This window comes from Panicum virgatum, chromosome 3K (assembly GCF_016808335.1).
Source record: "Panicum virgatum strain AP13 chromosome 3K, P.virgatum_v5, whole genome shotgun sequence".
Lineage (NCBI taxonomy): Eukaryota > Viridiplantae > Streptophyta > Magnoliopsida > Poales > Poaceae > Panicum > Panicum virgatum.
The window spans coordinates 46,758,814-46,830,902 of record NC_053138.1 but is presented as its reverse complement, the minus strand read 5'-3'; the positions used below and the strand labels follow the sequence as shown (position 1 = coordinate 46,830,902).

At 46.8% G+C, this 72,089-nt stretch overlaps 2 protein-coding genes and 1 long non-coding RNA gene across 3 annotated transcripts; 2 read left to right on the top strand and 1 right to left on the bottom strand.

Moving 5' to 3' along the window:
* Positions 1–17,429: 17,429 nt before the first annotated feature.
* LOC120699369 lies at positions 17,430–19,010 on the top strand. Its single transcript, XM_039983351.1, has one exon. It carries the CDS (start codon positions 17,445–17,447, stop codon positions 18,993–18,995), a length of 1,551 nt encoding a protein of 516 aa, XP_039839285.1. The 5' UTR covers positions 17,430–17,444; the 3' UTR covers positions 18,996–19,010.
* Positions 19,011–20,289: 1,279 nt separating this feature from the next.
* Positions 20,290–26,103, top strand: LOC120699370. Its single transcript, XR_005685376.1, has 3 exons — positions 20,290–20,646; positions 21,558–21,605; positions 25,758–26,103. It is a non-coding gene; the product is annotated as an uncharacterized LOC120699370 (long non-coding RNA).
* A 19,525-nt stretch (positions 26,104–45,628) lies between these two features.
* Positions 45,629–46,564, bottom strand: LOC120699368. The gene has a single exon (XM_039983349.1). The coding sequence runs from the start codon at positions 46,422–46,424 to the stop codon at positions 45,831–45,833; it is 594 nt and encodes a 197-aa protein (XP_039839283.1). The 5' UTR covers positions 46,425–46,564; the 3' UTR covers positions 45,629–45,830.
* Positions 46,565–72,089: the final 25,525 nt, after the last annotated feature.

The following is a 72,089-nucleotide window of genomic DNA, read 5'->3' as shown; positions in this document are numbered from 1 at the left end:
AGTAGAATACCATACAAACTATCACTACTAGAAAACAGGCCTTCAGCACTGGCTGAGAAGGGCCAAAGGAACCGGTTTCCCAACCGGTGCCCCGCAACCGCGACCAATGGCCTCACCTTGAGACACCGGGTTTTTCAACCGGTGCCTTAGGCTTCCATTGGTACCGGTTGGAAAGACCAGCCAGTACCAAAGAGGCTGCCACGCTGACGCAAGGTGGCAGCCCCTTTGGAACCGGTTGGTCTTTCCAACCGGTACCAATGACCTTTTCCCTTTTTTCCCAAATCCAGTTTTGTTTGTTATATTTATTACTGTTTATTCTTTTATAATTGCTAAACGCACTCAAGCTCTACAGTACTATACGTTCATTGGTCGTTAGTGTTTGTTTTCAGAGAATATTTGAAACTAACTAAAAGCGAAATGCGAGCATATAATTAAGCTAATTAGATGAACTAATATATTTGCAAATTTACAAACATCAAGGCATAATGTTTAAAAATATTTACAAATGTACAAGTCATGTTTGCAGTCCAACTACTGGTCCCCTCAGGAGGTCGATGGAAATCCTCTATGGATGTGACCGTCGTGGTAGAACTCGCTTCTAGGATCCAAGATCTCGTTCAAAATGAATCCGATGAGCTGCTCGCACACGGCGTTGATCCGATCAGTAGAGTAACATTCATCCCCCATTTGAGACATCTATCATTTAGGAAAAAAGGATTAACATCATGTGCGTTAGTACAATTATGAAAATGTACTAGTGAACGGTTTGGACGTACTCTCATGTCTTCATCAGTAGCCTTGCCGCATGGAGTCATGATGTGCAAGTAGTCGCATACGTAGTACCCGCACCAATCAGTTCCTTGTTGTTGTCTCGCACACTTAAGGAGAAACAAATAAATTACTCAATTTAGAACAATTTGGGATTATATACTTAACTAGACAAATCTTTATGAATCAACATATCGGATAATCCATATTAACGTTCAGTTCGGGCCTCCATTGACCACGTCCTTTGTTATTTTTCACAAATTTTTTCCAAACCCTGCGCTCAAAATTAAGTTTGATATTCTGGAATTGTTATTAATAGAAAAAGAATTTGATTGTGCAAACTGAACTTACCTGTTCAAGGGGTCTAGGATATATTGGATTGCAGACTTTGGATTTCTCATTGAGTCAAAGACTATAAGATTGCCGGTCTCTACGGAAAGTATGAGTAAAATCCAATGATAACTGCAGATATAGATAGGATATATACATACAAACATTAGATGACTTAGTATTTATTTAGTAATATAACAGAGGATTGAGTCGACCAAGACTTACTCAAAGTTGTATGGTATGAATATATAGGATTTGTAATTTTGCCTAGTCAATGAATCGTACATGTTTTGGCATGTTTCCTTGTAATTTTCGTTGAGCACTTTCTGGTTGACTAGCAAAGCAGACATGAAGCCGATCTGATGGTGTCATCCATGTTTTCGGCTTCTTTGGGTCTCCTGTCTAAACGATACAATAGAAATTTTATAATGCACACATATAATTATGTTCTTGTTAACAAAAAGTATTAATGTAGAGGTAAGTGATACTTACAAAACCCAAATGGTGATGATAGAGGCGTCGAGGGCTTGTCAATGGTAAATGTGATATAAATTTTCGAAGTACACCATCTATGCAAATTGAACATCTGTGTGCCTAGACTTTTCTCCTCTTCCTCAGTGACAAAAGGTTTTCCATACTGGAATGGAGTAAGAACGGGAGCGACAGGGATTTCTGCCTCCACTTGCCCCGTTGCCTCCTCTAGCGTTAATCCAGTTTCAGAAAGAAATATTGCGGCCTATATGTCCGCCTGGAGTTGTACGTCCGTCGGGTGTAGGAGTGGCAACATTGGCACCAGGAGGGGCTTGAGTTCTTTTTGTTGTGTGCCAAGCTGAGGAATGGTCTTGCCACATTTTTTCTTCAGATTTCTCACCTTGTGTGCCTTTGTCAGAGTACGATCATAGTCCGAGGGTAAGCTTTTCGGTTTTGGTGGTTTGTCTAGGTTTGCGAGAAGCTTTTTCCCTAGTTCTAGAGGTACCTTTTCCCTCGGCGGGGGGACTTTAGGCTTCAATTGTTCTTTTATATATCGAGCAGTCTCCTCTTCCAATTCTTCAGCGGTTTTCTCGTAGGTTAATTGTCTTTTGACCGTTTTCTGCTTCTTCTTTGAGGGTCCAGCCGCTAGGAGGGATGCTGTCTTTTTCTTTCCTTTTTCTGGTGCAGGAGGAGTTGGAGTACTCGTGGCCCTTTGCGCCGGCGGAGACGGTGGTGAAGGAGGTGGTTGTGGGGACGGCGGTGAGGGAGGCCGCGGAGACGGGCGATCGGTCTACACGGTAGCCATTGTGCTTGCAGTAAGTTTGATGTCAGCCTTGCGCCATAGAACGACCCCGTGCAGTGCGTCTCCCAATGTCTTCTCTCCATCCCCTCCAACGAAGTCGAGCTCAAGATCCTCATTGTTTCCAACTATCTGCTCGACTGTGACGGAGGTGTAGCCAGGGGGTATCGGCCTTCCATGAATTGTAGTAGAAGGATTCAGGGGCAGGGCTAACCCGTATGCGACATGAATGGATATATTTCTTGCTCGCACATGAAGCTCGCACGGTGTCGTCATGGTGACATCATCCACTGGATACCTCTGGTCATCTACCGCCGTTGGCTCAATCTGGGGTTGTTGTTCCGCTTATACATCGGGCACCGCCGTGGATGCACAGCTGCTGCGTCGCTGAGAGGACGGGCTTATCACAACATCCGGTGTGACCCAGCAGTGCCCCTTTGGCTCAGAGCTAGCTGCACTGTCTCATTGACCCTGGCGTCCATCTGAGCTGCCAAGGACGCAACCTTCCTGTTCATCTCTTCTTATATGGCACGAAGTTTCTCTTCCTGTTCGGCTTTGCTCTTTTGGTGAGTCTTGTAAGAGGAATCTCTGGCCCAAGCAACTTTCCATGGGACCACGCCGATGCCGCGGGCTCGTCCAGGGTGTTCCGGATTCTTTAATGCCCTTGTCAGCTCATCATTCTCCCTTTGAGGCTGGAATGTTCCTGGTTGGGTCTCATCTATTGCAGCGACTAGATCGCGGGACACTTCTTACATATGCTTGGGCATGACCAAACATCCATCCAACTGGTTTAGTGTCACGCCATTAGCAAATAACCACCACTTGGATATATCCATCCAATCCCAAGTCGTCGGCCTGATGCCTCTATCAATAAGGTCCTGCTCCATCTTCTGCCATTTTTTAACTGACTTCTTGTACCCAGCAGCCCCAAGGTGGTGGTTGTACTTCTTATTTGCTGCATTCACCTTGGCCTGTTCGGATTTTTCTTGGGCTTCCTCTGATAGTTTGTATTGTTTGAACTCCTCCCAGTATGGTTTAATCTGAGGAAGATTGTCCTAGTTCGGCTCCTTATCCTTCTTGATGTAATTGATGTACAACTTCTTCTTGAAAGTTGCAAAGGCAAGGGCCACCTTTTTCAAGGCACATTTCTTCATAAGTTCTTGGTCAACTTCTTCAGGAAGAGTGAACATATCCTTGAGTTCTGCCCATAGCATTTCCTTCTGATGTGCAGGCACGGCGTGCTGTTGTTCTTCGGGGTTGCTCGTTTTCCTTAGTCTTGTGGTGATCGGAATTCTTGCCCGAACAATAACCCCACATTGGTTGACAAATTTTGTGCTAGCAGCCTCTGGAGCATTTGGACATCCCTCTGCATCCACTTCTGTGACGACCTGTCTTCCCTCCATTTTCTTGGTTGGCCGGCGTCTCCCTTTTGACTGGCTCAACGAAGTCGATGCGGAGGTCGACTAAATTACAGAAAAGATATGTTAATCGCAAAACTAATCTACCGAAGTCACCATGCATATAGTTTTAAGATTCGTACTGGAACATGCTGCTGTTGATTGGGCTGTAGCGCAAAGTCATCATCTTCTTCATCGGCATCTCCAGACATATTCAGGAACGAATCAGCTGTCCGAGCATCTTCTTCAGCGATTGGCTAGGTGGTGTTGGCCCTCGTATCTTCGTTTATTGTGTCCAACATGTATTACTTGGCGACCTCGTCATCACCGAAGGGGTCCATCCTTAACTGAAACCGTAAAAATGTGTTAGAGTATGTGTCCATCCTTAAATGAAGTAGGAGAATTCAACTCTTTGAACAAATATGCGTGTTTGAAAGAGAGAGAGAGAGTGTATGTTAGAGGGAGAGAGAGAGAGTGTGTGTTTGTGAGTGTGAGTGTGTGTGTGTGTGTGCGTGTGAGTGTGTGTGTGTGTGTAAGAGAGAGAGAGAGTGAGAGTGTGTGTGTGTGTATGTTAGAGGGAGGGAGAGAGAGAGAGTGTGTGTGTGTGTATGTTAGAGGGACAGAGAAAGAGAGAGAGAGTTAGTGTGTGTGTGAGTCAGTGTGAGTGTGTGTGAGTGAGTGTGTGTGTGTGTGTGTGTGTGTGTGTGAGCGAGAGACCGAGCGTCGGTGAGGAGACATCGTCGGTGGGGAGACAGCGAGAGAGCGTTGGGGACAAGGAGATAACGAGAGTTTGATTTCATAATTAAGAATGAAGAATTCATAATACATAAATACATGAGTTACAGAAATACACGAGTTACATGATAAATACATGAGTTACATGATAAATACATAAATACAAGCATTACTCACTCTCTATTTAAATACATGATTAAATTAAGTCTCTCTAATAACTAAATTCTATAACTAAATTATACACTATATATAATGAAAACATTGTACACTATTTGCAAGATGAAACATGGGTCAAAATGTTAAAGATATGGCTAAATACAAGTCTCTCTAATAACTAAATACATGAGTCAAAATATTAAAGATATGGCTAAAACAAGGTTCTAGGGGCTTATTTGCAAGAAACCAAGGGCTAGATCATAATTAAACCTTAGATTTGAGGACTAGATTGAAAAACAGAGAGGGCTGGACGGTGGGTTCAAAATCTAGAATGCTTAGGGTCCTAAACAGAAGAAAAAGGTCCTCTCTGGAATTTTCGAACTGCAGTGGACCGTGGGTTAATTCGGGAAAAACCCGAGGGCTCTTTAGCAAAAAGACCGGCGAATCATTACGCTGGGTCTAATCTGGCGCATCCGTTACCAATCGGATGGCCCGGACCTACTCCGCACGCGAGAGCGGCGTCGCTCGCCCGCCAGCGGCTCTGTCCGCGGCGGCACGACGCGGAGCTCGCCGGAGATGGCCGAACTCGGCCCTCCGGGGGTCTAGATGAGCGGGGCTTGGCCTGGGAGTGAGTTCGTGCGACGGCGAACTCATCTGGGCAAACGGGGCAGCGGATTAGGGTTTGGCCGAGGCTTGCCACGGCGAGGGGCGGCTCTGCTTGACGGGGCTCGCCGGCGCGCACGGGTTCCGGCGGTTCTGGGCAAGAGCGTGGGTGCAAATGCGTATGTGAGCGCGCACGGTGCTAAGGCAGACCGGAGCGGGGTGCGAGCATGGCCGTGCGGTGCTGCTGGGCGTCTGCCATGGCAAAGCTTCGGTGGCGGAACTCCGGCGAAGGTGTTCCGGCCTAGGTAAGGGTTCCCATGCCAAGACAACTAGCGCAGGGGGTAGAGAGGGTTGCGTGAATGCTCACTGAGACTTGGATTCAAGCGGGGAGGCTGTGCAGGGTCGACGGCGTCGAGGTCCGGCGGCAGCGTGCGCGGCGGAGCTCGCGGAGGTGGCGTTGCAGCGTCGCTCTGGGCTTCTGGATCCACCTGGGAGGCTTGTGGATCCACCTGGGAGCTCGCGGAGGGCAGTGGGCTCGGCGAGCAGAGGCGGCGTCGGACCGCCGGAGTACACCGAAAACGGTGCTCCGGGACTCGGTTCGTGACGGGGTTAGGCCGGGCAGGGAGAGGGGGCGACGGGGAACATGGCTAGGGGTCCAGGAGGTGCGGCGGTGGCCGGAGGTGGGCGCTCGGCGGCGATGGGGCGGAGGTCGAGGCGGCGGAGGATGCGGCGGAGGGCACGGCAGCGAGTGGAGGAAGATGGAGAGGGACGGTGCTTATATGGTGGAAGCCTTTAGCACCGGGTGATAACGTCACCCGGTACCTAAGGCATCCTTAGGGACCGGTTGGGTATCCAACCGGTGCCTAAGGAATGCCTTAGGAACCGGGTGACCTCCCACCCGGTGCCTTAGGTGCCCAACGGGCGGGAACTGAAATTCCCCTTTGGCACCGGGCGGGGAACGAAAACCGGTGCCTAAGGCTTCCACGACATTTCCTTTTCCTACTTTTTTTTAGGACTAGGCAGACTTAGGTACTGGTTCATATTTCGAACCGGTACCTAAGGCTTTTCTATTTCTTTTCTTTTCCCTTTTCTGGTTCTCTAATAAATCTGTTAGTTGCCTAATAAATCTGTTAATTGCCCAATAAATCAAATATTGCTTCATGATATTCGAAAAAAATATTGTACCTAATAAATCAATTATTGTGTGTGTAAATGTGTTAATGGCCCAACAAATTAGTTAATTGAATTATTAATAGCCTAATAAATTAGTTAATTGAATAATAAATCTCATAAATGCTTAGTAAATCAATTAATTGCCTAATAATTGCATTAATAGCCTAATAAATCATTTAATCGTCTAATAAATAAGTTAATTGAATAATAAATCTTTTTAATGCACAATAATTTTAATTAATACATAATAAATCATTTAGGTGCATAACTAATTATTTTAATTGCATAATAAATCAAATAATTGCATAATAAATAATTTAAATGCACAATAATTCTAATTACTACATGATAAATCATTTAGGTGCATAACTAAGCATTTTAATTGCATAATAAATCATAATAAATCAAATAAATGCATAATAAATCATTTAATTGCCCAATAAATCAATTCATTGCATAAGAAATCTGATAATGTTCCCAGAAAATATTACAAGACATAATCATTCAACTAAGGGAATATTAACGATGGTTCGCTTTACAATCGTCCCTTCATTATGATCATGACGTGCGTACAGAGCCTCCTCTTCAGCAAAAAGAATACTTGTGTCAACCTCCACTGTGAATGGAGTCATATCTTCAACCTTATTGTATTCTTCTTCATCTGTGACATCGTCGACTCCCATAATTTTTCTTCTTCCTGCCAGAGCAATATAGCGCTTTGGCTCATCTCCGGCACCTACAAAACTTGATTTATTCCTGAACTTGTCCTTTCTCGGTTTGCTAGACATGTCCTGCATATAAAAAACTTGAGTGACATCTTTAGCTAGGACGAATGGTTCGTCTCGATAGTCAAGCTCTTTGAGGTCTACCGTTGTTATTCCGTACTCGTCGATATCGACACCTTTTCCTGTGAGTTTAACCCATTGACAACAAAATAGAGGTATCTTCAACGACCCATAGTCAAGTTCCCAGATCTCTTCAATGTAACCAAAATATGAGTTCGTTTGGCCACTAGAGTCGGTGGCATCTATACGGACACCACTATTTTGATTGATGCTCTTGTTATCTTGGGCTCTTGTATAAAATATGTAACCATTAATTTCGTATCCTTGGTACATCAAGATTGAATTTGCCAGACCCCTGGCCAGCCAAGCTAGCTGCTCATGAATTTGATCGTTGGCCATGACTTCCTTCTGCAACCAGGTGGCGAATGTATCATTATGATGTTTTATAATCCATGTCTCAGACTTCAAAGGGTATATACTTCGCACAATTTGCATGTGCTCCTCCATGTATGGAGCCACCAAGGCTGATTGTTGCAAAACTGTGAGATGTGCTTTGCTCAACGTGGCATGATCTGTGGCATTTACTGATTTTCTTCCAAGTGTGCCCTTTCCAATCAGCCGTCCCTCATGACGTGATACTGGAATCCCAATTGGGCAGAGTTCTTCCACATAGTCAACACAAAATTCAATGACCTCCTCTGTGACGTAACCCTTCGCAATGCTTCCTTCTGGTCGAGCCCGATTACGAACGTATTTCGTTAGTACTGCAAAGTATCGTTCAAAAGGGAACATATTATGAAGGAAAACAGGACCGAGAATACCAATCTCTTTGACCGGTGAACTAGAAGATGCGTCATAATATTGAAGAATGATGGAGAAAATATCATTTCAAGACTGACTAAACTTTGGACAACATCCTCTTGTAGCCTGCTTAAACTCGATGGATCGATTGCCTTCTGAGAAATTGTACTGAGAAAGGCGCATAGCTTTATGATTGTTGCTCGAATATTAGCTGGTAGAATACCTCTAAGTGCTACTAGAATCAATTGTGTCATCAACACGTGACAGTCATGGGACTTTACGTGTGTGAATTTCTTCTCTTTCAAGATCAGTAGCCTCTTTATATTCGAAGAGTAGCCTGATGGGACCTTGATACTGTTCAAACAGTCAAACATACTTTGCTTCTCTTCCTTACTAAGAGTGTAGCACGCAGGACCTAGATAATGACGTCATTTATCCCTTTTTCTGGATGTAGGGCGGCCCATTGTTTCATACGTTGAAGATCTTGCCGCGCTTCCAATATATCCTTTGGCTTACCGTAGACACCAGGGAAGCCTAGAAGGTTCACACAAAGATTTTTTGTTAGGTGCATCACATCAATTGCATGGCGGACGTCTAAGACTTCCCAATAAGGTAACTCCCAAAAAATACTCTTCTTCTTCCACATAGGTGCACGTCCGTCATCACTCTACACTGATCTGCTGCCGGGTCCTTTTCCGAATACTAATTTTATATCTTTGACCATTTCAAACACCATTTTCCCACAACGGTGTCTAGGATTGGTACGATGATCTGCCTTTCCATCGTAGTGAGCATGCCTCCTCCTTAATGGGTGCTTGATCGGAAGAAATCGACGATGACTCATATACACGATCTTCCTACAGTGCTTGAGGTACGTGCTGTCGGTTTCTTCTAAACAATAGGTGCATGCCCTATAACCCTTATTGGATTGTCCGGAGAGGTTACTTAGTGCTGGCCAATCGTTGGTGGTTACGAAAAGCAATGCACGAAGGTTAAAATGATCCTCTGCATGCGCATCTCACATACGAACACCCTCCTCTTTCCACAACAATAGAAGATCCTCAATCAGTGGTTTCAGATACACATCTATATCGTTACCGGGTTGCTTCGGGCCGGAGATGAGCACCGGCATCATAATGAATTTCCGCTTCATACACAATCAGGGAGGAAGGTTGTATATACAGAGTGTCACAGGACAGGTACTATGGCCACCGCTCTGCTCACCGAAAGGATTCATGCCATCTGTACTTAAGCCGAACCTTATATTCCTCGCATCATTTGCAAATGTTGGGAATATTCTGTCCACTTTTCTCCACTGCGACCCATCAGCGGGGTGTCTCAACATATTGTCTTGCTTACGTTCTTCTTTGTGCCATCGCATCAATTTAGCATTCATTTTGTTCATGAACAAATGTTTCAGACGTGGTATTAGAGGGAAATACCACATCACCTTGGCAGGCACCCTCTTCTTGACACGCATCCGCTCAATGTCGCCTGGATCATCTCGAGGGATCTTATACCGGCATGTGTTGCATACAGGGCATGAATCCAAATTTTCATACTCACCTCGATATAGGATGCAGTCATTAGGACAAGCATGTATCTTCTGTGCCTCTAATCCTAAAGGACAAACAACTTTTTTTGCCTCGTATGTTGTCGCCGGCAAGGTGTTAACATCAGGGAGTAAGTTTTTTATAAGTTTCAGCAACTCCTCGAATCCCTTGTCAGACAAACCATTTGATGCCTTCCATTGCAATAATTCCAATATGGTACCCAACTTCTTTTGGTCTTGTTTGCAATCAGGGTACAACAATGTTATGTAGTCCTCCAACATACGCTTCAGATCTCTCGATTCCTTTTCTGTTTCGCAACCTTCCTCAGCTTCGCATAGCATCTGACCAAGATCATCTTCTACAACGTATCCTTCAGTATCTTCTTCAGGCTCACCCATTGCAGTGTCATTGAAAAAGGCATTATAATTGGCTGCAAAGTCAGAAATCCTGTCCTCTACTTCTACATTATTATCCAGCACAATTCCTCTTTCGCCATGCTTGGTCCAAACATAGTAGTTCGACATGAAACCACTATTGAACAAGTGACTATGGATGGTTCTTGATGATGAGTAATCCTTCTCATTCTTATAGAATTTGCATGGACAACGAACGAAACCGCCATACTTGTGTTTCTCGGCTGCTTCTATGAATTCATGCACGCCATCCATGAACTCTTTTGAACGCCGGTCGGCCATGTACATCCATTGCCGACTCATCTAGGTCCACAATACATTTATATACATCATTGTAGTGTACAAATAGTTCATTCATACTACCAATTTATAACTAACATTGAATACGTTATTAATAAAACAGAACTACAAAATTATAACGATGCATATGGCCTTCTGACTGCATGACTGTGTAAAAATATTGTTTTTCTATATGGAACTTTATATTTTTGTACAAGAAACGACGCATGTGGCCTTCTGGCCTAGCTGAGCTGCGGGTCTCGAATTGGCGCAGCATGCATCTCGAATGTGGAATCTTGTAAAGTTTTGGAATTTTGAAGGGAATTAAATAAAGCACCCTTGTATATGTAATTGATAATATTTCCATACAAAATTTGAATTCAAATATATAATTGATAATGCATATAACTACAATAAATAGATACTATTCACTTATCAAATAAATTAATAAAACATATAAATACAATAATTTGATAGTATTCACATATCAAATAAATTGATAACACATATAACTACAATAAAATGCTACAACTAAAAATAATTATCACATGTATAAACTAAATTAAGTGATAACTGCTTCTAAAAACCAATTGCTAAGTTATGGAGAAAAATAACTAACCTTTTTTGAAAAAAAAAATAAAAATTCGCCTCCCCTCCCCTCACTCAACTGCCATGAACAGTGAATTCACGGCAGCTTGGAGGGGGGAGGGGTTGGGGTATTTATAGGCGTGGCTCAAAGGCACCAGTTGGTGCTCCGGTGCCAAACAATAGGCATAGGCACCGGTTGAAGTTACCAACCGGTGCCTTTGTTGTGGGCACGTGGCGGCACTGGGTCATGGCAAAACCCGGTGCCATTGTCAGCCCTTTAGGCACCGGTTGGTGCCACCAACCGGTACCTATTCCTCCTTGTTCTTTTGGTACCGGTTGGTGGCACGAACCGGTTCCTATACTAGGGTTTTGGTACCGGGTAATGCTTTAACTCGGTACGAAACCCCTTACCTTTGATCGCCGCTGCCCAAAGGTTCCAGCTGCTTTTGCAACCGGTCCTAATGCGTGTATTAGTACCGGTTGCAAAAGCAGCTGGTACTTTTGGCTAGGACCTTTGGCCCGTTTTCTAGTAGTGTATGTTACTCCTGCCTTTTCGTTTTTGCAGTGCCTATGAATGTATTCCTGTAGTATACTCCTCCGGACTCAAGTACATGTCGCTGGTTAGTGCAAAGTTGTACTAACCAACGACAAGTATAAAAATCTGGAGGGACTATAGGTTAATGGGCTGATTATCTAAGTTTAGGATGATCCATGAAGGCATATAACTGGAGATTGTTTTTGTTTTTATTATGAAAAGTTCATTACCTACATGAGCTTTGTACGCTTCAGATAGTAGCCATGTGTTCCTTCGTGCATTTGTGTCAATGTTAGTGAGCAAAATTGAAATATGGATGGTGATAGCTATGCTAAACAAAGGAATATATTTCTTATTATTTTGAGGTCACCGTCTCTTAGTGTTCTTCAAGTGTGTTTAGCTGGTGGAGATGTGATTAATACATGCATGATGTTTGGCTGTTTAATTAACCACCAGGGGAAACTTGCTGGTTCTTGTGGTGCTAGGAAAAATGTTAATTATTGAGGACAAAATTGGTTCATGAAAGAGATATTGTTTTGAAAGTGTGCGTCATTTTTGCTGTACTGGGAGCAGCAGCATCTGGTGCGGAACCAAGAGCGGGTGCTTCAACTCCATCACAAAATAAAGGATCTCATGTCAGTGATTCTCAATCAAGGGGGAATTGAGCTGCATCATATTGATAATGGTAAAAAGAATAAGCTTTATGGTGGGCCAACTCTAGCACCAGTAAGGTTATTCTGTTTTCTTGGCCTTCTACGTCTCTTTGTTTTCTTGGACAGGTCATTCTCTTACATATTTTAAATTTTGATGTGTTAATGTCAATTCTACTTTTGTGCCTCCAATGTGGTCGTCCCTGCATTATCCTACTTGGGGTTTACACTAGTACTTTAGGTTGCAATGACAGCCTGGAACAAATATTATTCCCTTGTTTGTTTATAAAATCAAGAAACTAAAGAGTATGATTCCTTTCCCCAGAAACATGTATGCTATAAAATACATACCGTGCTTCACTAGTGACTTCTCAATTCATATCACGGTGTGTGCAAGCGAAGGCAAATTCTATGTTTGTCTCACCACAATTTCTCTGCACGATGAACTACTCCTCAACGTAACTAACCTGATCAGAGTTGCCCAAACTGTAGTTTCAGACTCTTTAATACTACCCTTGTTTAGTTGGGGCCCGAAGTGCTAGAATTCAGAAAACTTGTCGATGCAACATGAAATTTTCCATATTTGGGACAGTTTTCGAGTTTACTGATCTGTAGCAAAACGTATCTTTTTCAGTACGAACTTCTGGCTATCTAAATATTTCCCAGATCCCTGTGATTGTAAACTATCCGCAACTAATACTACGTAAATGGCAAGTCTGCAGCTTCTCGAAGTTGAGAAGTGCAAAGGAACTTCAGAAGTTCAAGAGAGGATGTCGAGGTTCAGTTAATTCTGAAACGCAGACTTGGATTCGACAGAAGCCTCGATTTCTCGGTTTTCACTCTGTGCGCAACGATTTCAAAAAAATAAAAAAATAAAACTCAGCTGACCAACATCTCCGCGGCCCTCTTCTGTAACCGTTTATGACAAGGCTCACTGCGAGGACTATCTAAGCGAGTGGATCCACAGAAGAAGGCACCACGAGGAAGGACCTTGCAGCCGAATGAGGAAACAGGCCACAAGAAACGAATAGGTTTCTCTTTCTTTCTAAAAGAAGAAAAGGGCCTCCGCCCCTGCCTCCAGAAGTTCGGTTCGATCCTAGCTAGGATCTCTGTGTATAGCCTTACTAGCTCCACTAGCAACTATGTAGCTAGGTCTCTCCATTCAACCGAGCGAAGACACGAGCTGCAAGAAACGAATCAGGATTCTTCTTTCTTCCAACCACAAGAGAAGAAGCAGACCACAAGAAATGAATCAGGCTCACTTGTTCTCTCTTCTCTTTTTGAAACTGGCCCCAGTGTAACCGTGGCCAAGATGCCAAACTTGAAAAAACTATGTACCACTACCTGGAAATTTGAATGCATTATTTTTCCATTCTAAACCTTTTCACAAATTTGTACCAAGGTGACGCTGCTGGTGCCGCCGGTGGTGGCCGCGGTGGTCTGGACCATGGCCGTCGTCACTATCGCCAGAGGGTTCTTGGCCTTCTTCTATCTTAATTAAGTCATCGTGATCTGTACCCATAATTGCTCGTGCCGATCTACCCTCTCGTGTACGAGGATGACTCAATTCATGTTTGTAAATTTATTATTGGAATAAACCTAGAGATCGACCTCTTACAGCCCGAGCAGCCGCAGGGCCCAATTGCCGTGGCGGATCCCTGTTTCTGTACAATCATCCGGAAGAAGTCTTCGTGTCTCCTGTCACTGTGCTGGAGTGGTCACGGATGTATCTCCACACTACGTGCAACTGCCGTCACGTGCTCTTGCTATCTTAGTCGTGGTGTTTCAGATAGTCTCAGCTATCCGAAGTTCAGCGTGCATTGTGTCACCACCTTTTATGAACTTTCAAATTGTCAAACGCTGCTTTTGTTGGAGTTACCTCTCCTGTGTATCTGTGTAGAGTCTGGTGAGATTACCTGGATGGAGGTGGTAGGACCTGATAAAGACATGCGAGTAGAAAGCAGATCTCCTTGGTAGTCGGCGATGGGCACTATGTAAGAAATGTCCTAAGGTAACGCGTTGTTGTCGCGCGTTACCTTTGTTATACGGGTGACGCACGAAGATGATGTATGTCACCTTTGACCCCCCTTGGGGGCCTTCCTGAAACGTTGCCCATCACCTTTGTTATGATATGGATGACGTGCAACATCAAATCACGTCACCTTTATTATAGGTGACGGGCCATATTTATAGCCCGTCATCTATAAGTTTTATATAGGTGACATGCAATATTAAAGCACATTGCCTATAAGGTTAGTATAGGTGACGGGTTTTGACAAGTCAAAGGTGATGGGCAACATCAAAGCGCATCACCTTTGTGATGACATGAGCAATATCAAAGTGCATCATTTTTGTGACTTTTTATAATATTTGAACACACGATTTTTGAAAAGTTCAAATGATATCAGATTAAAAAATAGTCTATACAAAAGTTGTAGGTCTCAACCAGATCTACAACTTTGTAGTTGAAATTTTTTTCAGTTGAGGTTGTTTTCGCGCCCAAATACATAGTTTAAGTTTTGAATTTCAAATTTTCAAAATTTTCAAATGACCTCAGATGGAAAAATAGTATATATGAAAGTTGTAGGTCCCGACCGTTATAGCTGTGAAATGGGTTATATAAGACATTTGAAAGTGATGACAAAAAAAATATCTCATTATTGGTCACATGTGATGGTGTAGCCCAGTGGTGGGTTCAAATTCTGGTAACGGTGGGAAAAATTGCACGCTCACATATTCGCGCAAAAAATCGCCTTTGTGATGACATAGGTGACGAGCTAATACTGATACTTGTCACTTTTGAGTAGTCATTAGTGACGTGATAAAGGTGACGGACATCTTAGCACGATGATACCCGTCACCTTAGGGCGTTTCTTACATAGTGGGGTTTCCTCGTTTTGTTTATGATTTGGGGCTGCTCACCGAACTTACTTCTCAGATCGGGAGTCAGGCTTGTTTCACTGGTACGTTGTCTGCTTTGCGTTTTTTTCTTATGTGGTTTTCTTGGTGGTCGGGGAAAAGAGAGGGGAGCGTTGAAGAGATAGACGCGCCTCAGCTTCTAGTAGGCATAATTCCTTGTTTCATTAGAAAGCAAATGATATGCTAGGGACACCAGCTTACAAAGGCACCCACACAAGGAATGAAAAACTTTATTCTTGCCTCCGAGGCGCGCACACGATTGAGGCAGTGCCGAGGCAACAATCTGTGATCCTCCTGCAATGCTAACTTTATCAGCTCCCTTAAATACCAATACGGAACATCCAGGCATCCAGCAACAGGGAAAGGCCATGCCCATATCCTAGGAAGGCAACATTTTTTTGTTGACAGTTGGAGTCACACTTGGCATTCATGGGAAAACGTAACGCTATGTTGCCGAGGAGCGACACTCTTGGCACTTCGGGCAACAAACTCGGTACCGGCTGTGGCAGCACATAAGAGCGACCCGCTGGCCTCCTGGGCCTGGAATGCGTGGCCTCTGCCCCTGGCTTGAGTAGGTTCGATACTAGCTAGGACCTCTATATATAGCCTTACTAGCTCCACTAGCAACTCTATAGCTAGGTTTCTCCTTTCAGCCGAGCGGAGACACAAGCCGCAAGAAATGAATCAGAATTCTCCTTCCTTCAACCAAGAGAAGAAGCAGACCACAAGAAATGAATCAGGCTCACTTGTTCTCTTTTCTTTCTCTAAAACTGGCTCCACCACAATGTACGGTGAACATGAGACCGCGAGAGCTTCGCACCGATGCCAGAAGTTCCACCATATAATGGTAGCACCAGTCCCCTCTCCATCCTCCTCATCACCACAGATACCAGAGATTGGGTCAGGGCTCCAGTCAGCAACGACCTCACCCCGCCGCAACAACATACACCAAATCGACGTCTCCGTCAGGTAATTAAGCACATACAGCCCGTCACCCTCTCCATCCAACTCTGTACATGAGGTTCTAAGTAGGAAGCACCATCAGTGCACTCCACACACCAAGGTGAATTTGGATGTCACATATTTAGATGTTTGGCAATTTAACACCTATGTCATGCTAGTTAGTATACAGGGCAGAATTTATATTTCCCTTACAAAAGAAAACGCAGTTCCAAAGTCAAAACTTGATTGCATCAAGCCTATTTAATATATGGTACCCCGTAGTTTATATCGACATTGATGGGGTAAGGACTAAGGAGATGGAAAACACCCTTTTTTTTAGGACTAAAACCTGACAAGTTAAGTGGCCCCCAGGTCATATCTTATTAATCCGTACAGCTCTCAGTGTGTCTATATATTCAATTGCCACATTTATTTACTAGCGAGTCATGTCAGAATCACATCAAAACACTACATGTGAAATTTGAGCCTGCAGATCGTGGCCAAGATGCCATACTAGAAAAAACTATGTACCACTACCTGAAAATTTGAATGCATCATTTTGCCATTCTAATGCTTTTCACAAATTCGTATCCTCCAAATTAGAAGTATCTGTGCAAATTTGTGCAATGCTAAAAGAAGCGCGTGCACCTGGACGAGAGCTGGCATGATAAACAAAAACTTCAAAAAAGCTCCGTGGCAACACCAACTATGCTAGTATTGGTAGTATTGGTACCTATGCTAGTATTGGTACCGGTTCTTCTTCATACCAGTACTTTTGCGATGGATGGAAGTTTATGGAGAGCCTTAGATACCGGTTGGTAACACTAACTGGTACCTAAGGCTACACATAGGCACCGGGTGGTGTTACCACCCGGTGTGCTAAGGCTCGTCCATGGGTTACTTTAAAAGAAAAATATCTCTCTTTGCATCACAAGTAATGCGTAAGTGAGATGGTAAGGATGGTACACGCGAGGCAAGAGGTCCCGAGTTTGAATCCTAGCCTCCACCCGCGCGCATATATTTCAATAGCTTATTGCACTTAATAAGATTACTAATGCTAGCTACGTGTTAATGGTTATCCATGAGAGGTGCAAGGTAATCATTTTACTCCCGAGACCAAAGTTGTCTGGGCCCTCAACTGCTCAACAGAATACATACGCATTTGGTGGTTGTAGACACGTTCTAACATTTTTCTTATTTATGCTTTGTTCCTATCTTTAGCTATATAGTGTTAGCCGCCAAAATATTTATTCCAATTATTATTATTGAGGAAGATATTACACTTCATATATATGAAGGCACTCCGTACTTTGTTAATTTTAGATTTTAGAGTGCATGCAGAAATTTGATCACTGAGTTTTTCTAATTAATTTTTCTTATAACTACACTCCATTTATTTAGGTATTTTACTTTTGAATTTACATAAAAATAAAACAGTTGATTCATGTAGTCGTTACTCCGAATTTCTATTATTATCAGACTGTAGCTTAGTTAGACTCTTCTTCGCTACAAAATATTTTCCTCTTTTTATTGTTTTATAATTTTTTATGTACCCATGCTTACAGCTCCTGGATGACCGTGCTGACAAGACGCGTGCAGGCTGCATCGTCCTCATTTCAGATGGTGTAGACAAGAGCCAATTCATGTGGAGCCATGAGAGTCTTGCCCCCACTGACCCCATCCGAGGCCTCCTCCGAAAGTACCCAGTCCACACCTTGGGCTTGTTCAAGGCTGACCCAAAGGCGCTGCACTACATCGCCAAAGAATCCTATGGAACCTATTCCTCAATCACAGACAACAAAGACCTCGACAAGAACATCATGGAGGCACTGGCTGTCTGCCTAGCCGGGTTCAAGACCATCGTCGCCTTTGACACCTGCGTCGACATCACGTCAAGCAGCTTGGAGATAACAAGGGTCGACTCCGGGGGCTACACACGCCGGGCTGCTCCTGGATCAGGCATCTCAATTGGCATGCTGTGTGCTGGGGAGGTGAAGGACTTGGTCATCTACTTCAGTTACACTGCTGGGTCTTGGGAGCGTGGCTACTATACCACTTTGAGTGGGATCACTGCTAGGGTCACGTACAAGGATATGCCGGGTGGGCAGTCATCAACCTCAACTAACAATTGCTCCGTGTCCGTCGCGGTTCACACGACCCAGGATCCATCGCTTCCTGCAAACCCATGCCCTCCATTCCCCTTGGTCCTGCAGCAGATGGTCCGGTTCAAGGTGGTGGACCTGCTCCTAGGCGTCCTACAGGAATTGAAGGCCTTGAAGAAGGATGCTGGTGGTGCCAAGGAGAAAGATGGTGTTGATGACCCAGTGTTGCAGTCCATTGCAGCCAACATGCTGCAGAGGAAGTGGATGGAGTTCAAGCAATCTGATGAATCCTGGAAAGCAGCCACCCCGAAGTCCTTGCTTGACCTGGGCAGCATTGACGGGGACGTCAATGCAATGGTGGGCATCCTCAGGAAGGGCTTGGGTGTTGGATGCATTTACTCATGGCTGTCGAGCCATGAGATGCAGCGCGCAACGGCTACAGGCTTACCGGCGGAGGCCATGTTCCGCACGCCAGTGATGGAGATGATGGTGCAGAAGGTCCGCAGGAAGTTGCTGCTCAAGGAAGCATATGAACAAGGAGCGGAAGACCGAGCTGTCTACGAGCGCGCCATTGGGCTCTTGGACGGTATCAACAAGCGATTCCAACTGTGGTGCAAGCTGGACGCCGAGGTGCCACCAGCTTTCCAGCTGGACCATCAGCATCAAGACGACGAGTCCGGCAATCTCACTGACGTCCTGCATGCACTACCGGAAAACCGTATTTTGCCGTGTGCCAGAATCTTCGCCGTGCGCATTATTTCGGGCACACGACGAAGACATCCTTTGCCGTGTGTCGCCAGAAGAACACACGGCAAACAAAAAACACACGGGAAACCTTACTCTTCGCCGTGTGCCAAGGGCCAGCACACGGCAAACCTTGATCTTCGCCGTGTGTCAGCCAGTAGGCACACGGCGAACATGGATCACGTGCGGGGCACACCCTTCTGCCGTCAGGGGGCCTCACGGCCGTTATTGTTTGCCGTGCGCCAGGGCTAGGCACACGGCGAACTCCCATCTTCGCCGTGGGCCAGTCGGTAGGCACACGGCGAACATGGATCACGTGCGGGGCACACCCTTCTGCCGTCAGGGGGCCTCACGGCCGTTATTGTTTGCCGTGTGCCAGGGCTAGGCACACGGCGAACTCCCATCTTCGCCGTGGGCCAGTCGGTTGACACACGGCGAAATCCCCGGCTGCCGTGTGCCTTAGTTGAGCACACGGCGAACACGAAAAAAAATTCATGTTTTTGCTTCCAAATTTTTTCTACACTCTTCATAATTTGTTTGGTACTCTATGTTTGAATATGAGATTTTTATAGATATATTAGTTGTATTAAACTAATTTATTTCAATTTATTGTTTTATTTTGTGTAAATCTAATTTAATTCCAATGGGTATTAAATAATAGGAAATTTTTTTGAAAAAATGATATTCATAATATTGACTGTAGTGTTAGAGTTTATGTAGTAGTTGAAACAAAATTTCAAAGATTGTGGTAATGAAACATTACGACGATCGTGGTGGCAAATAGTTTTTGAATTATGTAAAATTTGAACGATGCCAGAAAATTATGATATTTGCCCGAACTTCATGCTATCATACGTCGAATGTATGGTAAAAATTTGAGCACGATACGAACATTTTGTCATGATGATGCTTACAAATTGAGAGTTTCCCGAAGAAGTTTCTGAGAGAAGAAGAAGAGAAGGTTAAGTTTGTACATGTTATGATAGAAAAATTTCAGTTTGACGTTCAAAATTTTTATATAGACAATATGCGATAATGATTTAGTCATGTTGAAATTTCAAATTTTTCCGGCTCCATTTGGTATTTTTAATATTTTAATTGCAAATAAACTACTATAATTGGCATAAGTAAAATGTGATTAATTATGACATGAAACAATAGAATGGAATTAGTTAAAAAACTCATCAAATTTATTGAGGCCATATAAAAAATTTGAGTGTTTAGATTTAGTTGTTTTTTGAAAAGTTCAATATCAAATTTTGAACATTAAATTTCTCACTGCAAAAAATTTCGCCGTGTGCCTAAACTGAAACACACGGCGAAGTCAGGCTTCGCCGTGTGTCCCGGATCTTGGCACACGGCGAAAACGGCGTTCAGGACTTAGCCGCGCCACCCCCGTCCGCGCGCCCCCAACCCGTCACACACACACACTGCCGCCTAGCTAGGTCTTCTCACGCAGCCCCCGTCCGCCGCCCCCGTCCACCGCCGCCCGCGCCGCCGGCTTCCCGCTCCGCTCCGCTCCGCTCCGCTCCGCTCCGCTCCGCTCCGCTGCGCTCCCTCCCCCTCGGCGCGCCACCCGCGGTCCACCGCCCCGTCCTCCTCCTTGGAGCGCCGAGGCCGGCCGGCGCCGCCGCCACGCCCGGCCTGGTCCGGGGCAACCACGCCCCGAGGCCGCTCCGACGCCGGCCCCGCCTGCCTCCAGATCAGCGCCGTCCTTCCCTCCCCTGACGTCGCCTCTCTCCGGATCCGCGCCGTCCTGCCCTCCCCCTGCCTCCGGAGCCGCGCCGTTGCCCCTGCAGTGCACCTGACGCCGGCTGGCTCTCCTGCCTCCCCTTTCGGCAGCTGTAACTCCGCGCCGGGGACTCGCTGCTCGTGCTCGGCGCGCTCTACTCCACCCATCCGAGTAAGGATGCCCACCCCCCTTAATGCCCTTGCTTTTACTGTACTTGACATAGACCAATCTAGTCTTATTTAATATACATGTAATTTACAAAGTAGAAACGCCATAGTGATAGTTAATTCTCCTTATCCAAGTGTTCCTTCGCCCTTTTGGAATTTGCCCGTTCTGCATTGAGAAAAAAAATGTCCTCGAAAAGTTACAGTGGAGGTAGATAGGAGAAGGGATCTCGGCATTTGTAAAATGAGACTGCAAGCGTGCATGTTTTGCTACTCGGCATTTGTAAAATCGAGTTGCAGGTTATTTATGTACATGTTGTAGCTCGTCAGTATTCATTCCTGAGATGAGTTTGCTTAATGTCCCTTTAACTAGCATTCAGTATTCATTCTGTCCCGATCTTGAGCTACAGATATTTTTCTATTTAATTCTTGCCATGTAGAACAAGATGGCCTAGAGACAAGCATCACTTGATAACTATATTGATGACTTGAGAAAAGATGATAGCTTTAAAGACCTAAATAATCTTGTTGACCTCTTGATTAAGCTTGTAGAAAATTGTATTGCCTGTGATGATATATGCTATATATATTGACCTTGAGCTTGAGCATGAGTGTTAGTCGAACTGTGTTATTTCTGTTCTATGGATATGCTTATCATGGTTGTCATGAAACCATGTGACACATCCATGCCCAAACAACAAGTCGGATGCGATGATGTTAAGATTGGGCTGGATGTGTCACATGGTTTAATGGCGGTCATGAATTTATTTTAGGTTTCTTATGCTTCAAGTTCAAGGTCAAATGAAAGGGAACATATCTGAGGCATGTTTGTTAGTTGTCGACCACTGTGCTGTTTTATCTTTGCAGAATTTCAAACTGAAATGTTCAATTATTGATACTATGTAGTTGTTTTTTTAGGAGAGGTTGTGGCACCGTTGTTGACTCGTCACTTTGCGGGACAGTTAGGTGAGTCATCACAGACTTTTATTTACTTATCTTGTTTGTGCTTCACGTAACCTAGGCGTCTCCCGTTCGAAAGAGATACGGTTCGAAATATGCAGCTCTTTGCATATATGGAACCGTATGTGTTTCGAATTGTCCCCGTTTTTGGGACAGTCCGAGGATGTGTTGATGTGGTTAGTTTCCATGCTCTACTATGATTCGAGATAGAGTATCGGTATCATCTCTTTGTTGTTCTCTGGATACACAATCTCCCTGTCGGGACGTGTATTTGGAGAACAGCGGGGAGGTGCTGCCGAAATTCTGTCTCGGATAGTAGTAGAGTATGGAAACTAACCACAGCTACACATCTTCGGATGGGTTTAGGACCTATCTTCACTTATTAGAGCATGCTAGACATCGTGTAGTTGGTATTGATTTTTAAATCACTTCCTCACATGGCAAAGGATGGATGACCGTGAGTGGATGTACAAGGGCTGGCAGAGCGAGCAAGGGTATGTTGAGTTTGCTCTAAAGGTCAATGGCTTCTTGAAAAAGGCATTTGATAGAGGACAGAGTAGAATGCCGTGTCCATGTAGCAAGTGTGAAAATAGAATACATCAATCACAACTCAGTATGGGTAAACACATTATCAGAAATGGGTTTGTGGAAAACTATACTCGGTGGATCTGCCATGGTGAAGCCCATCGTGCGAGAGAAGAGGTCGTCAGACAACGCATCGATGATTATGATGTTGAAGCCGGTTGCGCAGACATGTTAGCAGACTTTCATGAAGCACACTTCCAAGAAGTACCTAGAGAGGAACCGCCAGAGCCTACCGCAAAGCAGTATTACGACATGTTGTCTGCGGCACAGAAACCACTCCATGGGCATACCAATGTTTCTCAATTCGATGCTATTGCACGCGTACTGGCCCTAAAGTCTGAGTGTGGCATTAGTCGGGATGGCTTCGACAAAATGTTGACGGTTTTTTGTAGTCTGCTTCCGGAAGGACACATTCTTCCAAAGAGCATGTACGAGGCACAAAAACTTCTTCGTAGTCTTAAGATGCCATATGAGAAGATACATGCTTGTCCGAAGGGATGCATGTTGTTTAGAAAAGAACATGCAGACGCAAACTACTGTACAAAATGTAAATCATCTCGTTGGCTGGAGGTAGACTCTGGTGACGGTCAAAAGAAACAGCTCCAAATCCCCGTGAAAATCGTACGGTACCTTCCATTCATACCGAGAATCCAACGTCTGTTCATGACCGAGGAGTCAGCACAACAGATGCGATGGCACAAAAACAGCAAACGCTACCGTCCTGAGAAGATGATACATCCATCCGATGGTGAAGCATGGAAACATTTTGACAGGTGTAACACAATGGAAGCGGGGGAGGCTCGAAATGTACGTGTTGCGTTGGCAACAGATGGATTTAATCCTTACGGAATGACGGCTGCCCCGTACAGTTGTTGGCCCGTGTTTATTATCCCCCTTAACCTCCCCCCTGGAGTTATCTTTCAACGGCAGAACATATTCTTGTCGTTGATAATTCCTGGATATCCGGGAGATAATATGAGTGTGTATATGGAGCCTCTTATTGATGATTTGCTTAATGCTTGGGAGGAAGGTGTATGGACATATGACCGAGCTACAAAGACAAACTTCAAAATGCGAGTGTGGTACATGTACTCACTGCATGACTTGCCAGCGTATGCGATATTCTGCGGCTGGTGTGTGCACGGGAAGTTCCCTTGCCCAGTATGCAAGGCAGCTATGAGGTTCATCTGGTTGGCGAAGGGTGGCAAGTATTCTTCGTTCGACAAGCACCGACAATTCCTCCCTATTGACCATCCATTCCGACGTGACATTAAGAACTTTACGAAAGGTGTCGTGGTTCATGACCCTCCACCGCAGATGATGTCAGGTGCCGCGGTCCGTGAGTGGTTACAGTCGTTGAGGGTTAAAGAAGGCGGTGGTTTTGTGGGTTATGGCGAAGAACATGCCTGGACTCAGATGTCGGGCCTGTGGAGGCTCCCCTACATGGATGATCTTCTTCTTCCTCATAACATTGATATGATGCACTCGGAAAAGAATATCGCTGAGGCACTATGGGGTACAATTATGGACATTCTTGATAAAACAAAGGACAATGTTAAGGCCCGAGTGGATCAAGCTAGTTTATGCGATAGACCAAAACTGAATATTCCGCCACCCAAAGATGGTAAGAAATGGAAAAAACCTCCAGCTAAATTCGTCCTGAAGAAGCACCAAAGGAAAGAAGTACTAGAATGGTTCCAAACTTTAATGTTTCCCGATGGGTATGCAGCGAATCTAAGGAGAGGGGTGAATTTATCTACTATGCGAATCAATGGGCTGAAGAGTCATGACTACCACATATGGATTGAGCGGCTTCTTCCGGTGATGGTTCGAGGCTATCTCCCTGACCATGTCTGGCAAGTGCTGGCGGAGTTAAGCAATTTCTTCCGCCAGTTATGTGCTAAGGAGTTGTCTCGGACTGTGGTTGAACAAATGGAAAAATTGGCCCCTGTGTTGCTTTGTAAGTTGGAGAAAATCTTTCCACCCGGCTTCTTCAATCCGATGCAGCATATGATTTTGCACCTCCCGTATGAGGCACGGATGGGGGGGCCTGTTCAGGGCCGTTGGTGCTACTCAATTGAGAGACAACAAAAGATCCTTCGAACCAAATGTAAAAATAAATGCAAAATAGAAGCTTCCATTGCAGAAGCATACATTCTGGATGAGGTCTCCAACTATACAACAAAATACTATGGTGAAACCCTTCCAAGCGTGCATAATCCACCCACTCGTTACAATGAAGGCGAAAATGAAACGGACATCAGCCTCTTCAAAGGGCAACTTGGAAGTGCAAGTGGTGCGACTCCTAAGGCCTTGGTCAATGAAGAGTTGCGCACTATCATGATGTATGTGTTGACGAACCTAGTGGAAGTCGAGCCGTACATACAGTAAGTCCTCAACAAACTATTTCCTCGAGTATTAACTATTCTGTATCCAACCCCCTTTACCTCTTGTTTATATAGGGAATTTACTCAACAATTCTGGCGTCGCCGAAGAGTTCCAACCCCGCAGGAACTTGACGCCCTTCTTAAGTCGGGTGCGGGACAAAGAGCCCCCGATTTCATTTCTTGGTTCAAACACAAGGTATAACAAACCATCATGCTTGTTAGGCATTTGAAGTTTTTTTTCCATGCGAATAGTATGACAAACCATCATGCTTCTACCTGCAGGCCCAAAATGATGCGTCTATGTGTCCCGAGTTGAGACAGGTTGCCACTGGTTGTGCCTATAGGGTCTTATCATACTCCGGATATGATGTAAATGGATATCGCTTTCACACAAAAAGCCATGAGCAGAGTCGGCCCAATCGAAGAACAACAAATTCTGGAGTTTGTACGACAGCCCTTGATGGGGTCGAGTATTATGGCATAATTGAAGAAATCTATGAACTCACATTTCATGGTTGCAAACCTCTTAAGCCTGTCATATTTAAATGCCATTGGTTTGATCCTAACGAAGTGCGACGGACCCCTCATCTCGGCCTAGTCGAAATTCGTCAGTCATCAGTGTATCCAGGAGACGATGTCTATATTGTGGCTCAACAAGCCACGCAAGTTTATTATCTCTCATATCCGTGCAAAACCGACGATCGTCTTATGGGTTGGGACGTTGTGTACAAGGTATCACCACACGGTAAAGTACCTATTCCAAATAATGAGGATTACAATATAGACCCAAACACATATGACGGGGAGTTCTTTCAAGAAGATGGGCTTGAAGGGCATTTTGAGATAGACTTAACCGGAGTGATCGAAATGGAAGTACACGATGATGAAATGGTTGATAACGAGGACGCTGGTGAGGAGGTTCATAATGCGAAGGACCTAGAATTACTTGAGCGATTACAATTAGGCGATGATAATGAGGATGAAATTCCACCTTTAGAGCACGGGCTTGAACTTCTCGACTTGCGTGATAGTGATGATGAGACATATGATCCAGCTAATCCCGATGAAGATGATTATTTCTAATACATGTATGATCTGTACTAATTGATTTATTTTCTTTAATTATGTTACTTTTTAATTGTCGCATTTATTTCTAATACACGGTAAATACTATTTTTAATTGCAGGTGATTGAAGAAAGATGCCGGGCGGCGGACTTCAACGATCGGTCGCCTCAATGTACAGAAGAATGATGCCACACTCGGATGCTGGTGAGGGCTCCAATAGGGGTTCCGAGTTGGGGCGAGGCAAGGGTCGAGGGAAGGGTGGACCCAAGAGGGGGGAGGGAAGGGTGGAGGACTTGTGAGGGCTCCCATAAACTTGTTTATTTCAATATTTATGGACTTGTGAACTTCTAGATATGTATTTGTGAACTTTTGGACTTTGCATTGGACTTCTGGATGTGTTTGAAGTTATTTCCGGCTAGTTGTGATATATATGTGATATGTAATGCCTGTGATATATATGTTGTGATATGGGGTCCTTTATACGTGAAAAACAAAAAAGAATAGGATCTGTTTGGTCACTTTGCCGTGTGCCAGGGACTAGGCACACGGCAAAGTGACCATGTGGCTACCTGGAAACCTAGTTCGCCGTGTGCCAGGGGTAGGCACACGGCGAACTGACCATAATTCGTCGTGCGTCATAAGCTAGGCACACGACGAAACTTACTGATTTGCCGTGTGCCAGAACCAAGGACACACGGCGAAGTCTGAAAGTTCACCGTGTGTCCACGGTGTAGACACACGGCGAACAGACGCCGACGCCGTCAGCTAGCCCGGACGGCGTCTTCTCGCTTTTTTTCGCCGTGCGCCTATATATACACACGGCGAAAAAGTTCGCCGTGTGCGCGACTTTTGACACACGGCAAACAAGGGCTTCGCCGTCCCTGTAGCTGCCGTCGGCGCTTTGCCGTCGGCCACCGTCGGCGAAGTCTTCGCTGTGTGCTAACGGTTCTTCGCCGTGTGCCTTGGGCACACGGCGAACTCGTGGTCTCCGGTAGTGATGGGGGGATAAGCCGCGCAAGGCAGCATAACATTTACCTGGTACGTATACATTTTTATGTGTTTGTACCAACATCGATCTATCTATGAATCCGGCCTGATAGATCAATCTCTATTTGTCTTGGATATGCAGGCCGCCATTCATGCGATCATGCAGGCCGCCATTTATGCTATATATGAGTAAATATAGCATAAAAATTCAGATCGAAAAATAGAAATGTAGCAACCGGAGAGATTAGAAATATAGTACAGCAATGCTTTGAATGATAGGCAAACACATAGCAATTGTCTCATGCAAATATATATGTTAACAGCGGCGGGGCAATACTGTTGATTGAATGGCATGTGAAGCAGATAGGTTCTGTCAAGCCATATATTACAATTGAGGATCAGCATTAGTAGCTACCAAAAATTTTAGTAGGTAGCTTAGAATGCTAATCCAAATAAAAGCGAGTACTAATATATTAAAAAGTAGGAAATAACACTATTTGTAGCCATAAAAGTATTCAAAAGAGAGTTAACTGATGCTGAGGTTATAAAACAGCTGAATATATTGCATGTAGTAGCAATTCAGCAGATGTAGGCCTAGGTAGGGCTGCAACTGTGAAAACACAACATGAGCTGATCTGCGTCTTTCTTCTAAGCATCAGCGCTAGAACTGTAAATGTAGTTATCAAGAATAGCTGTTGGTTATAAAATAGTTGAAGATGACATGAAGCAACAATTCATGGTGTTAACAGTGACAAGTGGCTACCTCACACTGGTGTAATGACAATTTGTATAAGGTAAAGAGAAAATAGCAAATATTATATGTGAAGGAAATAGCAAGTATGATATCCAAAGATGATATGTGAAGAAAATAGCAAGGATGATATGTACTGTATAAGCAGGAGGACATGTAAACATGGTAGGAGTACCTAAATCAAAAATATTTTTGCAAGGGTAAGCGCAGAAAGATTATTTGATTAATAAGAAAAATTATGTTCATAATATTGTGATGTAACAAATGCATAAATTGGCAAGGATTAATAAAGATAATAATTTTTGATCAAGTGTAGCTATCTGTAGCTGATCTATCTGTTTCGTCTAGAAGTTTGTAGCAAGGGCATACCAAAGCTTGGGAGTGTCATGGACACAACCATCATCTTTATCTTCATTGTCTTCATCAAGCAGCAGTTTTCTGGCAATTTTCTTGCTAGGTGAGGGGCGTGACCTAAAAATTGTACATGTTAGACATGAGATTATTATTGGATATGTTATGAAAAAACAAATCTGTATTGGCAATACAGACCTTTTACTTGTGATAGTCTTTTATATCTTAGTTGCTGAATTTGCAGCTCCATCCTTAGACTACTTTGGATTAGCAGTAGACTATATGATAGAGCTGGAAGATGAAGCAAAATATCACATAGATGGAATATGGATGGATATGGCTAAACTCCTATAAGCTCCATCCTAAAACTCTTTTAGATTAGCAGTAGACTACATGATAGAGCAGGAATATGAAGCAAAATATCACATAGATGGAATATAGTTGGATATGGCTAAATTCCTTTGTTGAAAAAAGGTAAGTGATGTTATTTCATAAGGTCAATACTCCTTGCTGTGTAATAAGTCAATGAGAAGAAGGAGATTAAGTGAATGTAGTTTACCTTAGCTAAAATGGTGTCATCATTCTTGTGTGGTGTATCTGTTGATGTTGCAACTGCGGTTTGAGTAAGGATATCTGGAGCATTGATGGACCTTGCACCTTGCTGTGTTGGTACTAAAGAAATATCTGTTTTCTTGGTTGGAGTGATCTGCAACTGCAGATAGTAGTTAGATAAGATTACAAAATGTCTCCTACCTATTTTAGAAAAAAAGATGACAAAATGTTTGAATTTTGAATCATCTAGAAATAGGTATGGACTAGACTAATTACAGGGCAATGGCACATTGCAAGACGGAAAAAAATAGTAACTAACAAAAAGCAGAATAACTATATCAAACCCTACTGAACATACATATACTTCACATAAAGAGTAGCCTAGCTGCATCTATCAGTATCTTTACTTTTTGCAAAAAATAGGATTATTGTTCCATTATAATACCAGATCTGCGATGCTAAAATAAGCGGAATTTTCATGCCAAACTCTAGCTACGGACTTGTTAAGGTGGGTTATCCAGATAATTGTGCTATCGATAGCAACTTGATTTTTATTTAAGATCAAATTTTCCAAATCTACTGATATCATAAAACATGAGGCAATATAAGTAAGGTATCATAATCATAAATTTATAAACTGAACAACTACTTTGCAGGCAGCAACTAAAAATGACTCAAACATATAAAACCACCATAACGTAACTAAGGTAAGGAATAGAGCATCTGCAAGTAAAAAAATGAAAATAAATTGTAGAAACTACAAACTGATTGAAGGAGAAAAAAAGAACCTGATTCACTAAGGGGTCATCTTTTTTTTTTGCGCTCATCAGCTGAAACTGCAAACAAAACGATGGGAAATGCATCCTAATCACGCTCAGTAAAGGGCTGCAGCATCTAGACGGCAAAAAAGAAACAAGATCAAAGAAGATGAGATGAACCCACCTTGAAAGGCTTCAATCTGGCTGTTGCTATTTAACCCATACACTCCCAGGTCGCCAGACGCCATCGCGGTACTTACAGGCAGCCACATAGAAACCTTGCCGATTAGGCCAAGGATTTTTTCGGAATGTTAAAAAGTCAAAATTTTGAATATAAATAAGGTTATTATTTTGCTAGTGTGGAAATATTTGGAGTTATTGGATTTATTTGGCTCTACCTTGTTTAAACGAATTCGAGTTGGATTTATTTTCTTGGTTGAAAATTGAGTGGATTTCAAATGCTGACTCTTGAGTGGGATTTAATTTGAATCAAATCATTCAAATTAATTCCAAACCCTAACCCGGCTTTAACCCTTGCTCGAGACATGATCCGACCCTAACCCTGACCCAGGTCCGGACCAACACAGCCCAAGACTTGGCTTGCACCCAAACCCACCTGAACCTCTCTCAGTCCACTTGGCCAAAGGCCATTTCGGCCTGCTTCACCACTGCAGCCCAACCCGCCGCCACGCACCACTCGCACTGCACCACTGCACGCACGGCCCAGCACCACACGCCAGCCCAGCTCCAGTGCCGCGCCCCTTCCTTTTCTGACCGCCGCTGACAGGTGGACCCCACCTGTCAGTCACATCGTGTCGCCACAGTCGCCGACCGCCCTAGCCCACCTACAGCTTTCCCCTCTGCTCTGTTCTTCACTCCCGTGCAGACGCCGGCTGCTCTGCTTTTTGCCTCTCACGCCGACGCCACCTGCTCCACTCGTGTCACTCGCCTTCTGCGCGCCTCCCGCTGTCGGCCACCAGTGCGTGCTCCGCCCTTGACTGCCCTCACACGCACGCTCCAAACCCTAGCATCGCGAGCACACAACTGCTCGATGCCCCCAGCCCCGCACACCGAGCCCGATCGTCAATCCTCGACGTCCGTGCCCGGCCCCGCCCTCTAAACCCTAGTGGTGCCCCTATAAGACCCCCTAGTCATCGCCTTTAAACCCTAGAGCTCGGGGATTCTTTTCCCCCTCGCCGCCGCCGCGATCAGAGCACAGAGAGGAGAGATAGGGAAAGATGAGAAGGAGGAGGAGAAGAGGAGGAAGGGAGGTGCCGGCCATCACCGCCGGCACATCGAGGAGGGGATAGCGCTGCAGTACCCGGAGCCCAGCACCACAAGGAGATGCCGCCGCCACAGGAGCCCTCCACCACGCTGGCACCCCATACGATGACCTCGATAACCCAGCATGGCACAGCTCTGCCTCACCTCACCACGGCTGCGCCACCCCGCTGCACTAGCCCCTTCATCCTCGCGTGAACCCGGTAGGACACTGCCACGTCTCCCTCACCTGTTTCCTTGTGTGCTACCGTCGTGCGCATCACTGACGATGAGCCCATCGTAGAACTGCTACAGGACCCCATCCCTCTGGTTGGTTGCAGGAGCCTGATGTCGCCCTGCCGCGTAGCCCGCAGCCCGCCGTCGCCTTCTTGCCTTGACCACCGGCCGTCCCGCAGCCCTAGCTTCCTGGGTGCTCACGCGCACCCATATGTGCCTTGGTCGGGCCCAAAGGCTATGCTTTTGGCCTCGCTGCGACCGAACCTCGTTCCGCCCTAGCGAGCACCATGATGCACCGTCGCCACCTCGTGGCGACGTCGCGGCGTGGTGATCGTGAGCGCGCCGCGTCTCGCGCGCGCGTGTTCTGGTTGGGTGAGCTGAAAGGCCCGCCCTCGGTCCCGCCGCTGTATCTAGTTGTCGCCTAGCCCTCGCCGCCGTTGGAGCCCCACCAAAGCGCCGTCTGTGTCGTGTCCGTGCCCATCACGACCGCCGCCACCGCGTGTTAGCCCTTGGTCTCACCATCGAACTGTTTTGGCCTCGAACCCGCCTTTGCTTTGCTGCCGCCGTGCCTTGGCCTTGCCGTGGCACGACAGCCACGCACCCGAGCTGCCTTGAGCCTTGCCTCGCCGTTGCTTTGCCTCGCCAACGCGCTGCCGCGGACCTAGGGTGCTAGGCCCTATGCGCGCATGTAGCTAGGTTTCTCCATTCAGCCGAGCGAAGACACAAGCTGCAAGAAACGAATCAGGATTCTTCTTCCTTCGAACGACAAGAGAAGAAGCAGACCACAACAAATGAATCAGGCTCACTTGTTATCTCTTCTCTTTCTGAAACTGGCCCCAATGTAACTTTTTTTGTGCGAATGCACCATATATGTGCAATTTGCGCCTGCAGATCGTGCCCAAGATGCCAAACTTGAAAAAACTATGTGCCACTACCTGGAAATTTGAATGCATTATTTTTCCATTCTAAACCTTTTCACAAATTTGTACCAAGGTGGCGCTGCTGATGCCGCCGGTGGTGGCCGCGGTGGTCCGGACCATGGCCGTCGTCACTATCGTCGGAGGGTTCTTGGCCTTCTTCTATCTTAATTAAGTCATCGTGATCTGTACCCATAATTGCTCGCGCCGTTCTACTCTCTCGTGTACGAGGATGACTCAATTCATGTTTGTAAATTTATTATTGGAATAAAGCTAGAGATCGACCTCTTACAGCTCGAGCAGCCGCAGGGCCCAATCGCCGTGGCGAATCCCTATTTGTGTACAATCATCCGGAAGAAGTCGTCATGTCGCCTGTCGCTGTGCTGGAGTGGTCATGGACGTATCTCCACACTACGTGCAACTGCCGTCATGTGCTCCTGCTATCTTAGTCGTGGTGTTTCAGATAGTCTCAGCTATCCGAAGTTCAGCGTGCATTGTGTCACCACCTTTTATGAACTTTCAAATAGTCAAACGCTGCTTTTGTTGGAGTTACCTTTCCTGTGTATCTGTGTAGAGTCTGGTGAGACTACCTGGATGGAGGTGGTAGGACCTGATAAAGACATGTGAGTAGAAAGCAGATAGTTCCACTGAATTACGCTTCATTAGCTGCGTTCGATGTACAAATGTTACTATTCAAACTGCAAGACTTGGTGGAAATATGGGGACGGTGACTGCGGGCCGTGCCTCTTCTACCCTGTTCGCCGCCGTTGCCTCGCCGCCGGCCGCATGTTAGCCCTTGGTCTCACCATCGCCCTGTTTTGGCTTCGAACCCGCCTTTGCTTTGCCGCCGCCGTGCCTTGGCCTTGTCGCGGCACGACAGCCACGCACCCGAGCCGCCTTGAGCCTCGCCTCGCCGTTGCTCTGCCTCACCAATGCGCTGCCGCGGACCTAGGGTGCTAGGCCCTGCGCGCGCATGTTCCTCGAGCCGCTACCTTGCCATTTCACCAGCCAGCACCGGCCGATGACGCTCCGGACCGCTTCGCCGCCACTTGGACGCCGTCGACCTGCCGCTCGCCGTTCTGAGCCCAAGGTCGAGCCTTGACCCTGCCCTGCCGTGTTCTGTCACCTTGGCCTAGACCTAGCCGCCAGAGTACCCCGTCCTCACCACCTCAGCCTTGGTCTGCCATGCCTAGACTCCGCCGGACCACGCCTAACTCCTTGTTGCCGCCGCGCGCCTGGGACACCGGACCCCCGCATGCACGCACGAACCCTAGCCGCACCATCTGACCCACCGTCGCCGCCGTGTATCCTTGTCGCGCTGCCGGACTGCCGTCGTCCCGGCCTTGCCGCACCTTTGCTCTACCATGGCCGTCGCCACCCCTGTTTCCATCGCACGAGCAGCCACACACACGCACCGCACAAGCCCGATTCGCACAGGATCACACCCTGGCGCACTGGATCTGGGGTGTCACTGACACCCGAGCCCCACCCATCAGTGGACGGGCGGGACCGCTAACCCACGGGACTGCCATGTAAGTGAGTCAGTGAGGAAGAGGGATAGAGCCGAGCGGGCTGGGCCACTTTTGGGCCAAACCCACAAAACCGAGAGGCAACCCAACCTCCCTTTTGGCCTGTTGAGCCCGCTAACACATTGCCCTTTTTCCTTTTTGCTTTTGCTTTAACCTGACACGTGGGTCCTACCCGTCAGCCACCATGTGTAACTGACCAGCGGGACCCACTAGTAGCGGACCCCATCTCTGACCCGTTGACCGGTCAATGGTCAATGTTGACTTGGTCAACACAAACGTCAGTAGGGTTCTACTACTGACGTCAGCGGGACCTTATCCCAGGTGACGTCATACTGACGTCAGCATGCCACATGGCATGTTCTGGTACTGCCACATGTCACCTTTGAGTGATTTCCTTTTTCTGATAATCCTTTATTAATTCCAAAAAATGTTTTAATCTTCAAAAATTCATAATAAATTAATCGGACCTCCGAAAAATATGAAACCGGTTTCATAATTCTTCTAAAATTATGCTCTACCCGTTAGAGTAGGTTTTGTTATGTGATTGGATCTTTTCACTTTGGCCCCTATTTTTATATGTAATTACTATTAGGTCCCTACGGAAAGAAGCTGACCGACGTCCCAGACGACCAGAGAATCCAGAAGGACATACCAGGAGACCAGAAGTCCCAGGAGAACCAGGAAGACCACGAAGAACCCTCAGGTTCACGCCCATCTCCATCTTGAATCCCTATTTAGACATTGCTTGCTAGTTATGGTACCGCTTTACTTTTCTGTCATGATGTGATGGAACCTGCATGGCCATTTATTTACCGTATTCCATGTTATCCCGTGATTATCTAGATTGACTATCGAATGCTTTGGCTACTATGATGTTGTGTTTGTGTTGAGTGGGAATTCGTGATCTGATAGTCTTGGCGTGTGTGGAGATCCACCATATGAGGAATTGGTGTCTAGGACTTTAGAAGGGGCGAGTGAACCTTCCCGAACTTCGGATTGGGAGCTGGGGATTGTGTGTTGGGCACATCCTACGGAGCACCAAATTCGGGGGTTTTTGGAGGTGTGTGTTGACCGGGTGTCCGGAGTGCCGGTATGGCCAAAGTCAGGGTGTTTGGATGAGGTATATAAATATATATACTTGCCTGCGGCTAGCATAGGAAAACCCAGCTTATCCTTTGGCAATAATTTTATACTGTTGCATCCACATAAAGCTTGCAAATGAATGGTGATGTGAACCTATCCCATCCTTGGGGATAGCCCGATAGATGCAGGATCAGTTTGGAAGGATTCAACCAAGACGACAAAGGAACAAGTTAAGGACGTCCAAGCTACACTCCGAGTTGCCTATGGAGAAGAGTTGAGAAGATGAAGAATGCCCAGAAGTTTAGCTATCGCTTCTGTTTTCTGTTTATTTTCTTTTAGCCCAAGGGGCTTGTAATCAAAGACACGTATTACAATCCTTTGGATTATGTAATAAATAAATCTATGTAATTATTTAACGTGAGATATGTTTGTGATATCTAATTGAAATGAGTTCTATAGATGATAGCTACTGATCCAGGGACAATCACGACGATACAAGGGTTCGGGTTCTCCTTTTGGAAACCCGTGTTGTTTCCACAGGGTAGGAGAGAGGAACGGAAGCAGAAGAAAGATGCGGACCTCACAAATGTCTATGCTCTGGTCTGGGACGGCGTAGGAACCAGAGGGAACAACAGAGCAAAACAAAGATGCTGCTGGGGTCTGGCCTCGAGGCGAGATGGAACAGGCAGTGGAGGGTGGGGAGGTACTTATCTCGGCAACCGTTGTAGGACTGTGGCGAGGGCCGGTAGACGCAGACGGGATGGCACGATCTCCACCAACTGCTCCGAGGAGACAGCCCAGCCTCGACATTAGAACGGAGAGGGAGGGGGCGCACGCTTGCATGGTGGAGTGGCACGTCGCCACGCAGCATAGAGAGGAGGGAGTACACGCGCCTGAGCGGCGCCATGCGTCGTGCGATCTACTCGGACGGTATCGAACACCGCGGTGAGGTGCCTGTAGGCGAATCTGAGGAGATGGCAATGTATTGTCTACGGGCGGAGCGGTCCATGACCCTATCGGCCTACCCACCATTCGCCCTTTTTTTCCCAGCTATACATCTTGTACCACCATCCTTATCCCTGCCTACCGGGGCCACGTTCATCGGAGGCCCACCGTCCATTGAGCTGAGGAAACAATGGCCCGACGTGTCGAGGGAATAGCGATGCCCTCTCCACAAATCCAGCGCTGGATATCTGTTCCTTGCCATAGCAATGACAGTGGGGAAACAGCATAGCAGGGCCCACCGGCCAACAGCTCGTTGCAGCCTCTGCCGAGTCCACGAGGCCGAGTTGGGGCAGCAGCAGTTCTGGAGGAGGCAAGCAGCGAAGCAAGAGCGCTAGCCTAGGGCCCTCTCCCTCTTTACCGCTCTCATGCCTGAGTGGGAGAGCGAATCCTAGACTGACCAGCACCGCAGCTTTTCGGCATGCCGCAAAGTGCCTGCACGCGAGCAGCAGACGCCGTACCCGTGAATCGCTCCCGAGTGAAAGAAGTACCGTGAATCTCTCCCGAGCGAGGAGGAGGAACCTCTCTTTAAGAAACTCGATTATTGGATGGGAATCTTGCAGCCAAATGGAGCTTTTCTACTTGAGTGAAACCTGATCCTGGGAAAGGACCAGCATCCATGTCCATCAGGTGGAACCACTTGGGCTTCAGTGAGTATTTTAAAGATGTCACGTGTTCCTGAAATGATAACAATGTGACAACATATTTAACGGCATTTGCTTGAGTACTATAATGGCATGCGAAAACTGTTTGTAAATACAATATACCTCGCCTTTTGGTCCGCTCGGCACCGCGGTGATGAGGGATGGCTCCCGGGGTACCCACGCGGCATGAGTCAGGATATTTACCTTCCTTCATTAACCTGTATTTCATAGGTGATGGGCAGTATGTTATGGAATGCCCCTGGAAACCGCGTAGTATGGTACACTCTGCCTTCGGCCTTGTTTGCTTCCAGAGACTTTTTTAGTCCCTGTCACATCAAAAAGAATCTTACTATTTTAGATTATCAAATAAAATTTGTTTATAATTTTTTAATAGCTGAGAGCTAATTTGCGAGACGAATCTAATGAGCCTAATTAATCCATAATTTAGTACAGTGATGCTACAGTAACCATTCGCTAATCATGATTTAATATACCTCATTAGATTCGTCTCGCAGTTTAGCCCCAGAGTTCTACAGTTAGTTTTATAATTCATCTTTATTTAATACTTCTAAATATTAAGATTCTCTTTGATGTGACATGGACTAAAGTTTTGCTCCTAAAACCAAACAACCCTCTTGCCTCCAAAGGTACCTTCGCATCTTGTTGTATAAGTGACACCAGTCCTGCAAGTCTTCGTCCATAGGGAACTTGGTGAGAGCATCCTCCATCTTAGTCCAGCAGTCCTGCAAGTCTTCATCTGTAGGGAACTTGGTGAGAGCATCCTCCATCTTAGTCCTGAACTAGGCTGGGTCTTCCATCTCCTTGTATGCATCCTCCAACATGTAAAAGGTCCCCCACCATCCCATATCCGAATCAGCACCAACGATATTGGGGCCACTACTACAGAAAGGATTTGTAGGGGCGGTCCAAATAGCATTTGTAGCGACGGACGCCAGGCCCGTTGCTACTTTTCGTAGGTAAAAATGATGTTTATAGGGGCGTGTAACGTGCCTGCCCCTGAAAATCCATTTTTAGGGGCGGTCACAATCTATTTTACGGCAGAAAAGGACTATAGAGGAGAGGTTTCGAGAGAGCCCTCCCGTACTACAAACAAACTTTACTACCACGAATCGAGGAGAGGACTATAGGATGGATCATCAACACATCAAGACGGATGCGGAAAAGATCCTACACACGATTTTTACTAACACCAAGAATTTTTACGGCTTAGAGGCTCGCCGGATCTCCGGCGCGAAGCACCGCTGGTCCGCTGAATGTTATTTAGCTCGCTGTGAGCTAAATAGACCTATTGTCTATTTGACTCCCAGACCGCTAAATATTAATCAGCGTGCTGGCGGCGCCGCCACCTCTCCGGCAAGCCACCCACCACCGCATTTAATTCACAGCAATGGATCCCCGAAACATGCATGCACGGAGGGTGCAGTAAACCGCCGAATCAAATGCATAATTAAAGGAGTCATTCATGGAGTAAAAACCAAACGTCTCAACCGTAAAAACTAGTGATTTTTATGGTTCAAAAACCATCACCGGAGCAGTGTTTATGGATAAGGAAGGACGCTTTATTCGAAACCATCAGAAATCACGCCCCTGATTCTGCGAGATGACTATGCTACCAGTGCAAGCAAGAAAACCAGGAGGCCTCCTCCCCCCCCCCCCCCAAACCATCGACCCGCACCCAATCCACTGCCGCATGCCGGAAAAATCACACCTCCGGCGTCCCCCCCTAACCATCGACCCGCACCCAATCCACTTTCGCACGTCGGAAAAATCACACCTCCGGACACCACCGTTCTCCCTCGCCCACCCCATACGGCCGACTCGGCGGACTCCCCACACCTCGGATTGGAGACCTGCGCTCCCAGTGCCGCCCATCCACCTGGCCATCGGGCTTGCGGCCTGCCGGCGGCGTATCCACCTGGCCGGCGGCACCCCCTCCTTCACGCATCCCGTGCCGACGGCGCCCCCTGGTGGTTGTGCGCGCGCCACAACCCCCCCCCCCCTCCTCCCCCTCCCCCTCCCCCTCCCCCAGACGCAACCTCCCAGTACCCATCGCCGGTATCGGCCCCCACTCCTCGCAGCTGCTGTCTCCATTGCCGGCGAAGCCACATTTTGTGGATACAGTAGGTAAGTCAGGCTACCACATTTCATCATCCTGCTCCAAGTTTCGTTGAACCGTTGCCTCCTAGATGCAGGCCACGTACATGAGTCTGCCAAAAAAAGGATTAGGAATCACAGATAGACAACGAACCCAATTCCAAGCCTACTGCAATTGTTATTATTTTTACGGCAGCCACTCATCCTTTTTTTTTACTTCCACCTCATATGTGCACGCAGTAATTATCCCCCGTAGATGATCATTTTTTTTTGCTTAACAGGTGAATAGCAGGCAGCACTTCCTGCAGCCTCCAAGATGATGCAAAGTGATGCCTACTCTGGAGATTTCTGCCCTGTCAGGGATTGAATTGTCACCTGAACTATTAATGACTCAATAAAATTAGCACAGTTGGACCCACCTTCATGCGCCATAAATCCTTTTCGCACCTTGCCATCACCCCACATACACGGTCACTTTTGATCCCTCGCACAAAATTACTCCACTTTCAAAAAATACTACTATATGTTCCGAAAAATACTGCTCAATACTATAAAAGATATTGCTCAAAATTCCCTAAGTTCTACTCTAAATTGTGCAAAATACTACTTGATTACGGAAAAATTACTACTCCAAGAGACGAAACATTACTACTAATGGCAAACATGGCCATGCTAGAGACTCTTGATCCCTCGCACAAAATTACTCCTCTTTCAAAAATACTACTATATGTTACGAAAATATACTACTCAATACTATGAAAGATATTGCTCAAAATTCCCTAAGTTCTACTCTAAATTGTGCAAAATACTACTTGAGTATGGAAAAATTACTACTCCAACAGATGAAACAATACTACTAGTGGCAAACATGGCATAGTTAGTGTGGGAGTTGAAAATTGAGGCACGAAGGTCCAGACTGGCCTAAATCAGAATATCGCGGGGCGACCCTAAATCAAAAAGGAGAACCAGAATAGATACAGAATACAGTCATGGTTCTAAGATTTACTACCTGGGCACATTTGCGCGACACACGTTGATTGCTTTTTACTCCTGGCCAAACCATCCGCTACGGTCTGCATGCAGCCCACTTACGCGAGCAATAAATGGATACAGATGGTGGGCGTTGTCTGACGGACCAACCCATAAATGAGTACCACCATCATTGGACTCAGCACATTTACTGTCAGGCGCTGCATGTCAGTTTTTCCCTCGCGTACAAACTCCGGCGAGCGCACCACCGTGAGCGTTGAATATATACGGTAGTGCTATTCTATACTTGTATACTACGTCCAACCAACCTAACACCCATCCAGCTAACCATCGGCGGCGCACCGGGGGCGAGGCTGCGATGGCGGGGCACAGGTGGGCGAGGCTGTGGCGGCGCGCAGGCCGGCGGCGAGGGCAGCGGGCGCCGCGCAGGGGAGCGAGGTGCGGCGGCGTGCAGGACAGCGAGAGCAGCTGCGGCGCGCAGGGAGCGGGGAGCAGGTGGGCAAAGGAGGCCGCTGCGGCCTGCTTCAGCACGAGGGAGCGGGAGCCAGCGGGAGCGGCGGAGCGTCGGTCTGGGAGCAGGCACGCGATAGGAGCAGAGGCTGCAGCGGGGGCCGGCGTGCAGGCGCTCCAGAGGCCGGGTGCGCGAGGAGCCGGGGACCTTGTGGGTGGCGGCGGCGCGTTCTAAGCGCGCGCCCAGGCAGGGAGCATCGGCGGCGAGTACACCTTGGGTGGATTCGTGGAGGTGTAGTGTGGTGAGCAGATTGGGCATGCCTGGAGGTGTACTGCGTTGAGCGGATTCGAGAAAAATTACTAAAACTTCCTTTGGAATTTGAAAAAATAATGACTTATCTTTGTGTGTTTCGCGGTGACTGAATTTAGTTTTTATGGCATGATTTTAGTTTTGTTCTTAACCATCAATTTCAGTATCTGGCTCTGGATGGTTCAGTAGTTTAGTAGTCTAGTATTTTTCCAGTCGTCTATAAGGCCAACTTTGAGCCATTGGATGTTGCGTATGAGTTCTAGAGTGTATGCCGACCTTGCTACGTTTCTATTAAGAAGAACGGGACGAAGGAAGAATGGGCAAGAATTCAATTGCTAGATCAAGGGGGAGCATAAGGCGAAGGTTGTGTTAGAACAGCAGGGGATGGAGGGTATGCATTTTTAAGCGCACTGTGCTTCAGCATATCTATAAGCTCGTTCTTGCAATCTAGCGTTATGCGCATCCTATGCATAGTTGATGAACACGTGTTACTAGGTTACTGAATATTTATTACTGTGACACTCTGAATTACTGAATTCAAGACATGTATATAGCCATTGTTGAATTAAAAAATTCTATGGATTTGCTGTATGAATTTGTAAAAGGAATTATTGGGTCTGCATGTACAAAATGTACATGTGTTAGTGGAAGTCCTGAACCACAAAAATATTGAGGGAGCTGCTCCTGAATAACTGGATCTCTGCATTATTGAACCCAAACGAGTGTACAAAAATTATTGGTAAAAGTCTTGAATAACCCAAAAATATGAGAAAAATAACTGAATGCGCATAGAAAATACTGAATAATGGATCTCTGAATTACTGAATGCGCATAGAAAATATTGAATACATAGGAAAATACTGGGATGTATTACTAAATCTACATATACATAGATATTGCTGGATGAACATATGCATATGCATTACTGAATCCAAAGCATGTAAATGGGTATTCCAAAAGAATGATTCTTCAATAATGTGAGAAAAATACTGGAAATGCATAATACTATAATAACTGATTCTCTAGATTACTGAAAATCCAAGCATATACATATAGTTTGGAGGTGGGCATGAATAATTGGAAATACTGAATAACTGGATCTCTCTAGTACTGAATCCAAACATTTACATGGTGTGTTACTGGAAAAATAATTCACCAAAATATATGAGAAATTACTGAAAGAAGTACATAATACTGAATAGCTACTTCTCTGGATTACTGAATCCAAAAATATACATATAGTTGGGTCGGTGACTACGTATAGTACACATATTAGTTATGATTAACTATCTCATGCAGCCTCCGAAAAAAAAGTCTTCGGAAAATGCATGAAGCATCTTTCTCTTCTCTTTGAACCCTCTCCCTTGTCAAGTTCAATACTATGACTGTCGTATGCATGAGACGATGAATCAGAAAAGGGTGTCATGCCTACATACATGAACCAGCCACCGGTAAAACTCTAGAAAAGATCGTTGAGAAAAACAGAGTGAGACCGGCAGAATACTAAATCACCGGGTTACTGCTTTACCAAGAATAACTTAAATGCCACCAACTACAACTGGATTACTGATAATTTATAAAAAATACGCAATTACTGCTAGGGTATTGAGGGATTACTGATACTTGTAATTATTACTAGATTACTAGATACATACCGCAAGCGAGGTTGGTAGGATGACCCCATATCCGGAAGAATTGGTGTGTAGTTCTTTCTCATCAAGCATCAATAATAAAAAAAATACTAGGCTATTTACAAACCTAAAAGTTACTGAATTCAAGATATACATAGGTACTGAATATCAGATCTCTAGAATACTCAATCCAAGACGTACATAGAAATTGCTAGATGTACTACTGAATTACTGGGTTACTGCTTTACTGAGAAAAGCATGTACTATACTACTACTGAAATAATATAACATTGAGCTTAAACAAAAAATGAAAAAAAGACAACTGTGCTTGAAATAACAAATTACTGAACTAAAAATGCTAATAGAACTACTAGACTAACTACTCAGTTTAGATCATCAAAGCTCGGTAATAAGAAAAACCTAGACCAACAGCTAAACCTAACAATTACTGATACTGAGTGCTAACAAAACTACTAGCCTAAAAACTCATAGACTAGTTACTGATCAAGCAATCTAGTATTTCATTGTTTGATCAAGTAGTTCACTAATGACTAGTTACTGAACTAATAGATTACCTACTCGGTTCAGATCACCATTGCTCAGAAAATCAAAAAAAATACCGGTCAAACTACTAAACCTAACAAATTACTGATACTACTAGCCTAATTACTCAATTTAGAGCATCAACATTTAGTAATTGCTGAAAAAATGGTGTTAGGAATATTACTGAGCCAAAGAGAAAAAGCCAAGGTATTATTGATCTAACAAAGAAAATACTCATACTAGAAGCTAATAGAACTACTATACTAATGTGATTGAGTTTCAGTAGTTTATAGCATGGTTTTTGGTTTTGTTCTTAGCCGTCGAGATCAGTATATGGCTCTAGAAGGTTCAGTAATTAGCCTATTCAACTATGTTGAGTAGTTTCGGTAGTTTTCTTACTGAGGTCTATTTAATCTCATGTAGTTCGGTAGTCAAATGTTTAGTAATGACTACTGAACTACTGTACTAACTCAGAGCATCAAATGTTCAGTAGTGACTGGAGCCTAAACTAAGCAATAAAAATTTTGTGCTTGCAATAAGAAATTACTGAATTGAAAGCTGCTTACAGAACTACTAGAGTGCCTAATGAACTACTGAAACTAAAACTACTGAAAAGGATGCTGAAACTGGACGCTCTCATAAACTACTGAAACTAAAAGTGAACACAAGTTACTAAACTACTGAAAAGGATACATGATCAAATGGAACGGAGGATAAGAGATGTGCTTTGTCGATAAAAAAAGTGGAGCTATACATTGTGAAAAAGGACGCTCACCAGAAAATGTCAAACTCGCCAATGAGCCGTGAAAGCGGGAGCATGCACCGCCTCAACTCCCTAGCCCAGAGAGCTCGAGCTGCGCACTCGCCCGGTCAGGCAAGTAGTGCTCCCTGCTGGGGGCGCCCAAGCCACCGCGCGTATGCTGTGCAAGGGCCTGGCACGACATGGGGTGAAGTGGGCATCAGTCAACCCCTGCAGCTGCCGCTCGAGGCCGCCGCGAGCGCCGCGCAAGGGCGCGGACGGGACCGCGTGCGTGATGCGCCCGGCGGCCGCCGGTCACAACCGGCACTCCACCGCTGGCGCCACACCCGGCCACTCGAGGATGCCAGTGTGCCGCCTCCGCGCCCCTCTCCTCAATGCCGCTGCAGCCGCTACGTAGGTGATCGCAGATCGGCCCTGCAGCCCCCGCCGCCCGCTAGCGCAGCTAGGCTCGCCACGCCACGCTTCGCCGTCACCGCCGCCGCCACCCCACTGGCGGCCCACTGTTGCCGCCGGAGAATAACGTTCCTGATTTGGGATCGGAATCAGGGTGTGGCTGGGTGGGTGAAAGTGATCGGGTGCTCTAGCCTAAGAGGGAGAGGGGGTGAATTAGGCTCTATAAAAACCTTAACCTATGGCCCCAACTACTTTTGCACAAAACATAAACTAGAACATGCTATCTAGATGTGCAACTACGGTTCTTCTAGTGTGAAACCCTTATCCCAAAAGAGTTTAGCAACCTATAGCCAATCCTACCAAGAAACTACTCTATGAAAGTAAAGGCACAAAGATTGCAATATGAAATGCGGAAGCTTAAGGAGAGGGATGAGAGGAATCAAACTCTCGACGCGAGGATTTATCCCGTGGTTCGGATTGCCACAAAGGCGCCCCTACATCCACGTTGTTGAAGCATTCACGAAGAGTATCGCTTCCCGGCAATCAAGTCTCTTCCGTGAACACAATCACGGTCACCTTGATCTCATTTTCCACTAAGGGAGCTTGTCCACGAAGGAGGGGTCTCCGTCCACCGCACAATGTTATCGACGCCGCTCCGCACCAAGTCGGAGGGTCGTTGATGTGCCGGCGAGCCACCAATGCTCCAAGGAGGCCGGCGCACCGAAATACAAGTGTGGTTCACTCTAGAACCAGCCACAAGGCACAACACCTTGCTCTCACACTCTCTAAACAGCTAAACCTAGCACTAACACTCACAAAGCTTGTGCTAAGCCGAAGGATTTGATCTATTTGCACTTGGATGATTTGGAGGTGTTCTTGAATGTGTATGAGGCTTCTAGGAACTCCAGCATGCATCAAATGGCCGGGGTGAGGCATATATATAGCCCTCCAACTTGAACTAGCCGTTTAGAGCCGTTGGACACTTTTCTGCGTAGGCATCGAAACTTCCGGTGCTAGGGCATCGAAACTTCCGGTGCTAGGGCATCGGTTCTTCCGGTCACACTGCGCTTTGAAGTAGCCGTTGGCATCTCTGACACAGCCGCAGCAAACTTCAGGGACCATCAGTTAAACCGATGCTAGGGCGTCGGTTAAACCGGTGACACTTGATTTTCATATAGCCGTTGCACTTGATCCTTCTCTGTTGACGTCATTGCACCGATGCATTGCTCTGGTGGGCATCGGTTCTTCCGGTGCTGAAGACCTGGCTGCTGCGCACTTGACATCGTCTCTGGATAGTAGTACGTTGATTGCACCGATGCCTATTCTTGACCCGTTAGTTAAACCGGTGCTACTGAGTTTTCCTCACTTGGCTCCGTATGCACGACCAAATGCACCGATACAAGGGTGTCGGTGTATCCGGCAACCATCGGATGCACCGATGGTGGGGCATCGGTTTAACCGGTGCAGCTGACTCTGCATCTTCTCGTCCAATTCGTTGCGGCGATCATTTGGATCCTTGAAATATATTCTCTCTGAATTTTCACTATACTTTAGCATCACTACGACTGATTGAACTTGTCATCTTGATGGTGGATTGGACTTGGCGTCTCGACGATAGATTGAGCATTGTGTCTTGACGATGAATTAGACGTGTTGACTCATATCCATGAGACCTAAAGACTCATACAAATGTGATCTCACAAACTTGTTAGCCCCATTGATTATGTTGTCACTCAATCACCAAAATCTCAAACAATGGCATAGATGGGGCCATGTTCCTTACAGTGGGGGCGGGGTATCAGGCGCAGGGTGAGTCAAGTTGATGGGTCGAGCGGTTTTGGTGCGGGTCAGGCGTGTGGGGTGGGTGGGCTGGGTTGGCTGGTCGGTTGGGTGCTAGGTGTAGAATGCTACACCTAAAATGTAAAATTGCATATATATATATATATATATATATATATATATATATATATTCGACCCACCCACGCGTGGCGGTTTTTCTTTCCAGTTGATTTGCCCGCCGCGCCGCTGCCCATTCGGAATGGGCCGTTCCGAGCTCCGCGAGGTCGATCCGCTCCTGTCGCCATCGCCCCTAGATCAGATCAGTACCTACCGATGGCTGGAGTCCTGCGACCCGATCCACCTAATACGCGGGAACTCATCCATCGGTTCGACGTCGTCCTTTCTGAGCTCAGCGTGGTTGTTCCGCTCTTGTTGCCGTCACCCCCAGGTCAGTAGCTGCCGCCGCCATTGCCATTGACCGTCGGCAAGAGTCCTCCGACCTGATGCACGTAAGAGCAACTCCAACAGCAGTATATCCCTGGGATTAAGTAAAAATGAAAAAATCTCTGTAGAAACGGAATCCAAGTCTCTAGCTTTCCGGCTCGCTTCTTTTTCGGCCTCGGCAACCCGGCCCCTACGCTCGGCATCTTTGCCGAGGTAGTCTGCTCGCCATACTGCTCATCGCGCGCCGCGCGCGTCTCCGTCCCGCCTTCCCGCGGCCGCCCATCGTCGTCGCGCGCAGGTCAAGCAGGAGCAGCGCCGCCGGCTGGCCCGCCGTCGTCGCCGTCCCGCCCTCCCACGCCGCTCATCCAGCTCCTCGGGCTCCGCCGCCGGTGAATCCCTCGCCATGAGTTGCGACGCTGGCTGGGGTAGCCGGAGCCGCCTGCTGCTCGCGGCCGCGGGGGCTTCCATCCTCTGCGACGAGTCCAACGACAACGTCAGCACCGCCCCCTTGCGGCCATGGCGGTGGCCGGCTCCGGCGAGCGGCGCGCCGGGGCGAGGTGGGGGATTGGTGGAGGGGGTTGCGATGTTGCTCCTCAGGCGAGGAATTGGATTTTGGTTGGAGGATTTGAGCTAATTTCGTCTTGCGCGGATTAACTGACCAACCCAGAGGGGCAGGCAGCAGATCGAGCGCCAGGCGGCATTCAGATTCAGGGCAGGTAGTGCGTGAGGGCGTAGGCGACGGTGGATCCGTAGAAGAGCAGCCCTCCGACGACGAGCCCCGAGAGCGCGAAGGTGGCGCCGACGGCGAGCAGGATGCCGCAGGGGACGAGGCCGAACTTGAGCTGGATGGCGTCCACGATGGAGAGCAGCAGGAAGAAGGTGCCCATGAAGGGGCACCCTGCCGCCAGCAGCATCATCGGCTGCGCGAACCTGAGCACGGCGCGGCGCCGCTCCCGCGGCCCCGTGGCGCGCCACGCCGGCATCTCCTCGCAGTCGCCGGACGGCGGGGGCTTCTGCTCGCCGTCGCCGTAGAACTCGTCGGCGGCCAGGAGCGTGACGGCGAGCTTCACCCCCTGCGCGACGAGGCTGGAGAAGAGGTAGAAGCCGAAGGAGAGGATCTTGAAGAGGAAGAAGTTGCGCGCGATGTCGTCGCCGGCGACGCACGCGGGCGGGATGGTTGCGGAGGGCGTGATGGTGCCCGTGATGCCGATGAAAACGGCCACCGTGAAGGTGTTGGCCGACACGATGCCCTCCAGCGCCTTCACGTGCACTTCCGGGTTGCGCCGCCGCAGCGTCGGCATTGCTGCTGCTCTGCTTCCGGCGGCCGGCTTGCTTGTTGCCTCGCTCTCTGGCCCAATTTCCGGGCCGTGCTGTATGAGCGTGGCTAGTAGTGCGGGCGCGCGAGCGAACCCCGAGGTGGGGTGCGGCGCTGGTGAGCTCGCTCAGCGACGGCGCTGCAAGACGAGCGACGGCGGCAGAGCAGAGGAGGCAAGCGAAGCAACAGGTGATTGATTTGAATATAGATAGACAAGAATTTGGCTAGTCTGCTCAATCACTTAGCTAGCTTTTTTATTTTTTATCTAGTCTTTTAGCTAGTCATTTAGCTAGAATTTTCAGCTAATTTTTTGGCGCAGAACTAACCCATCGGTTTACCTTCTGCTCCACAGGAGCTTCCTCGATGGTGTGTGGATCTGTCGTTCCCTTCTGCGATCGAGCCAGCGAGCGGTGATGTGGCAAACTAATCTGCAAGCGTCGAGCTCCCAGTTGCTTGATGATGCACCCCTGTGATCAATGATAGCGCCAGCAGCTTAGCAGCATCCGCAGGAGGAATTCCAGATAAAGGAAGGAATTTCCCCCAACATTCTTTGATCTCGCCAAAGATTAATTTAGTAACCATTCTCATTTTCTCGTCTGCGTGCATGCTGATCGGAACTTTAATGTAGATGGATCTGATTTCCTCTTTTTGTTTATAGGAGCCTAATCTTTGGATTTGAGTATCAGGCAATGGCATTTCGTCCGGCTACCAAAATTAAGAATCGGATTGCGTGGGGCCTTCAGTTGAACTCTAGCAAAAAAGATAAAGAGAAAACTGCAGCCTCTATGGATCGGATAAAACGCAGGTATCCAATTGCTCTCCTTCGCCATGTGCCATGCGTCCCTCACTCCGAGTTATATTTCTACTGTAGCTGCTTCTAAATTTTGATACATCAATAAGGACTTTATGGTTGGATTTCAGGTGCCGCCTTTTATTAGAAATGCATTGCAACCTACCCTGGATTTCGGTCATAATTAAAACCCAGAGTCTCTACAATATGTACTTTCGGACACTTGAACATGTGTATAGGATAACATAGAACTGCCATCAGTTGTTGATGCGAGGAACTGTTGAGCTTCCTGGTAGATTGCTGTTTTTTTAGTAAAAATTGAAGAGTCATCTTTCTTGCATTACAAGTTGAGATTGTCCCCTTTTAGTTCTCTGTCATGAACAATATGGTGTTGCTATTTCTATTTCTATTTCAGAGAGTCCACATATTGCGGATCCTGCCAACAAGCGGAGCCCGGGAGTTGCCGCTGGCTCCGTGATCAGTTCTGCCATCCCTGCCCATTCGGATCTGTGCTCTGGTGCTCCATCTTTCCACATTGGGTACTTCTCCTTGCTTTTCCTTTGCTGCACTGCTGGTTCCTCATTGTCTTTTTGTGCTGCTAGACAGCTGCTGCTTGTTTATTTATGGCTGGTGCATGTCTATATGGCTGCACAAAATTAGGTGTTATGTTTCTTCGAGTTATATAATGTGTCATGGATTGTGATTTTCTGTTTAGTCGTACACTAGTATTAGTTATTCACTTATTTAATTAAAATACTGCTGCAACTGGAACATTTTATCAGAACGTAGCACTATGATTCATTATGCAGGGTATTATACTGCTGCAGTTGGAGCATTTTTCTAGATCTTATGCTATGGAATGCATCGTGTGATTTTGATGCATGGGAATGTAGCTTTATGTGTTAGTCTACACATTGGATTTTTCAGTTTCTTTTAGCGCTGAAATCGACAATGGAATTGCATACTTTATGTTCAGTGGCTGTTCAATCTGAACAGAGCAAGGATTCAGGTTGCAGGACTCTATGCAGATATAGAAACTTCACATAAAGCAGAGCTTTACCGGGTGTCCTAGTGCTGATTCTTGTGGCGATGAGCATATAGATACACTTTTAGCGCATGGCTGTATTATTGGCCAGCTGATGTTCTAGCTGCTACTGAATGTTTGTTGAGAGAAACTGTTCAACTGAAACTGATTAGGATTACAAATGTTGGTGCACTATCTGTTGACATGAAAAACTGACGGATTACTTTTCCACGTGACCCCACATGAGGACCTGGGAGATCTGCCTAAGTCCAGTGCAGAATCAAAATCGGCGCGCGTGGTGTGTGCAGCGTGCCAGTCAATTTGACTTGCAATTGATAAGGGATAAACGTATTGGCTGGATTTCCGAATCGTTCTGTCAGATGTATCGGCTAAATGTCCGATATAGGCAAATACTATCAGCTGTTTTTTAAAATAATATTATTTTAATAGTTAATCGCAGAAATAAATAGCGAAATAGAAAAATTACAAAAATAACATCCAGTCGGCTCGTGAAGAGCCGACTACATGCCTATCGGCTCCGGGGAGGCTGATAGGCCCTAGTCGGCTCTTGAGGAGCCGAACTAGTGGCGCTATAGTGGCCTGTCGGTCAGGAAGCCCAGTCGGCCTGATTAGGGCACTTGTCGGCCGCTGAGGGGCCGACAGGCCTTATCGGCCCGATTAGGCGCTAGTCGGCGCATGGGGAGCCGACAGGTCTGTCGGCACAATTACCCCCCTTCAATTTCACCGCCGCCGCCGCCCGTCACCCTCCGCCAGCGCCGCCGCCGCACTCCACCGGCCGTCCCCGACCAGCCATGCCGCCGACGCCCCCCACCGGCCCGCGAGCGCCGCCCCCGCCCCTCCACCGGCCCTCCCCGGCCCTCCATGGCACCGGCGCCCCACGCCCCGCACACGCCGCCGCCGGCCCTCCCCGGGGCGCTAGCGCTGCCGCCGTCCCTCCGTCGACCGGGGCCGCGCCTACAGGGGGCGAGCGCGGGCTGCAGGGGGCCACCGCCCCTCCCTCGCCGCCTCGCCCATGGGCGGCTGCAGGGGGCCACCCCTCCCTCGCCGCCCGGCCCCGCCCCGCCCGTGGGTGGCTGTAGGGGGCCGCCCTACCCCGCCCGTTTGCAAGGCGCGTCGCCCGCTGGGCGCGGCTCCGTCCTCGGCTCCCGCAAGTCCGACAACTCCATCGATCGAAGGTGAAATGTTTTAACTAAGTCTTATTTAATTATAGTTTATTTAATTAATTACACTTAGATTATTTTATTATAGGTTTGTCGTGGACGCCGTGTAGTGTAGGAATGACAGTAATTTAATTTTTTAAAGTGTTAGAATAACATGATGTACTTATAGGAAATTGAAACCAATAGATTGTATGCACATGATTGAGTGCGTTGATAATTAACTTTTTACACTTAGTTTGTTCAATTGATGTTTGGTGAGAGATTTTGAAGCAAGTTTTATAACTACATTGTATGCACATGATTGTATGCACCGGTTTGTTTACTGTTTTGGATTGATGAAATTAATTTATTATTCCATAGATATAATTAGAAATTGGAGTTTATTATATTATGTCGTTAATGTGTATTGTGATAAAATATAACTATTGCATAGAAATAATTAATTTATTTGAATTCCTTTTGTAACGTCGTTATTTGTTCGCGGGTGGGTCATATGAAAATTGTAGCACCAACGTTCTTAGATTATAGAAATAAAAAGTTTTTGGATGTTCCATCTAACGTAAGATCATCTGATGCATTACCAGGATGAATTCTGAAATAGTAAATATCAGAGTTCATTATGGCAACGGATTCATCGATTGTTGTGACTCTGGGGTAGATTTGAGTCAGTTTCAGTACGTAGATACAACTGTGACCAATCCGTTGCACATGCGACATGCGGATCTGTTAAGTTGGATGCATATTTTTTTGCAAGTGGACCCAAGCTAGTGGACGATAAAAGTTAATGGTGTTGTTCCAAGGCATTGTGAGCACGATTGGCGGTGGGAACTTTCTAAGATGAGCAACTCGAAATGTTGGCGTGCATTTGTCCATATGTCTACGAACAAAATAAAATTCCCTCTTGTTGTGCTCATTCAGCAACAATTGGCTAACGAAACTCAAGGGGCGAGTGGCCATGCTATTCCTGCAACTGAGTTGGTCGCTAAAACCGAGTGGCCTCCTGAAAATTCCATTGCAGAGGATCAGCAGTCGCAGCCTGAAGTCCACCAACAAGCTGAGCATGAAACTGAAGGTGGTGATTGGGAATTCGGAGGTCACATGATTGCTGATCAGGGGGAATTAGATGAGATGATAGTTTATCAAATGGACCTAGATGGCGAGGAGTACAAAACCTTTGTTGAAGGTAGAGATGGTCGTCTATTTGAAAATGAAGATACCATCCCTGAGGATTGGGGCAACTTTGCCATGGATGAGCTTACAGTTAATGATGGCCATGACAGTAATTGGGAGTACAATCAAATGGAGATCACAAGTGGTCAATTATTTCATGATAAGAAGCACTTGCAGCATGCTGTTAAGAAGTGGTCTTTCTTAGAAAAGAAACCATTCAAGGTGGTCGTTTCCAATCCGACCACTTATGATGTCAAGTGTCTCGCCCTGGGTTGTCCCTGGCACGTTCACGGGTATATGCCAAAGGCTGAGAGCAACTTTGTGGCCTCGATCGTTGTTGGCCACTTGTGCAAGCTTTCAGAAACTGTTGTCAAGTACAGAAACATGACAGCAGAATTTGTGGCTACTGTGCTGTATGGAGAAATTGTGAAGAAGACTTCCATCTCACCTTTCCAGATTATGCTTGCAATATCAAATAGGTACTCCTATGAAATATCATATGACATGGCATGGCGAGCAAAGCAGAAGGCACTTGAGTGGAGGTTCGGTTCGTACAAGGATTCGTACCACCACCTCCCCCATCTCCTGGCATTACTATAGAGTAGAAACCCTGGGACTAGAATCGATGTAGATGACTATCAGAATGGTAATGGTGATAGAGTTCTTAGGCGTGCGTTCTGGTCCTTTGGTTGCATGATTGAAGCTTTCAAACACTACAGACCAGTTCTTTGTGTCGACGGTACATTTCTTATAGGAATTTATAAAGGTCAGATTCTTACTTGCATTGGGGTGGACACAAATGACCAGGTTGTGACGATTGCCTTTGCTTTTGTCGAATCTGAAAATGCTAAAAGCGGGCTGTGGTTCCTTTCACTGATCAAGCGGGCGGTGGTTTGTGAGCGGCCAAACGTGTGTGTCCTCCATGATCGCCATAAGGGCATACTATCAGCTGTGAAGAAATTGTAGGAAGGTCGCAATGTTGACGTTGCTTGGCCTGACTTGCATAGTCGGTGGTGCATGCGGCATATGGGTCCAAACTTTTACTCACAGTTTCGAAGCAAGCGTCTCGAGGATCTCTTCTAGAAAATGTGTAAACAGAATCAGCGTTGTAAGTTCGATGAATTATGGGCCCTTCTCGATAAACTGACAACTAGTCATATGGAGGATGTTCGTAAGAAACCTGTTGTGGCATGTGAAGAGGAACAGCGGGGGATAGAACCAATTCACGGTGAGCCTGCACGCGTCACAAGAAGACGGAAGGGGGGAGGATCGGTGAAATGCTTCTCCGAGTGGATTAAAAAATGAGCCCCTAGAGAAATGGGCTTTGATTGCAGATACCGATGGATCAAGGCACGAAATTATGACAACAAATCTTGTTGAGATCTACAACTGGGTACTAAAGGCATGTGGTTCCCTTCCTCTGGTGGCAATTGTTGAGTGCATTCTTCGAGGTACAGTGGCATATCTTCGTGAACACTTTCAGCACGCTTCAATCGCAGTGCGAAATCCTCAAATGGTGTATTGCACCAAAATGACAGAGATATTAGACAAAATAAGTGCCAAGGGGACGCTTCATCGAGTCGAATTCATAGGCAACCAGGATATTGTCTTTGAGGCGACGATGCGAGACAAGGGGGTTGTGGGGATCGGCAATACTACAGTGACCATGGAATGTCAGCTGTGACCAGAAAAAAATCAATGTGTCTGCACATGCAACAAACCAAAGCTGCTACACCTCCCTTGTTCACATGTGTACGCTGCTCGTGGGAAGGCAGGAATTGAGGGGACATACGTGTCGCCCTATTATCTCAAGGAGGCAGTGCTGGCCACTTGGAGTGGTGAGCTTCGTGGCTGGAGAGCGCTAGCTGACTTTACTAGGCCTCCGGCCAATGGGCCGGATTGGATACCGGATCCGGACACGAAGATAATTCACCGTGGCCGACGGAAGAGTCGTCGTATTAGAAACGACATGGATGCTTCAGAGGCAAGAGGTGGTGAAAAAATTTGCTCAGCATGCGGTGAAACTGGCCATCGTCGCAAGGATTGCGAGAGCTACCCAACACATAGGGTTGCTGGCGGGACGGCGGAAAGGCATGTTCCACAACGCACCATTAAGAAGACGTAGTATGGAGCTCCTACGTGTGTCACTTCGAAGACTATGTGTTTTACGTTTGCATCAGATGTGTAATTTATGGTTGAACTATATGTGTTCTTTGTTTGTACTCTAAGTGTAGTTTATGGTTGGACCATATGTGTACTTTATGGTTGGAACGTACGAGTACTTAATTGGTAAACTGTATGTGGTGTACGAATGCTTTGTTGTTCATATTCTATCTTGTATTGTCGCTAATTGATATGTCATCGTTGTTGTACTATATTTCATCGTTTATGGTTCTGTATCCTTTGTTTTTGAAAATTAAGTATTGTCTTCAGTTGCTTACATTTTCCAACACATATGTTCTTGCTGCAGGTATGGTGAACCTTGAGCTGATCGATCCGGTGATTGACGCGAAGCACCGTTCTCACTTGGTTGACGGACAGCTTCCTCCGGCGTTGAGGTTACGGATGCACGACGAGTGCTGGACCCTAGACGCACGTTGGCTACCCATGTTTGTCTAATGCATGACAATGAATTTTTATTTTCATTTGTATATTAGTAAGTGTTGACCTAATGCATTTGTTTTTTATAGGTTGAGTGCGTCCGGGTTGCTACCGTTGTACCATTTGGTGGAGCCCACACGGGAGGGGAGTCTTCGGTTTCCGGTTGATCGTGCACTGCTGTCGGCCTTGGTGGACAGATGGAGACCAGAGACTCACACGTTCCACTTGCCAGTTGGAGAGATGGCTGTGACACTGCAGGACGTTTCTTTCCTGCTTGATTTGCCACACGCTGGCTGAGCCGTGGCAGCCCGGGCTGTTGGGCCGCACTGGAGGGAGGAGATGTTAGCCCTGTTTGCTGGGGTTATCGAGCCAGACGTGGATGAGCCACCTCAGGTGGAGTTTACTGACAAGCACAGGCCGACGAAGGCTTGGCTCCTTCAGTTCCAACCAGAGCACCTGGCTGACGACGCCGAGGACTGGAGGGTCAGAAGGCACCTGGAGGCGTACCTGTTGTGGCTCTTCGGTTGCGCGATGTTTACTAGTTCCCACCACGACAGCGTCAACAAGCAATTGATTTGGTATGCTCAGCAGATTGCCGATGCTCTTGAGGACGGAGTTCCTCAGTGCAGTTGGGGATCCGCCCTACTCGGTGCTATGCAGAGAACATTGTGCGACGCGTGCACACGGCGCCCAGTTGGCTGGTTGTCCATTGTTGCTTATGCTGTGGTCGTTCGAGAGATTCGACATCGGACGACCATAGCTTAAGAGCTACGAGCCGTACGAGGATGCCATGTACCACCTAGACGCAGACGGTGCGATCGACATCATTGATAGGCCGACCATGGGGACGATCTGGACGAAAAGAAACGACGTACAATTTATAGCATTTTCTTTATCATAATTGACCCTATGTGTGATTTAATTGTAACTACTAATATATCTGCAGCCTAGGTGGGCTACGAGCATCGAACGTTTGACGTATCCAGCTTTTGTCACGGCTTTTGACCAGTTGACTGCGGACAGGGTTCAGTGGAACCCTTACACTGCAGCTTTGACGGTGGCACACGCTCCACGAGGTTTGACCATGTTGTGCTACCGTGACCAGCAGTACTGGTTCATGAAAAAGCTTTTGGTTTCTGATATTTTTGTGGAACCGTACTACGTCCACCGAGTGATGCAGCAACTAGGTTTGAGGCAGGAGTTTCCACTACCACGAGAGTAGATCGACAAAAGTTCGCACCTGTAAGTGTTTAAATTGGTAGTTATTTATCTATGAACACTCAGTACAATATTGTAAGCTTCGTTAATTTTGTGCAGTCTCACAAGGAAAGGGCAAGGTTTTGCGTATGAGGCTTCTTGGGCGTCAAAGATGGAGACGTGGGCCCAGCAATGGAAGCAAGCTCTCGATGAGGTCCACCAGGCTGCACTACCGTACGACGCGTCCACCTACGCCGCGTACCTGAGATGGTACCACGGCGCCACACGGTGGCGGTGCTTCCCTGTACCGGAGGACCCCGAGCCCCACCACGCAGAGATTATGGACACGTTTGCCACAGAGCCACCAGCGGCTTTCCACGGTCTCGTAAGTGCTCCAGAACTTTTAATTTCCAAGCACTTGTTAAATGTGTCCTTATTTGGGTCACTTAATAAATAATTGTACTATTGATGTTGCAGATGGATATATGCAGCGATGTCAGCGAGGAGTTGTTTGCGTACGCAGAACGACTCGAGGCGAACCCGCCTCGTGTCGCGAGGATGGAGTTGGTGAGTGGCCTACGACGATTGGCACAACGCTGCATTCGGGGAGTACATTGTGCTTCGTGCAGGGGCACAGCGGAAGCGGCAGTTCCATAGCACAGGTCCAGCGCTGCGCACACCACCCACGCTGCTACGCCATACACAGGTCCCGGACCTTCCACAGCCGCTGTTGGACCTTCAACCACTGCTGGGCCTTCAGCCGGCGAGTATGCAGGGACCGATACGCCCACCGGATATGCTGATACGCATAATCGTTTTGTGCTACATTTATTTCCAATTAATCTAATTCTGTGTTTAACGCATATTGCTTTTACTCGCAGCTGTACATGCAGCTTCAGGTAGCGAGCATAGTTTCTTCATGGCTGACTAGGACATGTGGCCTGCAGCGGACCTCCTCGCGGCCGACGAGATTGCCGGAGTCCCCTTCTCGACTCAGGCGACCCAAGAGCTACCAAAGGAGTCGACTCCACCACACCCTCCCCCCTCCCCCCGTGCTCGCGGCCCACACCGTGACAAGTTCACGTTTCCTACGGATCAGCTAGCTAAGAGGAAGCGGTAGGATTAGGGTATCGTGACTTGTCTAGTACTTAATTACTGTACTATGTACCTATATCATTTGGATTGCATGTGTTCGCAGGTTGTTGGGTTATATGTGTGCCTGCTTTGGATTCGGTGTATGTACATGACATTGCGTAGGCTCGTACCCTGACCATTCAAATCACGACATTGCATAGGGTCGTACCGCTAGGTCTTTGCGGGGCTATCATCGCTAGGCTTGTGCAGGGCTATCAGCGCTAGGCCGGTGCAGGGCTATCACCACTAGACCGGTGCAGGGCTATTATCGCTAGGCTTGTGCAGGACTAACGGTGCTAGGCCGGTGCAGGGCGATCATCGTTAGGCCGCTGCAGGGCTATCATTGCAAGGCATGACCAGTCACTCACAGTGTCAAATCAGCCAGGACTAAGCAGGCAGGTATTTTCTTCCATGGACCTTGATTTAAACAAATTGGAACAATTCTTGCATGGACCTTGAATAAAATTTTTGGAACAATTCCAACTACGCCTGTGCCTATATATACAAGCAATGCTTGAGATGCAACTTCAAAACCACAACTCAACTGAAGTAGATATGTATGGAGGTTCTTCTACTGCAAAGGGTTTCGGCCACGGGAGCGGAAAGGGGGGCAAGAAGGGTCCTCCTATAGTGTGGGACGGACCTACTGTTGGTCCAGAGTTCTTTGGTGAAGCTGTGTATGAGTTCGCAGTTGAGTGCAAATCTGATTTCAGCAACGACAGCCCACTGAGGGGATACGATAATCGCAGAGAAGAGTGGACAAAATGTTGGCATGGTGAGGACTGCGTAGTGCAGATGATAACTGACGGGACGGATGGAGGTCGTCGCTTCTTTAGATGCCCGTGAGCATGGGTACTTGCTATCACTCTTCGTTTCCACAACACTTTTCTCATGTTTTCTAAAATTAACACGGGTTTATTTGTTTTAGTCTTCTGAGGCTCCGGAAGGCTGCAAGTTCACTAGATGGGTCGATCCTCCTCCTATTCATCTGCATGCAGAGTACATCTACTACCTGAAGAATCGTATCTTCGATCTAGAAAGGGAAGTGAGCGCTGGTGACATGGAAGATAATATCAATTGCGATGATACCGATTCACAGGAGGTACTCTGCACTGATCCCTATTGCAAGTGCCCATATCACAAGAACAAGGGTCCTCCGCCTCCTCCTCCTTCTCCCCCTGCCGCCGACAAGCATGGGAGGATACTATGGAGAAGGTTCAACTCAGTTTGCTAGGTGGGATCAGTACTAAGTGCATTACCGCTTCCTGTAACATTAGATCGTTTACCGTGATTTAAATTCCCTAAGGCATGCTAGGTTTAGTTATGGCACCTCTGCCATTACATGCCACTGCAACAATTGTGTTGTTTAAATTTCCTAAGGCATATTAGGTTTAGTTATGACACCTCTGCCATTACATGCCACTACAACGGTTCTGTAATTTAAATTCCCTATATCATGTTCAATTCAGTCCCGTGACCTTCGAGTATTCTGAAAACCATATATAATGAAGTGGGAACGATCCATAAATTCCCGACTCCTATTACAAAGTACAAATGCTGGTGAGATAGCTAAGCTTGTAGCAGACCATTGCATCTCTACTAGTAAGGTAACATGACACAAAAGTCCTTTGCCTGAAATGGTAAACTTGATCAACGAAGTGCAGTGGCATGTGCAACATGGTAGGCTCGTGCTGCAACTAAACCTAACATGCCTTAGGGAAAATAAAATGCCAGGTCTACAACTGTTGTGATTTACTGAGTGCACCGAGGATATTTTCCCTTCCTAATTGCTTCGGGCCCTGCTTCCTTTGCACGGCATGCCCTTTATGACTTTGTCTCCCTATCCATTTCCCGTTCCTTCGCCTCCTGACGCTTCACTTCCTGAATCCTTTTGCGGATCTCTTCTTGCTCTTTCTTGCACTTCTCCTCTTTCTCTTTCTCGTGCAACATTCGCTGCCACCTTTCCGTAGCCCACCTAGCTTGAAGTTCAACCCACTCCTTATCTTGCTGGGTATGCTCCATGTCCAACCACTACATGAAATCACATAGAGGGGTTGGACTCTATGTCCAACGCAAGTTAGAAGTTGCTGTCAAATCCGTAACTACAAACATTACATTCATGTCGTACCTTAGGTCTATCCTGGCCGCGATGCTTAGGCGGGTCATGCGCGTAGTTCTCGCACATAAAAAACCTCATTCCGAAGTCGTCGCCCAAAACCTTTGACTTCATGAGCTTGCATAAGAAACTGCAGAAGCACATAGGCACCTGCATTCCTTGAGGCGCTGGTTCCCTCACCTTGTTCCATGGGATTGTTGACGCTCACTAACGACCAATTTCAGGCGTCAACTTGATCAAAAAATCATGAGAATTTATATTTCTTACACGCATCATTATCCAAATAAGTCCCTAAACCACACTTCACCTGCTAGAAAATGGAAGATGTGTTTTTGAGATAATATGCAAGTTGCAAGCACACTTTGGCCCGACATAAAATCACAAAAAATATCATAGCACCAATTCAAGCTCAAATGGACCAAGTGTAGCCTAAGAACCCAGCTCAGACAAGTCAAGATAGGCCGAGACCAGCATGGAGCAGACAAGGAGGCCCAGGACAGCCTGCTGGACGAAACTGGGGGCGGTTGGTGCCCCTGGGCCGTCGGCCGATCACCCTGGTCGGCAGACCAGGCCCGTGGGCCCCACCGCCTCAACCTCGACACGTGGCGCCTCCTTAGTGTCTGCTTAGGTCAGTTCCAGGGGTCTCAGCCCGTGGCTCCCTCCTATAAATACAAGGGGAGAGGGTAGAGAATGAACACACACACACACACACACACACACACCCCACACACTCACCTCTCTTCTCTAGTTCATCTTGTCTAGTCTATAGGCTTAGTGGAGTTTAGAAGAAGTTTAGTAGTCATCGAGTCGCCGGAGTTACTTGGGAGTTCTGGTATGGGTTCATCTCTAGATCTCTCTTGTAATATTCGGTCGTTTATAATAGAATTAGACTATGATTACCGATATCTGCTCGAAGTATGTTCTGAGTTATCGGATATATGCTTTTTGATCTGGTTGCGTTATCATTTGATGTTTACATTGCATGATCGCCCTGTACTCTATGAACTGCTCCAATATTCGTATGTTTGCTCTAGTGTGATATCTGTCCATCCGGAGGGTAGGGGCTCTACGCGGGATGCTAGAGTATCGCTTACTAGTGTAGACATGGTGTATAGATTAGCTAGGTGTTGCTTGATGTCAACTATACCCACAGTTTGTAGAGGTAGCCGACAGGTGGTGACAGCCCTGTTCGAGCCCTAGTAATCCTCCACATTCGGTATGGGGGGGGGGTAGGAGGTGCATAAAGCCGCCGGGGTGTACGGGCTCCTCTCGTTACTTCGATTGCGGTCTCCCTGTTGTATAGTTTAATTTCTAACGATCTGACCATAAGATAGTATAGATATAGCTAGCCTAGCACAGTTGACTTGAGCTCTAACTTCTACCTTGCACTCGGCCTATAGCATCTTCGTTTTCTTTTATTTATCCTGAGGATAGTTGTGTGTGTGTGTGTCACACTACCTCCTACCATGTTATATATCTTACCCCTGTTAATGCAATAGAATATCCAATTGAGATAAAGTTCATCAACTAGTCTATATCTCTTCATTCACCGCCTTCCCTGCGGAAATATAAATGACACCCCGGTATACTCCCGGGTAAAATGCTACAGTGGTACTCCGTGCGCCTGCGGATTTATTCGTGGTTCATGAAATACCTGCCACCCCAACTGGCATCTACGGGCATCATCGCTGTTTCCCGGTGGTGACGCTGGTAGGCGCCAACAAGCATTTTTGGCACCGTTGCCGGGAAGGCACAGATTGAAGTATATAGACAAAGTTATAAACAAAATCGAAATTGGTATTCGCTTGCTAAATAGGCTAACTTGGCTTTTGTTTTCTATCTTTTGTTGATATGAAAATAGGGTAGTGTATGACCGGTTTCGACTTGCCGCAAAATTTCAAGCCTAATCCAGAGTCACTTTTGAGAAGAGTTCATCCTCGTGTCGTACCTCCTCAGATCTCACTCTCGGTAGCCGAACCAGTTATCGCATCATCGTCAGCTTCACAAGCTATGGCCTAGAAGACACTCTGTGATTACTCTGCTCCGTCTGCTAACTAGGTCCCCACCGGGCCCGAGGTTAACACCGGAGGGAAAAATTTCGAGATCAAGACGGGTCTCATTATGATGGTGCAGGCCAACCCTTTCTGTGGCAAGGCCAATGAGGATGCCAGCGCTCATCTCCAGCAGTTCTTGGAGCTCTGCAGTACTTTTGTTATCAAGGATGTATCGCAAGATGCAATCCAACTCCGTCTGTTCCCGTTCTCTCTCTTGGGAGAGCGAAGTAATAGTTTTATGCTAACAAGGCCGCTGTGGACACTTGGGACAAATATGCCAAGGCGTTCCTCGCGAAGTTCTTCCCCACGGGAAAAACCAATGCTCTTTGTGGAAGGGTTTTGAACTTCCAGCAGGCATCAAATGAGTCAATTCCTAAAGCTTGGGAGAGACTTCAGGAGTACATTCTGGCGTGTCCGCACCACGGAATGGACAATTGGCTCATTCTTCAGAACTTCTACAACGGGTTGACGCAATCTTCCCGTGATCATGTGGATGCCGCTGTGGGTGGAGCTTTCTTCTCGCTGACCATTGAAAGAGCTATAGCATTAATCATGAATATGGTGTCTAACCAAGGTTGGAGCGATGATCGCCTCCAACCGCGCCAGCGAGGCGTGCACTCTGTCAAGGAGGCTGACATGCTCGCTATGAAGATTGATCTCCTCCTCAAGAAATTTGAGGATTATTCCCAAGATAAGGCTCAAATGCAAACACTTCAAGCCTTAGAAACTCGCATGACGTGCGAGGTCTATGGGAATGTTGGACACTCGGGTGACAACTGCATGGAAACCCAAGAAGAAGCACTATATCTCAATGGTAGTAACAATGGGTTTCATCCACAAGGAGGTCAGGGGTGGAATCAACCACGCTCATACTATCAAGGAGGTAACGAAAATTTAAATTCTTTCAATCCTAACCAACCTACCTTAAGAGATCTTGTCTACGGCCAAGCGAAGATCAATGAGTCCCTTCAGAAGAAGTTGGCCGCTACAAACAAATCTATGGAGACCATTCATGCCAAGAAGGACGGATTCTCCACAGCCATCAAGAACCAGCTAAGTTTCAACAAGATGCTTGAAAATCAGTTAGCTCAGCTGGCTGCTGCTACTCCTGCTGCTGAACTAGGGAAGATTCCGGGGCAACCCGAATCGGCTCTAGAGAGTGTCAACGTCGTAAATGCTATGTGGGAATAATCTCCTCACAAGGCACCCTTCACCAGCTATGCAGAGAAGCTCACACGCCCCCAGAAGGAGCACGTGGGACGAACTAGCAGCTACAATACGAGAGGATCCTGGAACCCCAGTAATCAGTTGCTCGATCTTCGACTGCAACTTTGATCGTGCTCTGTGTGACCTTGGCGCCAGTGTTAACATTTTGCCCAAGGTAACATACGAGAAACTAAGCTATCCATCACTTTCTCCTACCACTATGTGTGTACAGCTGGCAGACTCTACCGTGAGATATCCTGAAGGAGTCGTGGAAAATCTCTTGGTAAAAGTCAGGAACACCTTCATACTCGCGGACTTCGTGGTCCTGATATAGAAGGAGATCTCGGAATTCCACTCATACTTGGGCGGCCATTCCTAAGGGATACAAATGCCAGGATAGATGTTGGAACAGGAAAGATCAGCCTCTGAATTATGGGAAAGACCATGAAATTCAAGTTCCAGAATAAGAGGGAGTTATTCCTGAGGTTATGGGTAGAACCCGATTGGGAAGATTTGGACATTCATCGCTCCCCTTCCGAGCCTGCCTAGGAAGATTGGGAGATTCATACACCCCCCAACTGAACCAGTAGAAGACGACTAGAAGATCCCTAATTTCATTGCCAACACAATATGGGAAGATCTGGAGATCGTCTATCCTACACCAGAGGATCCTGCTCCTGCGCCATCTACCACCCAAGAAGACCAAGAAAGCATGGCGCAAGAAGAAGATGTCATCACCCGCTACTACTTCTCCATGGTATGTTCAAAACGACCTCAACCTAATCAGGTATGTAGAAAGGTCCTGCTTTTCGGACCCTAAACCAAGAGCTAGCTTGGAGAAGGTCCCCTCCCCTAAGTCAACTGTATCCTTTATTTGCTTTTGAATAAAATTTGATAAAAACCTCCAAAATAAAATAAATATTTACTGCTTTATCTCCCTTTATCATGTGCGGTAAGAATGTTTTAACTTCTTATGAAAGTTGAAAGGATGAATTTTGCTTTGCTCTACTGTATCTATTCTGTTTAGTTTGGCAACAAAAGTTCTCTTACGTTTAAGTCTGTTGGCTATGTAAACACTTTGCCAATGAACCTGAAAGTTCCGTGGGTTGCATATGCTTGATCCAAGTCTAAATTGTTGTGAGTATAAATATGGTAAATAAAGTTGTACAAATTTGATCTAGTGATGCTTGAAATCTGGAGTCTTTCATTTTCGAAATGCTAAAAAGCCAAGTTCCTCAGTGATAAGCAAGTGCTACCAAAGCCATATGTTCCACACCATGAAAAACCTTACACATATGCTGCTTGATGTTCTATTGAGTTTTGTCAAATTGTGTGACCCTAGTGAGGTGCTTTTCATGCTTTCTCGATCATAAGCACATACACGCGCCATCCATTTTCGACATTCCTATGTCAGGAATTAGCACCACCATCCATCCATTCTCCATCAATAAATGCTCCATGTCTTGATAAACATCCCTGAAATAAAATAAAGTTAGATTATGGTTGCCCCAAAAAGAGAAAAGATGGCATGCCGAAGAAGCATGACCCTAAAAAAAAGAGAAAAGAAAGAAGAGAGGGGTAACCATGTCTAAAAAAAAGGGGATAAGTCGAGAGAGAGAACCAATGCCTTAAGGAGTAAGCCATATCCATCCACCATCCATTCATACACATGCACCTTTTGATCGAGATTGCATGACTTGTCTCTCCATAGATCCTCTCTTTGACTTTACAATATATGGAATGCAAGAATGCCCTGTTCTTATCCTACCCTGAGCTCCACAAAAGCTTTATAGAGGTAGGAAAGACTAAAGGTAGATACTGCCCTGGTGAGGATAATAAAAGTTGAGTGCTTCGAGAGAATCATCTTGGGAACTTTGCCATACTTTTGAAAATTCTTCAAAAATATCTCCAGATGGATTGCAGACCTATGAACAAGTAAGTATTACTTTGTGCACAATTCTAACTCTCAACAGCCCAAGACGAGGAGACAGCTAAGAAGCCCCATGAAGGAGTAAGGTACTTGTGCAAAGGTAAGAGAGCCAACACATTTAAACTTATAGATGAACATCTCTGCCTCAGACTATGACATGATAGGTAAGCATGAGTCAAAGTGATTTTCTGATCAACAACCTGATTTATCCTACTTTGCTCGGGATGAGCAAAGGACAGCTTGGGGGATCTTGTTGACGCTCACTAACGACCAATTTCAGGCGTCAACTTGATCAGAAAATCATGGGAATTTGCATTTCTTACACACATCATTATCCAAATAAGTCCCTAAACCACACTTCACCTTCAAGAAAATGCAAGATGTGTTTTTGAGCTAATATGCAAGCTGCAAGCACACTTTGGCCCAACATGAAATCACAGAAATTATCAAAGCACTGATTTAGGCTCAAATGGACCAAGTGTAGCCCAAGAACCCAGCTCAGACAAGTCAACACAGTCCGAGACCAGCGTGGAGCAGACAAGGAGGCCCAGGACAGCCTGCTGGATGAAGCTGGGGGCGGTTGGCGCCCCTGGGCCATCGGCCGACCACCCCGGTCGGCCGACCAGGCCCGTGGGCCCCACCGCCTCAACCTCGACACATGGCGCCTCCTTAGTGGCTGCTTAGGTCGGTTCTAGGGGTCTCAACCCATGGCTCCCTTCTATAAATACAAGGGGAGGGGGTAGAGAATGATCACACACACACACACCCCCCACACTCACCTCTCTTATCTGGTTCATCTTGTGTAGTCTATAGGCTTAGTGGAGTTTAGGAGAAGTTTAGTAGTCATCGAGTCACCGGAGTTGCTCGGGAGTTCTGGTATGGGTTCATCTCTAGATATCTCTTGTAATATTCGATCGTTTATAATAGAATTAGACTATGATTACCGATATCTACTCGAAGTATGTTCTGAGTTATCGGATATATGCTTCTTGATCTGGTCGCATTATCATTTGATGTTTACATGGCATGATCGCCCTGTACTTGTGATGGTTAACATATCAGCCTTAGAACTCTATCAACTGCTCCAGTATTCGTATGTTGGCTCTAGTGTGTTGTCTGTCCATCAAGAGGGTGGGGGCTCTGCGCGGGATGCTAGAGTATCGCTTACTAGTGTAGACAAGGTGTATAGATTAGCTAGGTGTTGCTGGATGTCAACTATACCCACGGTTTGTAGAGGTAGCCAGCAGGTGGTGACAGCCCTATTCGAGCCCTAGTAATCCTCCACATTCGGTATGGGGGGGGTAGGAGGTGCATAAAGCCGCCGGGGTGTACGGGCTCCTCTCGTTACTTCGATTGCAGTCTCCCTGTTGTGTAGTTTAATCTCTAACGATCAGACCATAAGATAGCATAGATATAGTTAGCCTAGCACAGTTGACTCGAGCTCTAACTTCTACCTTGCTCTCGGCCTATAGCATCTTCTTTTCTTTTATTTATCTTGAGGATAGTTGTGTGTGTGTCACACTACCTCCTACAATGTTATATATCTTACCCATGTTTATGCAATAGAATATCCAATTGAGATAAAGTTCATCAACTAGTCTATATCTCTTCATTCACCGCCTTCCCTGCGGAAATATAAATGACACCCCGATATACTGCCGGGTAAAATGCTACAGTGGTATTCCGTGCGCTTGCGGATTTATTCATGGTTCATGAAATACCTGCCACCCCAATTGGCGTCTGCGGGCGTCATCACTGTTTCCCGGTGGTGACGCTGGTAGGCGCCAACAGGGATGTAGGTAGATCCTGAGGAACACATCGTGCTGGTGGTTGTGCTGTGCAGCTGCGTGCTTCCGGGGAGTGTCCTGTGTGGTGGAGGCTTTATCGCGCCGATATTTGTACAGATTTTGGGAGTGGTCATCGCATTGCCTGGACTGCGAGCGCAATAGTGTGGGGCAGTCACTGGTCACGTCCATGTCCGTGCCGGGGCAGCGAGCATGGTAGTGCGAATCAATGAGTGCTCTTGTCCGTGCGTGGCGTGCGAGTGTAGTACTGCGGACCAGTGACTTGTCACTTTCGTGCCTGGGCAGCGAGCGCGGCAGTACGAATCAATGAGTGCTCTTGTCCGTGCATGGCGTGCGAGCGCAGCAATGCGGGCCAATGACTTGTCACGTTCGAGCCTGGGCAATGAGTGCGTCAGTGCGAATTAGTGAGTGCTCTTGTCCGTGCCTTGCGTTCTAGCGCAATAGTGCGGAGCAGTGAGTGGTCATGTCTGTGCCTGCACAACGAGTAGCATGGTGAAGCATCCATTGCTAAGTATCCAATTTAAATATTTTGCTCATATTTAACAATCCGACAAGAAACTGTTGACGTGAAACATCACTAAGAATCCTAAATGATAGTCTCCGACGTGCTTCAACTCGTGACTCCGTCGCTGTTTGAAAGGACGTCACTACATGGGAAGTCACTATTTACAATACTATTTCGATATGACTACATCTTGAGGCCTTCTTCGGTGTAGTCATCTTGTGACTCCGTCGCTGTTTGAAAGGACGATGCAGGCACTCTTGCATGTATAATAGGCGAGGATGTCGTTGTCAAGAGTAGAGACAATTTACCTTCGAACATATTGGAACCGTTAAGAGCTCCTTATCTAGGGCAGCTTTGCGTCGGGAAATGGAGGCGCATTTAGGAGGCCCTCCTAACGATCCGACAAGATGTGTTACGGATTGCAAGGTATGGCCGAAAGATATAGAGCCACCCTATTGCTATTGCCAGATGCATTGTGTTCCCAACATATCTCATGAGTACGACACTTTTGGCCAGAGGTATTGGTCTTGTAAGAATATTGAGGAAGTCCAAAAGGCAGGTGCAATATCACAGGTATAGATATTTTTTTTGAATATGTTTGTCTAGTTTTTTTGAATTTTTCTAACACTTTTGTTTCGTTTCTTTTTTATGAAAGCACGTATTTCAGGAGACGAATACTCATATTTGTCATTTCCATGAGTGGATTGACACATCCATCAGTCGTCGTGATCAGCAATATGTGGCGTGGTTGAAGATGGTGGATGACGATGTACGCAAGTCCGGCATTGACAAAGCAAAACATGGCAACGGTACTGGTCGTGAATGATGGATGTCATAGTGGTCCGTTTCATTCGGATCAGTCCTGCAGTCTTGAATAAGTTAGGTTCCTTCCCGACCAATATGTTGCGTGTTTGTTTCGAAAGCCTCTTCTGGCTCCCTATGTAATATTTTTTTCTATGTGCTTTGTATGTGTACTCGTTGTAGTTCTGTAAGTTGTTCTCGTTCGTAATAAAACTGTACATCATTCTCTGAATAGCCGGCTATAGCACGGCGGTAACACATACTGCCGTTTCAGCAAGAGTGTAAATTGAAGTATATATTTTTTATAAACTGCCCAAAAAAATTGAAGTATAAAAATAAATCCATTTACTAGGAAGGCTGGGAACAAGGGGACCTGTCGGCCCCCCAATAGCCGACAAGTCTTTCAGTCCGATTGGACCGTCGGGCCAACTGGGCTGTCGGCCCAAAAAGCCTAGTCGGCTCTTCAGGAGCCGACAGGCCTTCTCGGCACCGACAGCCCCCACTACCACGGTCAAACGGGCCGCGAGGTGCCACGGTGGCGCACCACGTGGGAAGTCGGCCGCCCAGGAGCCGACAAGCCACTAATCGGCTCTTCAAGAGCCGACAGTTTGCTATTTTTGCTATTTTTCATTTTTGCTATTTATTTCTGCGATTAACTATTAAAATAATATTATTTAAAAGAAATCCCTATCAGGTAGATCAACCGATATAAGCGTGAAGCAATATAAAGATCACTGAAACACAATCTAAATAAAGCTACAGGAAGCAACACTTAGAACAGATTTAATCGGCTATATAATAAATTGATGCAGAATAATCATGATGAACAGCCGATCAAAACCTATTCTAAGCTGGATAACCGTGATAAAAGTTAGATCAAACAAGATTAAATAAATAACCTTGCAGAACTAACAAATACAGATAACTGTTGAATAAATTAAACCAAGAGAAGCGATGCACCATCAATCAAAGGTCTAATATTATTTGGTAAATGCGGAACTTACGAGCAAGGTAGAGATCGAAGCGATGCAGCCCTGCTAGCTTGGAAGAACTCGTTGAAATGGAAAAAAACTATAAAACTAGGGTTTGGCGAAGTCGCCGACAGAAAAGTAGAGGTAAAGTAAAGGGTTTGTTGATTGGATGTGTCTCAATCTGATTACAAGCCCAAAGGTGAATATTTATATCCTAACTAAAACTCCTAGTCGATCACAACATCTGATGACTTGACTAACAAGAAAATAAGCTTTCTATAACAAACGACTCAAACAAGACTCGGACTCTATACGACTTTTTGCTGACGTAACCTATCAGCATCAATCCTGCTCCATCGGCTGCCATGTCACGTTGGCCACTTAGCCATCTCCACTGGTGCAGCATCGGTTAGCTCCCATTGGCTTCTTCCTTCATGCTTGCATCGGCCAGACACGTGCCAAAAAATAGTGTCAACACATGCCCCCAATTTCGGAATAAAATATTTTTATTCCGCAATTCTCTCCGGTCATGATTGCCTTTCTGCCTTCGCAGGGCACCTACAGTATTCAAATCAGGCTCCGGTCATGATTGCCTTTCTGCCTTCGCGGTGCACATATAGTATTCAAATCAGGCCTCTCGCTTTGTGCGGGCGGTGCCTCAAATGTCATCTTTGCCCCTGGGTGCAGAAACTATAAAAGCCTATCCACCGCACCTCTTCTTCTCCACAGCCATCCGCCCCGAGCATTCTCTCTCTCCTCAAGAACAGATCTATTCCTCTTCGGTGAGTAACCTGTAGATTGTTCCCCGCGGCGAGCTCTTGGCATATTCCATGGCAGCGGAATTCCCTCTTGACGACTCGGATCTAGTCTGCTTCAATGGCTTCCCTCTCCAATATCCCTGCGGCACGGAACCTCCACTGTTCATTTCTTTACTTTTTCCGCCTTTATTTCCGCTCGCGTTTCATAGGATCATCCTTTTGTGCTCATAGGACGTTAGAAACCGGATCACCATAGCAATAGAAGATGGGCTAGGCCTTTTTCTATTTGGGACCCATGGGAGATCCAGACCCAACCAATTTGATCAATCTAGAGCCCGGCCGCATCCCACTCAAACATTCCGACATGGATACACAAGATAGGACCAATGCTTTCAGGTCTTGGTTAAGTGCAACTCCGGAGTGGTGAAATTGGTACATTAGTATGGCTGCCTCCAAGAGAACACATTGGGAGAAATATGATATCGGCTAGTGCATTGACCTTTCCCTTTCGAACTTGGCCAGAAATGAATCCATGCTCATCGTGGATTCACACTTCTGGTCGGACACCCTTAATGCATTCTTGTTTGGACCGATGATGCCCACCTTGGCTGATGTCCTCATGTTGACAGGCCTCAACATCTCAGCCACAGACTCCGCCTACAGCCTCTTAGCCAAGACCTCACATCGGTTGGAAACCAAGAATGTTGGTGGTTGGAAAGTCTACATCGATCACCATGTAAGGACAGGGTCAATAGGAGATAGAGAATGCACGGCTTTCTTGACCATGTGGTTAGAAAAGTTCATCTTCTGCGGGAAAACTATTGGCCCGACCACAAACATGCAAACCATAGCTGAATCCTTAGCCACAGGACATCTGATTCCCCTAGGCATGCATCTCTTAGGTTCAGTCTACTATTTGCTGCATCAAGTCTCCATCAAGCTATCAGCTGAACAACCGATAGGCAATCTTGGTGGCCCCTGGTGGTTCATCAACTTATGGTTGAATCTATATATGCAAAAAGTTCTGGACCAAGACCTCCGATAGATGAGCTTTCCAGCAGATCACATTGAGGAAGAAAATCCCAGTACACACCGATGCACATCATACGGAGAAGCAGCATCGGCGCTTTCTTGTGACAAATCAACTCCATCAGAGACAACCACCTTCTTCAGATGCTTTTATAATGGTTTTACCGAGGAAAAGATGATCTGGTATGCATATCATGGCGCGAAAAATACATAAGAATCGCCTATCAAGTTCAGCTTCGAGTCCATCGACACTGATGCTAACAACATGACAAGCTTTGGGGAAGCAATCACCCAAGGAATTCTTCCTGTCGATTTCTTCACTGGACGAAGCCGCCGTCCATCATATGAGTTGTATTACCCATCAATAGCAGCTCGCCAGCTCAGCTTCGGCCAACTACCGATCCATCTATTCTTCGCTGATCTGGTAAAGCCAAGAGAAACTGTCACCAATGGCTTAGAGTATGATCGGCTGAAGAACATGATGCCTGATGCCGAGACCATTGATCTGGAGGGCTAGCTCATCAGCTCTTTCACCACCAAGCCATTTAATCAATGGTGGTTAGAATGGAGTCTCCATCTCTTCTATGTATCAACCACGATATATTGCCAGAAGTTTGATCCCTCTTTCATTGCGCCAAAATATGAGGTAATATGCTGTCCCCTGTCATAATTCTTTAATAGGGTTATCGCTGACAACTCTAATCATCATCTTTTTAGGATTTGGATGCTCCACCTCCTGATACTAGCAACACTAATCGGCCGATTAACTACACTCCTCCTTCAAAAGTATCATACATCAGCCGCAATGCACCATCTCTCAAAGATATGGCTACAGGTCGATCTTCCAAGCGCAAGGCACAAAGTACCAAGACGACCACGTGGAAGAGACTAGCCAAGGGAACATCCTCATTGGCTCCATCAGTCGACCCAGCAGTGGCAGCACAACTGCTAACATCATCCTTTCCTGTGAGTTAGTCTGATCAACATCCGAGTAATCAATCATAACATGCCTACCAGGAGAGATTATCATTGTCATCATAACCCCTATCAACGCAGGCACCAGCTTCATCCCTCGCCAATCTAGAAACAACCGATCCACCGCTAGCAACATCAGTTACTCCAGTCCCGGAGGTCTTGTCGGATTCGCCACCCACTACGCCAGAACCTCAAGCGTCCACCTCAACCCAAGTGACACCAACACTTCCAATTACCCCAGTGATCGAACCATCGGCTCTACCGCACCTTCAAAAACTTCAGGTTTGACACAATCCTTAAAATGGTTTTAATGCAAGACACCTTCTTGGCACTTTTATCAGACATCGGCAACCATTGCTCGACTGTAGTCTCAAAGTGGCACTACATCGGCTCAACACGGCTTCCTTATAGCAGAGCAAGAAAACCTAACGCGAAGAGCCGATGCCGCCATCACTCCAGTAGCTGATCCAACACCTTCCATCGGACTAACAGAACAACCATTCTTGGTCATATCAAAGGTGCCTACTCAGTTCGATGAAGTCAATCTGAAACAGGTAAACCCCTCGCAGCTTTAGCCGATCTACCATGATGAAGCTATTATTGACTTAATTTTCCTCACGCAGGCTCAAGATACTCCTGATAACAGCCTCTTCTCATTTCAAACCGGAGACTTCTTGGAGGATGAAGAGGCAACATCAAAGACTGTAGCACTGAGAGAGGCTTCTGATAAGGTAAAGACCAAGCTTCGAAACATTCTCCAACTTCTAGATCAAGACATCGGCTTATTGGTCCAAAACGCGGAAGGAATCAGAGACATCAATTCAAAGGGTCAGCTGCCAGGCGATGTTGAATCTGCTCTGCTTCTAGTTGCCTTTATAGAAGGACATCAATTCAAAGTTCTCCAAGCCAAGTAGCGTCTATCCGAATGTGCATCCCAAGCAGAGCTACTCGTTCAGAAGGAGGCCGGCCGATCTCGAGCCAACGACATCAAGGCTAGGGCCGAAATCCATGAGAACTCTCGGCCCACCATTGTAGGCGAGATTGATCAGCTGAAGGCCAGGAGGGCTGCACTCATGAAAGATGTAACACCCTAATTTAAATTTCAGTATTTAATAATAAATTTAATTGACTTTATTTAATTTTCTAAGGTTTATTATGTTTAGTCTTGCATTTAATCTAACTTTGTTTCACAAGTAAATAAAATTTTTCTAAGTTTAAACTTGTTGCATTCATGCTGGTGCATGATTTTATTTGATTGAGTGCATAGGATTTGAATTCAAAATTCATTTGAATTCAAATAGTTTGAGTATAGTTTGGAAAAGAAAAAGAGAAAAGAAGAAAGTAATAGAAAAAGGGAACCCAACCCGGCGGCCCAACCCGCTCCCTCCTTCCCTCTTCTCCCCGCGGCCCAGTCCACATCCCCAGCCAGCCCAAACCCCGCGCCCGGCCCGCGTAGCACTGGCCCAGCTCCCTCCTTTCCCCTCCCCGCGCTCAGCCCATCCGGATCGGCCCACGCGCCAGCGTCAGCCAGCAGCTCGGCGAGCGCACTGCACCCGGGGCTTCGCTCGGCACACCAGCAGCGACTCTCCAGCGCGCTCCCCTTTCCCCGCCAAGTCAGGCCCACCTGTAAACTGGTGCCGCATCCTCGCGCTCACGCTCGCCGTGGCTCACCCTGAATCGCTGCCAAGCTGGGCCTGCTCGTCAGTTCCTCCTTCCCCGCGTCGCACAACGGCCGCACCCGATCCTCGCCGAGGATTTCGCCGCACTTTCCATACCGGGCACGCACGCACAGGCTATGCCGCTGCCCTATAAGAAGGATCCTCGGCCTCCTCCGAACCCTACCTCGCCACCCCGCAGCCGCCTGAACCCTAGCATCTCCGCCGCAGCTCCGCCACACCGAGATCCTGCACCGCCGTGGACCAGCCGCCCCACTGCAGCGCCACCTCGGCCAAACCCCGCCATAGCTCTGCCTCGGCACCAGGAAGCTTCCCAAGGCCTCCACCCACGACTCCGAGGCCTGCACGCACGGGAATTTCCCCGAGATTTCCGCGCAGGTGAGCTCGCTGCGCCGACGTGATTCCTCGCCTCTGGTGATCCCGGACCTCCCTGATCCCTCGTGGAACCTCCGTAGGACCGCCGTGAGTTGATCCGTGGAGCCCTGAAGGCCGGAGAAGCCCTGCTCCGACCTGTCCTCGAGCACCGCACCGATCCCGCCGCCGGACCTCGACGCCAACGCCCCGCACTGCCTCTCTGCTTGAATCCAAACCTCGGTGAGCACATCCCCGAACCCCTTTTCCATTTTCTCTTGTTAGCATGGCCCGTGGCACGCCCTAGATGCTAGAACATCGGCCACCGGTTCTCCGCCACCGCGTGCGCCATTGCTCCGCCGTGGCGGAATGCCTGC

What these genes read in the sequence shown, in the direction of transcription:
- LOC120699368 (XM_039983349.1), bottom strand. Translation starts at nt 46,424, where the DNA reads ATGCCGACGCTGCGGCGGCGCAACCCGGAAGTGCACGTGAAGGCGCTG.
- LOC120699369 (XM_039983351.1), top strand. Translation starts at nt 17,445, where the DNA reads ATGTACCCATGCTTACAGCTCCTGGATGACCGTGCTGACAAGACGCGT.